General features: G+C 40.2%; 6 protein-coding genes across 9 annotated transcripts; 1 reads left to right on the top strand and 5 right to left on the bottom strand.

Annotated features, from left to right (window-relative positions):
• Positions 1-307: 307 nt before the first annotated feature.
• On the bottom strand, positions 308-14136 carry zfand4 (zinc finger, AN1-type domain 4). 2 transcript variants are annotated; one of them, XM_061039792.1, is made up of 10 exons: positions 13811-14136; positions 11683-11997; positions 9912-9987; positions 8723-8790; positions 8404-8590; positions 7938-8088; positions 6496-7734; positions 5709-5763; positions 2184-2301; positions 308-1398 (listed from the first exon to the last, which is right to left on the bottom strand). In XM_061039792.1, exons 2-10 carry the CDS (start codon positions 11864-11866, stop codon positions 1263-1265), a joined length of 2214 nt encoding a protein of 737 aa, XP_060895775.1. In that variant the 5' UTR covers positions 11867-11997; positions 13811-14136; the 3' UTR covers positions 308-1262. The 2 variants fall into 2 exon arrangements, with proteins under 2 accessions (XP_060895775.1, XP_060895776.1); XM_061039793.1 differs by having other exon boundaries at positions 13817-14136.
• Positions 14137-15127: 991 nt separating this feature from the next.
• washc2c (WASH complex subunit 2C) lies at positions 15128-27608 on the bottom strand. 3 transcript variants are annotated; one of them, XM_061039788.1, is made up of 31 exons: positions 27456-27608; positions 25391-25534; positions 25039-25203; positions 24869-24937; positions 24524-24697; positions 24305-24398; positions 24158-24219; positions 24000-24056; positions 23807-23908; positions 23636-23720; positions 23425-23484; positions 23192-23313; positions 22679-22769; positions 22509-22562; positions 22238-22420; positions 21994-22148; positions 21777-21887; positions 21114-21206; positions 20919-21020; positions 20714-20821; positions 20450-20619; positions 20201-20318; positions 19479-19907; positions 18845-18973; positions 18596-18697; positions 18379-18453; positions 18042-18101; positions 17346-17564; positions 16157-16852; positions 15899-16070; positions 15128-15813 (listed from the first exon to the last, which is right to left on the bottom strand). In XM_061039788.1, the coding sequence occupies exons 2-31, from the start codon at positions 25532-25534 to the stop codon at positions 15668-15670; spliced, it is 4347 nt and encodes a 1448-aa protein (XP_060895771.1). In that variant the 5' UTR covers positions 27456-27608; the 3' UTR covers positions 15128-15667. The 3 variants fall into 3 exon arrangements, with proteins under 3 accessions (XP_060895771.1, XP_060895772.1, XP_060895773.1); XM_061039789.1 differs by lacking the exon at positions 18042-18101; XM_061039790.1 differs by lacking the exon at positions 23425-23484.
• A 473-nt stretch (positions 27609-28081) lies between these two features.
• Positions 28082-39026, bottom strand: slf2 (SMC5-SMC6 complex localization factor 2). The gene is made up of 20 exons (XM_061039787.1): positions 38686-39026; positions 37956-37990; positions 36594-36757; positions 36221-36266; positions 33910-35882; positions 33684-33766; positions 33477-33590; positions 33197-33364; positions 32614-32719; positions 32427-32514; positions 32199-32340; positions 31996-32083; positions 31679-31855; positions 30518-30612; positions 30346-30433; positions 30139-30246; positions 29872-29949; positions 29644-29730; positions 29354-29422; positions 28082-29239 (listed from the first exon to the last, which is right to left on the bottom strand). Exons 1-20 carry the CDS (start codon positions 38718-38720, stop codon positions 28865-28867), a joined length of 4119 nt encoding a protein of 1372 aa, XP_060895770.1. The 5' UTR covers positions 38721-39026; the 3' UTR covers positions 28082-28864.
• A 773-nt stretch (positions 39027-39799) lies between these two features.
• LOC132975313 (phosphoglycerate mutase 1-like) lies at positions 39800-43999 on the bottom strand. Its single transcript, XM_061039786.1, has 4 exons — positions 43733-43999; positions 42487-42761; positions 41277-41457; positions 39800-41183 (listed from the first exon to the last, which is right to left on the bottom strand). Exons 1-4 carry the CDS (start codon positions 43869-43871, stop codon positions 41014-41016), a joined length of 765 nt encoding a protein of 254 aa, XP_060895769.1. The 5' UTR covers positions 43872-43999; the 3' UTR covers positions 39800-41013.
• A 6419-nt stretch (positions 44000-50418) lies between these two features.
• On the bottom strand, positions 50419-52367 carry marveld1 (MARVEL domain containing 1). The gene has a single exon (XM_061039785.1). It carries the CDS (start codon positions 52365-52367, stop codon positions 51867-51869), a length of 501 nt encoding a protein of 166 aa, XP_060895768.1. The 3' UTR covers positions 50419-51866.
• Positions 52242-58191, top strand: avpi1 (arginine vasopressin induced 1). The gene is made up of 4 exons (XM_061039784.1): positions 52242-52382; positions 53334-53706; positions 56079-56434; positions 56544-58191. Exons 3-4 carry the CDS (start codon positions 56082-56084, stop codon positions 56773-56775), a joined length of 585 nt encoding a protein of 194 aa, XP_060895767.1. The 5' UTR covers positions 52242-52382; positions 53334-53706; positions 56079-56081; the 3' UTR covers positions 56776-58191.
• Positions 58192-60948: the final 2757 nt, after the last annotated feature.

Genomic DNA, 60948 nt, shown 5'->3' with positions numbered 1-60948 from the left:
TGTTGTTGCTAAGGAACTAGCGGCGGGTCTGAGTAGGAACTGAGGACCGGGTGCTGTGTCAAGAATGATCCAGTGAGAGCAAACAGAAACGGTTTCTCATTTACTTCACAGAAATACGAGAACTATTAGAGGAGCGCCGCAGGAGAGGTCAAACATTCAGTGGGCAAATAATGAGGAACAGCAAGAATTGAGAGCACTGTGGAGAAAAAGGAAATTACTGCAGTCACAATAATCAGTGGACAGGAAATCTAATCACATCATCATGTGTTGGGTATAAACTGTATAAACATATAAAACAAGTCTGAGATGTTCGGAAAGAAACTTTATTAGATCAAACCCTTGTAGATACTAGAACAGCATTTTAAGTTTTTTTGCAACAGCTGAGCAATAAAAAAGACTTACAAATTTTTTTTTTTTTTTATGGCAACCAACGTATTTAAAGACACATCATAAATACCATTACCCCCCCTCCCCAAAATTCCTAATACAGTTTACTTGATAGGATACACATTAAAACTGACATTCATACCTAAACACGTTGCATACTTGCTATTTCAAAACCAACCTTGAATTTAAATAAGTAGTATTTATTAATAAATATTAAGTATTTCATGAATATGTGGTGGGTGTATTGTTCTTCATTAGTGTTGTCAGTTGGTATGTGCCCATGTAAGAAAGACTATTTTAAAAAAATCATGATGACAACAGCATAAACACTTCATAAGACAAACATAGAAATATAAGTATCCTTCTCCCGATCCCCACACAATAAAGACAGTCAAATGTATAAATATGATAGTTCTAAAGTGCATCTGTCAAAGACTTGTCCAATGAAATGTCACGAGCAGTCCTTTTGAAGGGAAATAAAAAACAGGCTGAAAAAATTAAAAAAGATGTCTGAACATGCAGCAGATATATTTTGCAAAACCTACCTACATACATGCAGAGGGTCTTTTTGTTTTTAGGCGAAAGGAAAACAATAAGGTAACGGATTAAAACAAGATAAACATCTTCACATTGACAAAAGGTGATAAGAAACTCTGTGCCTTTTTCAGTCGTCTCTTGTTTGTTCACACTTGGCTTTTTCAGAATATCTTATTGGAATTTTAAGCAAACTTGGCAGATTTTAAAAAAGAGCACACAGTGGTGAATAAGTTCCTTCTTTCAGCTAGAAAAGTCACATTGCAGAAATTCTACCATTCAGTCAATTCAAACCTGTGGTTCTCCAGGCTGTCCCTTCACAGAGGTGAGAGGTGTAGGGTTCAGATCTTAGGCAGCTTGGGAGCACTGATAAGAGGGTTGCTTTCTTGCAGAAATCGACGCCCGGCACTCTTGTAGTCGAATGTGCAGTCGTGCGTCTCTGCGTATCGGTGGGTGGCACAGAAGTTGTGACCACACCTGAAAGATTTAAAAATATATATATGTTAGTATGTATGCCAAAACAAGGCCTTGAAATGTGACTTTACTTAGAGCTTGTTCCTCAAGAGACCTTGCCTGTAAGCAGATGAAAACTTTCAGTTTCAGTATGACAAAAACAAACTCTGCTTCATCTTCGAGCTACCCAGCTGAGTGAGAATGTCACAATACCTTCTTCTCCTTTTAACTCGTCTGTAGGGACGTTTACTCAGACTGAAAGCCTCCCTTTTTGTGCTTCAATCTTTCTATGTTTATCAAACCATTAGCCAAAAGAGCAGATGCCCAAATTATTTAATTTAGTAAGAGCGATATTGACTAAATTATATGAGTCATTTAATCACAGATCTTTGCCATTTGACTAAACTGGTATCACTGAAGTCTTTTGAACACAGTCGGGAGCCTCTGCTTTAATGGTTCCACTACTTCAAGGGGCTGGTGTGTTGAGAGATTATAGTTACACACTGTTGCATCAGATTGAGTGTGTGCACGCTGGACAAGGCCTCAAGAGACAGAGGCGTGATCCAGATTGATGTTGGTGGGAGAAACTTTGATAATGTTAATCATTTGTGGCAGACAAGCAGCGAACGGTGACGTGTTTTCACTGGAGAGGTGCTGAGAAACAAAATGATGAGCTGTGAAAAGACCAATTTCTACTAAAAGGTGTGCTTTCAGGAAAGGAATGACAAAAAGGAAGAGATATCATTAGGAGTCAGGCAGCAGGTGAGAGAGAGCGTGAGCACAGCTGGAAACGCTGGAGGCACTTGTACCTGCACTCGTAGCTGGTGGCCAGGCCAGTCTTCCTGCCGCAGAGGAAGCAGTGCTTTGAGCTCTTCTTCTTGCTGCCTTTGGGAGCTTTGACTGGAGGTAGGTGGTATGTTGGAGTGCCTGAGAGCAGAGGAAACAACATTTTTATTGATTTTACACAAGCTAGTGTGGGGTTATTTACAATGCAGTGAAAAAAGGTTTCTTTGGTATTACAGTTTTAAGTCAATTGGAATGCAAAAACATAAGCCGAGTTACAAATGTTGCATAACAGTAATATAAAGAAGATTGTCTGTTAAGTCCTCCAAGAAGTTGTAAACTAGAAACAAAACAAAAAACAAAAAAACAAGCTGCTGCCTTGGCAATCTAACCCAGTGACATGTGACAAATGGTGAGAGGTCATCAGGAATCTTTCATAACGGCTTGTTAGAGCCATTTCTTAAGATCTAAAGAAACTAAGACAAAGAAAGGAAATGACTGTGATGCACTCAGATATAAAACATGCAAGTCAGAGCCTGATTATTTAACCATTCCTAAGAACCTACTGGACAAAAGTGTGTCTTTATTATAGTTACATCATTTCTTTAACAAAAGGTAAAAAAAAAAAAAAAAAAAAAACAAGTTGGAGGATTTTATACAGTAAGGCTTTTCTTGTGCTTCTTTATCCACAGTCTAATCATGAATGTCCACGCTTTCCAGTGGATGATAAGATTTCACGGTGTTCACACACTAGAAATGTCGTCTTGTCTTGTTTAAATTGGAACATTGTGCGTATCTTTAACAGAGTCACAAATGGATTCATTTCCAGCCGTCTGAATTCAGTAAGGTATTTTAGGTCTGACCACACCCAAGCAGCCTGATTAACAACTGCCAAAAGTGAAGACTCCTGCAGTGATACATAAACACAAAAAGCTATACACATTAAAGATCTGGACATGACTAGAGTATCGGTATTCACCTGTTTACTTTGTTTTGTCATTATTACATAACCATTTGTAACACACACAGGGAGAGGGTTTTCATTATATGTATTCTAAGATATAAAAATAAAATATACCCTCAATGATAAAACTATCTTAAAAAAAAGTGCCAGGACTTAAAATCTATTACTAGATGTAAACAGTAGTAGAGAGAAGAAGTTGTCAGTTGTATGTTTCCTCTTCAGTAGAGTTCAGGTTTTACCATCTGAACCATTAGTACAAAACATAAGTCAGGGAGCAGAGGTTTATGTCAACTGGTGATAATCGTGTGTGTGTGGAAGCATGCAGCACGGGTAGGTTTGTGAGCTGTGGGGAAACAGGCACACACAGATAAAACTGACAGCTATGTGATAAAGGTACATGAAGCTTCTGTCAAGTTGCAAGGAGTGGGACTGGATTTTTTTTTTATCAGTCCAGTTCCCTTTAATCTGGTACCCTACAGACCATATCATGCAGGGTTCAGATATACTCAGACCAAGGCAGATTTCACATTCTCCTTGTCTATACTTCTAACTGATTTTTGGTGGCATCTTATTAAGCATTATCCAAATTAGAGTTTATTTAAGGATCGGTATAAGATCTGATTTGTGTACACAGCAGCATTGTAGAGACATGGAGCAAGGTGATTTTTGGTAACAAAGTATGTCAGTCTGTTCAGCTTGCTGTCGGTGTTAACTTCATCTGTATTTAAACTGCTGAATCTGTTTTGTTTATGTTGATCAGTAACTAATGACAGTGGAAGGTGGAGCACATCGAGATGTTTGTGAACGCTGATGTACGTGGAGAACAATGGGTTTCTGTTGAGAGCAGTTCTACATCTCAGACGACTTCAAATGTGATTTATTTCACAGGGTTCTGCATGCCAAAAAATATTTTTTGAGAGAACTTTGAGGAACACGATGAAACATTTCTACATGGAAAAAACTCAATTCATGCTAAACTTATTAGTAATTTATCAATCATTTCAAATTGAAAACCTATCCAACTAAACACCATCTCTATTTCCCCTATAATAGGTAACAAATTATTTAGTTCCTTCCCAGAAACCTCTGGGGTTTCTTAGGAAAACTGTTGGCTGTTAAAATAAAGAGTTACCTAAACAGGTATTGGTTTCCTCTGATGTAGACTTTTGTAGATTAATTAGGAACGCTTGTATTTACATACACGCTGCGCAAACATCATATTGAGAACCCGGGCTTAGCAGCACAGACAAAATACCGAGATGCATCACAAACTGTACAAACAAATTCTGTGCTTTCAGTTTCTTTGTGACCAGAAAGAGCAAAGTTCAGTTCTGTTTTTATTAAACTGCAGAAATCAGAAAAACAGCTTATAAACAAAGCACTCTGGAAGCCATTTAGGGCCAAATATGACTACAACTACTTAGGAGTGGCCAACACAATCCTTACAGTTTAACATGATGGTAGTGAGTCATGCTTTCAGGATGCTTTTAAACTAAAGTTATGCATGTCCTGGTTAAGAAAACCATGAATGCTGTCAAATATAGACAGACATCAAGTGTTCACGCAACCTCACAGTGGAGGGATGACTCACTACTCAAAATAACAACACGGTCAGGACAATAACAGAGTGGACTCTGGAATGACTGTCTTTGAGTGGCCCCTTCAGAGTCCACACATGAACCCCACAGAAAATAGAGAAAATGTTTTCCGAGTCTTCCCTCATAAAAGTCACAGCACTTTAGGGCGTCTAAATGGAAGAAAAGGAGAAACTGCCAAAGTGTAGGTGTGTTAATCCAGCAAACACAAACAGCAAAGAGAACAAGAGTTGTAATTACTGCCGTGGGAGAAAGAACTCTGAATTAAGTACTATGTAGATGAGAACATTTCATAGTTCATTCTTAATAAACAGACTCTGTGAGTTCAAACAGGATTACAAAAAAAAAGCTCCAGGAGTTAATTAATCTTTTTAAAAACTCATATAGGCATGAACGCCAGAGTCAGCAGACGTGTCTCAGACAGATTATTTGGAAGCCCTTTCAAATATATTTAGCCCAAACCAAAATATTATATATGCATTATCTATTTCTTGAACAACTCTGATAAGATGCAGTTTAAAAATGGAGATTTCTAGAAAAGTCATGTTTATTGGATTGTGTTATGATGCTTGCAGTAAACACTTGAACCTTAACCAATAAAATTCTCAGCCTGTGGATAAAATCTGACAGGGATACTCATGAAGTAATTTACGAAAATTGAGAACAGCTTGTTCTATGGTCTATACAGTCCAAGCATATCAGTGGTTAACATAAATAAATGAATGTTCTTGTGTGTAAGCCTGGCGCCTTCTGTTGTGTGTGCTGCTTCTGCAGTTGTAGCATTAATGAATATTTAAATTCCTTGCGGTGCTTTGTTGTAGCTCTCTTACAACATGGACCGAAGGCTTTCACATAACAGCGTCTTCTCTGAATGCCACTGCTTATTTGACGAACTGCATTATAGTTCAGAATTGTTTGTCACACTGCATTATTATCTGTATATGCCAGTACTTCCTGAAAACATAACCCCTGTTTTTGTGCATCTTTCTTACCTATTCTCCCAAATGAAGTCATGACTCCCCCAGCTGATGCAAGAGTGTTGGTGGCCTGAGAAAATAACAGCAATATGAAATATTTTAACAGCATATCAATGAAAAATATTGCAGAGCTTTATCTTAAGAAGAGGTAAAAGTTTTAGAGGCACATGAAGTTTAACATCAGCATTTAAACAAAAAAAAGATAAACTGGAAAGCAATGTGCAGGTCATTTCTCTTCTCACTGATACATTGTGTGCGTGTGCTTTCTTCTATGTTTGGGATAGACTATCAGCTTATCTGTGCAAACCTGATAATGTTATGATATCATGACTAACAATTCTCTCATATGAGCGATGAGTTGAATTGCAAAATTGATCCAAGCATGACAATTAGTTGTGCATGAAATCTCAAATAGTATATAACACAATGGATGAGTTTTTCAAAACTACTCATTTTAATTCCTTTTCAATGTTTTTGGTAGACCAGGACACCGGTAAATCAGTTTACCTGATAAGAGATCTTATCTTGTCATGTGGAAATAAATAGCAAATGTCATATCAAGATATTGCTGTGACAATTACAGAAAGAAGAATTTCAAATAGACCACTTCTCTAATTTTAAACACCAATAGGACTGGATTAGCATTGATACATTTCTTGCAGTAACTTGGCTAGTCAAATTTAAGTGAACATTGTTTGCTGAATTTGTTGTTTGATGACTTACCTGAGGAATACCTCAAGACAGATAGAGCTCTGAAAAGGATTCCAAAAATCCAGCCTCAGCAGAGGCTATTCGTACTCACCATGTAAGAGGCTGCTGCTCGGTGCAACGGTGACATTTGTCTGAGGAGATCATCCTGAAGGAGCAAGTTAGTTTGGATGGATGGCAGCCCGGAGCCGAGTCTGCCCTGTCCTGAGGCTGTGGCAGGAGGAACTATCAGTGAAAGTCCCAGACTCTCTCCGAGGCCATCCATGCTGTCTGTAGCCCTCGTGGAGAGAGAAGCCAAAAGCTCAGAGTTGTTCAGGGACCCCAGTGGCTCCTTACAGGCTTGGTTGGCCATCTGAGTGATGCCTCTTGCTTCCCTTTTGGAGATAAGCTCTGGCCTCCTGCCAGGTGACTCCACTTTAACACCACGAAAGCGTGGGGGATAAATTGATGAGGAGATGAAGGGGTGAGGGGACGTAGCCCCTGGTCTCACTTGTGCTTGAAGGTTGGGCTGTAAACAGGAGAAAGTGGAATCAAAAGGCTGAGGCAGCGGTCTGGTAGAAGTGGATGGTGAGGTGGAGGTGGGCAGCGGAGAGGGAGGGCAGATGTGAAATGATGTGCCGAGCTGAGTCCTATCAGGTCTGCTGGTGAGAGTTTCACTAGTTCCCAGTGTCCAAGTACTCAGGGGGGAGGGGGAGGGGGAGAGTGGTAGCTGGTGCTGGGCCCCAACCGCAAGGGACTGGCAGCCTCCCTCTGGCTGTGTGGACACATCCAGACTCAGTGGGTCTGATACTTCCCCAAACTGAGCTCCGGGTTGTGATGGGACCAAAAGCCCAGCTGCTTCCTCCAACAAACCCAGCCCCACCGCCCCCTCCGCTGGTTCAGCAGGGTCGAAGGTGGCCTCAGGTGTCCCCCGGATACACAGTGGAGGGAGCTGAGGGTACACGCAGTCCCTCATTAACCTGGTGCTGCCGATGTCGCACTGGGATATTTTAGGAGGGGGCCGGATTTTTGCAAATGGGGGGGATGTTTCCCATGGCTCCTCCTCCTGAAGCATATAACAAGAAGGCGAGGAGAAGGAAGGAGGGGGTCTTCTGGGGATGGACAAGTGCGCAGAGGTTGAAGCAGTAGCAGCAGCAGCAGAGGGGGGAAAGGGGTCTATGCATTTATGATCTGGGATTGGAGGTAGTTGTGCATTTGACTGCCAGGGCGTGTTGATCTGAGCGAGCGAACGAAAGAGGCGATGATGGTGTCGCGTGCTGGGTGGTCCTAGAGAGCCACCGCAGGGATGAGGGCTGACAGGTGGCCTTGGTTTAAGCTTTGTCGGCTTCTTCGGCTGGAGGACACAGACAAAGACAGACAGTCAGATTACGAGACAGTATCCTTCTAGATATTCAGTTTTATATATTTTGTTGTATCTTATTACTTGATTTGAGCTACTTCTGTGTTTTTTTGATGGGCACGACTCCATTTAAAAAAGTTGCATAACAAACAATATTGTGTGTACAACAAGTGTCTGTGATCCAAGTGTCTTCCGACCTTCTTGCTGAGGTTCATGTCCTCCATCTTAGCCTTGAGTTGCTTCATTTTGTTCATTGTGATGGAGCTCTCAAGGTTGTGCTGAGCTGCTGCTGAAGAAGTCGCTGCTTCCTCTTCCTCCTCTGCACACACATTGTACAGCGAACCACCACTAGAAAAGATGAGAGACAGAAACACACTTCCCTTTACTGATCATACAAAGCTGTCTGCTTAATGGCAGCCTCTTCACAGGCTTTGCTCACTCTCAAACATTCGTTGCTGCAATGGTCATGAAATAAGCCTCACAACAATACATAACCAATGAATAAACAATGTTAAGTACTCAACTGGCTAAATCATGATATAATTACACCACACCAATGTAATTAAACTAATGGTACATTTCCATTTAGACAACTAGGTACAGAACTTGGATGGGCAATTATTGTATAAATGTATAATATTTACAAAATGAAAATATTCAAACCTCAGAGATTCAGACAGAGGAGTCAGGGTGCCATCTCCTCTGTCAACAACTCGGAAGAAGTTCAGCTGGTCGCCCTCACGATAGACCACAAACGTGACCTGCTTGTTAGACAGGGTTTTTTCTGAGCCCTCCTCTTTTGTGCTCTCCATCAGGTCAGCCACATCTTTGATGGGATCCTCCAGTGTTACTGACATAAGAATGGAGGAGGATAGCAGCATATTTTAATTACCCAATATAAAAAGTAATGAAGTTTAATGCAGTGACAATTTACTGCTGTCCAGTTATCATGAGCATGTACAGTTCTTTTTTCTTTCCTCACCTCTCCTGGTGTTAATTGGGCCGGCCCTCATGGCCAAGATCAGTTTTAAAGTACAGCCCTCTGCAATGCTGCAAACACAAACACAGTGATGATCAATAGAGCAGAATAAGTCAACATTATTACAACTCATGTGGATGCAAGTCTAAAGGAAGAGAAGAAAATAAGTGGTCAACATATTTACACTAAGAGTAAAAAGCTTTTCTTCTGTGGCTCTGATCTAAAGTAAACAGCACGCCGATGGTCAGGAGGATACTTTCCAGATGAACCAAAGTGCACTGATGGGAGATCCATATGCTGGGAAATCCATTTGATCATTTGCTTAATGTGAACAGATGTTTCATTGCCTGCTCTACTCCTCTGCTTCTACAACTTCAAAAGAGTGCTGCAGTGTGATAGGCGGGCAAGATCTCACCAGAGGCTGTTCATGTGGAAAATTAAGTGACAAGCATTCATAACAATACCCCCATCTGCAGCCAGCAGAGCACTGTTGGCTCTGCATTTCATAAACTGACATGAGAATAGGGGCGAGCTCTCTTAATATGACCAGTATGGCTCAGATCAGAAACACTGCTCGTGGCAGGCTGAAAAATGTGAAGCACACTCTGCTGCTTGTTTTGTTGAAGCCCACTGCTTTTTTTTTTTTTCCTCTTTCTTTTTTACTTTGTTGCTAGGAGACCATCAGATCACCTGTCCTTAGTCTAACCATGCTTTTATGTGAACTTAAATCACATGTTTTAAATTTCAACCAACCTTTGTTGCAAAAAATTATACATATTACACTTTTCATCCCATTTTAAGACATTTAATCCCTGATTTGAGTGTTTTGAACAGCAGGTGTTCTGTGTGCTCCTCTACAAAAGTTAGACAGCAAAGAGATGCTGTTCTGAAATAGGTTTATACAAACATAAACAGCACAAAAAGCGCTAATTGGCTTTAAAAATCCTGGATTAAGAAGCCTCTTCGACAACAGCACTCACTGTCTGATCGGAGCCTATGATTTCTAGTTTTGCATCTGAGGCTCAGGTAACACAAGTTAAAACAAATAAAGACAAGATCATCACAAAAAAATAATCTAAAGACAATTTATGCCAATTGTACACAGCTTGTTTTTTGTGTTATATTTTTTACATATTGCTAGTAATTGCTCTAACAAGGATTATTTGATTGGGAGTTGTGAAAGAAAATATACCCATAGTCATGTAGGCAATGTTCATCATCCAGCTCAAGATTGTTCCAGATAAGGTGTTGCTGGGCAACAGGGATACCTTTAAAGACAGGGGGTAGAGGGTGGGAGAAGAGAAAAAACAACCCAAGTTGAGAAGGCTGTACACATTTCATTAATCTGACAGACAGGCAAGAAAGGAATGCTAACAACAAATGCATCCAAACAGCACCAAAGATGATTCTTTTCTGCCCCCTAAAGACAAAACTATGTAAATGCTGAAAAGGTGAAAATCACAGAACACAAGCATTGACCGCTTATATCGTGGAAAGTAAAAAATACATGTTGCTACATTTTGAACACACTATTATATTGTAAAGCTAACCCTTACAGCTAAAAGCGCCAAATACATGAGGTTGGCCTAGCATATGTCTATATTAATGCATATTACTGCAATGAGGTCAAAATAACAAGACTCCAGTTGAGGGATGACAGCTAGTAAATTGAAAGGCTCTCTAGACTTTCTGCTCGGTATAGAGGGAGTGTGTGCGTAGTCAGGCATCTCTCTGAGCCCACATGATGCTGGAGATGAGCCAGTGTTAGTGAGTGAGCAGTGGACTCGTTTCATAGCAAAGCGGTATTGCTCCATCACTATGACACACCTCCTCACACATGAAGCACAGAGAGATCTTTTTGACCAAAACTGAAGTAAGTGGAAAATGAAGTATTCTATGAAAATCATCTTTATCTACAAAATAGCCACCTTAAGGAGGACCAAATACAAGGAAATAAAAGGAAAGAAATCGAGTCACTTCGAATAAGTGACTATTACAATACTCGTTGGGTTATTTAAATTAATTCCAACACAATCTAAATTCTAAAATCCTTTACTAAGCTCTTGATAATTTTTTTTATTTTAAATACCCACACTGCTTCACTTGAGAGATGAGGCAACAAGTATGTTCAAAAGATGTGTTGATAAATAAGACTTGTAATGTGAGACTGTTGCATTTTACAAAGTGGCTTGACCTTTTCATATAATTTTGCACGTGCAGTTACACATGACTTCTAAGGAGGTTGGGTGTTATGATTCACTGACATTTATTGAACACCCACTGCTGAAGACAAAATCACAGCCTGTAGTGCTTCAACTTTGAATTTCTCTTCAGGAAAACCTAGAATGGATTGGACACTGGCGTTGCACCAACAGACAACAAATTTAACTTCAAATAAAAACTGATTTTAATTTTAACATTTTCACATGTACGATGGCAACTTTTAGTACCAAACGGATGCCAATGCATTTGTGCAATTTGGGCAGTGGTCTCTCTCTGATTGGGTTAGAAGAATGGGTACTTTTTCAATAACATGGAACATAAAAATAACTGAAATTTTGACGAAACTGAAGTCTAAATGCTGTAAATGTGTGAGAATGCTTTTTTGATTTAGGCTTTTTTTTTCTTCAAGCACATTAAGCCTGGTAATTGTCTCTTGTCAAAATAAGCAGCACAGAAAAAATAAATTTGATAAGAAGAATAAGTTGTGTAAAAATGACTCCACAGGAAAGTTTAATATGAAGCAGTACAACTCTGGAGAGTGAATATACTAAACAAGAGTTAAATCAAATTACATGATGTAAATAAAAATGCAGCTGGACTGTCCTCTTACCGTACCAGCCTATCAAATAACTTAATTGGCTTTATCACAATCAGTGTAATAGACTGCCTAAGTTATAGTTGGACACTCTTCCTGTATGGCAAGCTTAACCATGCAAACTACATGTAAGTGAGCTTTGTACCTTCAAGCCTCTGGATCTTCGCCTTGACTGAAATGACGGCCTCAAAGGGCAGCACACGTAGCTCAAAACAGGTCCCTGTCAGTGTCTCTATGAAGAGCTCCATAGTGTCATAGAACGGGAGCTTATATTGAAAGGCTCCAACACTGTCGTCGTTGAAAAAGGGGGGCTCCTTCCTGTCGGTCATGTTGGCAGCTCAGAGGAGAGACTTCGTGGGGAGATAGTTAAACTGGAGGGCCAGCCCAGGATGAGGGAGAGAGGGACATGCACTGCTCACTGGCTTCACGACCGTCGCACATTATGCAGGATCCACATAAGCTGTCAACAGACACACAATGTTTTAGAAGGTTTGATTAGCTTAAGAACATCCCTGACCCTGCAATTCAGAGTTATGCTTCACTTTGGTCCATACTTTTTTGTGATTGTGATATTCGCTATGCACAACATTTTTATATGAGTAAGAAATCTTGGCATTCACAAAGTATACAATACCAGCCTTGATTAGGCAAGGGATTATTTGATACACATGCATGCACTAACTGAGCAACCATTCAATCACTCCCAGGTTTCTACTTGATTACTTTGAAATATCTTTATGGGTAAGAAACGCTCTATTTAGATGAGATATACACTTTATATTTAATTCCATTATGACAGTAGGATATAGTCACATGATAACAGAATTACATTAGAGTTGTACACCCCTTAACAGAAATGTGTAATGCCACAAACAAAGTAACACAAATAATAAACAGGTAAAACTGAGACCACCATGTATTTTTTTTTAGCTTCAGACACATTTGTTTTGAAATGCATGTATAAGTGACAGCAGACATGCACAACCTTCATTAAACATTCAGAGCAGTATTCAAGTCCTTGGCCAAAACTCTGAAAGATCAGGTGTGTCACGTAAGCCCGTCGCTATTATGAGGTGTCCTATGCCTGACCACAGCCTTTGACTGAAAGCCTCTTATGTCACCTGACACACCGGCAATTTAATATTATATGGCGGACTGGCATAAATGTAAGATTCAAAATGGACAGTGTCTAGTGATTTTCTTTTTTTAGGGACAAGAATAGGTCAATCAAATTAAACAAGGTATAATTTACCAAAAAAAAAAAATGTTTGTGTGATAATGAAACACTGTTCAATGTTTTAAGAGTCTTAACTTTTTCTGTGTGTTAGTGTGAAAGACTTTTCAAGGCTCTACAGCAGGGGTGGGCAACTGGCGACATGCAGGCCCCATCAACCCTCAACGTGGCCCTAGGGTCAATTTTGACATATCAATTAATTGGAAACATGAAGAAAACATCACAAAATCTGCCATGAAATCATGAAAACCAGAAATATGTCCATAATAATATTTGATCACTGGTATATGTTGAGATAAATTTGAGACATAATTGACTGTAATCGTTTTTTGTATTCTACAATTTGACCCTCTGGCAGTGAGAATTAAATGAATGTGGCCCCTTGCTGTGACCAAAGTTGCCCATCCCTGCTCTACAGTTCTGTGCTCAGATTTTGTGTGTTCTGGGTACATGCATACTCATGTTTTTGAGGTCATTTAAGTTCAACTTGCTGTTCTTAGGTCACAGAAATATGAGATGAACTAGGCTTATATTTTATTTCTCAGAGTATATTATGCCCCCTTTTTCACAAGATGCTGTTCAGGGCTTTCAAACAGACAGCCATGTTTCTTCTATTGTACCTGGCAGGTGATATAAAGTTACCTCTCATACCACTTGCTGGTTGATGTCTCTACAATGATAGGCCTGAGATAAACCCATTTAAAGACCTCACAGTTGCCATAACCAACCATTGTCTAAAGAAACACAGCTATATCGTCAAGTTACAGGACTAGCAATAGAAACTTTTAACCTATAAATATATGTGTATATATATAAATATGGTTGGCCGCATCCATTCAGCAGAAGGATGGGTTAGTTCAGCATAAAGACACGAAGAGGCTAGGTTAACTAGCTGCCTGACAACAGTGATGAATGGAGATGCAAACGGGCTAATGTCAGCAAGGAAAGGTCACATAAGCGTAAAATAAACATCACAATTATGGCAAGGTAATTCAAAACATTAGATGACGTCAGTGTATTATTGATAAAGATTACTTACTAGTACCTTCTGCAATAATATGGTCGTGTAGCTGATCTAGCCGACGCTGCTAGCATTAGCTTCGGTTGCCATGTTAGCCTACAACTCAAACAATGACTTCCTTTTTCGGGTGAACGGCTAGCAGGCTGCTAGGCTACATTTATATTACTTTTTTTAGTCTGCTCCCGTCCTGTGTAGCCGACGAGTTTACCGTTAAGTTTAAATATAAGACGCATTTCATCACGTTAAATCCCTAAAAACTAAACAAAACACATAACACGGTCCATTGTAGATGGTGGCCGTGGTGCCCTTGTTGGCGACATCCTCGTACCTGTCAAACGACACCTTCGTGAATTCGTTTGACTGATGGACAATCGAACCAATCAGCGGTAAGGGAGAGTTATATGGGCGGGGCAACACCGATCTCAAGAGTCTTCGATAGACTTTTAGTTCAAGGAGCTACTTTAAAGTATGGAAGCCCATTTCCGCCAGTAAAAAAAATAAAAATGAAAATAATCAAGTCTCATAATTTCAACTTTATATCTCATTATTTTGACTTATCTCATTATTATGACTTTATATCTCATAATTTTGACTTTTTATCTCATTATTTTGACTTATCTCATTATTATGACTTTTTATCTCATAATTTCGACTTTATATCTCATAATTATGATTATTTTCATTTTTATTTTTTTAACTGGCAGAAATGGGCTTCCACACTAAAGGTACTAAAAACTTACTCCATTTTATTTTCTGCAATTCGACCTTACATATTAACTGATGACAAATTACCTATGCCATTATTCTTAATCAATGAAAATTTAACTGGCTGCATTACTCTCTTCAAACAAGCTGCAACTGAGCAAAACTTTTGTTCTTGGATCGGTAGACATCCCTGGCTTTAAAATCTATCAAATATGTGGTTAGAGCATTGCTGATGCTGATTGTGTGTGTGTGTGTGTGTGTGTGTGTGTGCTATTTAAGCCTTTATTGGATAGCACAGCTGAACAGAGACAGGACATGTTTGGATGAGAGAGTGGGGGATGACATGCAACAAAGGGCAGAGGTCGGATTCGTACCCACGATCGCTACTCTGAGGAATAAAGCCTCTGTACACGGGGCACGCATCATAACCACAAGGCTATCCAGCACCCCAGATTATAGAATTTTTACCTGCAATTTTTGTTCAATAATTTATGAAAAGTTGAGCAGCTTCTATATGAGTTTCATATCTTTGGATTGGAATTCCTGTTGAAATCACTGATCATTATTTTAGTCTTGACAGGAACAAAACATGAAAACAAGTGCATATGAAATAATGACACACATTTCAGATAGCATAAAATATGTTTCTTTTAGTTATTAAAAATGAATTTCCTTTATATCACAGCCAAAGTTAAGAAATTGATGAACTTTCTATTAATAAAAACATGGTCAAAATGCCTAAGACATTAAGTAAACACATTGATTTCTCATAACCATGATATGGCACAAACTCAAAGACATGGAATCTCAACATGGAAAAGCCAAACAATAAACATTTTCAAAATAAACAACAATTTACTGTTAATTTCTGCAGGCTTTGAGGCTAAGCATATGGTATGCTTATAAAGTGCTATCATGTATAATAAAGATTAACAGTACACATTGACTGTTACATAATATGATGTGATACAGAGATGATTTTGGAAGTGTTGTTGGAAGATGACTGAAATTATTTTCATTTGAGACTTTATCTGAAAAAAATATGCCACAGTATTTATATGAATTCATATGAATAAATACTCTATCAACAGTGTATATCCGATCTCCAATCGTTCAGCCATCCACATGACAAAAGATTTAATTCACAATTTTACAAATCTGGCTACGCAATCAGTTCCCACCAAGAGCGTTTAGTGGATCATCAAAGATGTTGCTTGAATCAGCTGCTGCAATGCTCTCCTGAGACGGCGGCGTCTTCTTTGACTTGTTTGGAGCCTTTGTGATTGTTTTTACTGCGCTTGGTGAGAAGATGTCATCTTTAAAGAGGAGAAAGATGGACAAAATATGTGACAAACACCTACATTAAAAGACTATACCTGCATGTGTTTTATTGTTGCTTACCCATGTCGTCATCAAATATCGACTTGGTCTCTCCCTTTGTCTTGGACTTCTGTTTTGGCTTTAACGAGTCCGTCAGGTCAGCAAAAATGTCAATGTTGTCGTCAAACAAGCTGGCATCAATGGTCTTCTCTTTGTGCTTCTTGTCAGCTTTAGGCACGATGGCTACTTCATCCTGAGGGAGAAAAAAAAGAACAATGAAGAAAACTTAAGGAACAGAAAACCTTAAATGTTCTCCCATCAATGTAGAATAAAAAGTACCTTGAAAATGTCCTGCTTTAAAAAAGTGCTGCTGTCGTTGATGTCTTTACTATTTGTGGATGAGGGCGTGGAGCGGTTGCTCACTCCAAAGATGTCCTCATCGTCGTCTTCTTCCAAAAAGGACGAGGCCATTGCGGTCTTAGTCGTTGACTTTGGCTTAACCTTTTGGAAAAGGTCGTTGGTGCTGTCATCAAAAATGGACGGGAGTGTGCTTTTGTCCGTGTCTTTCTTCAGTCCCACATCGCTACTGGCCAGAGGTGTTGAAGTCTTGGTAGTTTGTTTAGTGGAGGATGTGTTTGGGACCCCAAACAGACTGTCCGAGCCAAAAAGGTCATCCTCGTCGGATAAAGGCAGCACCTTGGTACTGTTGCCATCTTTACTAGAGTCTTTCTTTCCATCATTTGTGGATACTGGCAGTGTCAGTGCAAAAGGTCTTGAGGAGGTTTCAGGGAGAGAATGCTGGGAATTTGAGGAGGTCGGCGAAGCTTTAGGTGCAGCTGAGTTAGGTAGTGTGGGACTGGCATGTGTCTGACCTGCCTTGTCTGGTGAAGGTAAGACTAAACCAGACGGACTTGGGTTAGAGACGGAAACGTTTTGAGTCTGGGTCTGTTCTTCATCCACCACAGATTTGTGGGCTTCTTGCTGCCTAGCTGCTCTGGACTGGGGTCTCCGCTGTGCAGGACCTTTGGCACGCCTCTACAGGACAGATGATTTGAAATCACAATCAGGTAATCAATCAAAATGAATTTTTTGTGTAGCACTGTTTAGTTGTTGAAACAAAACATGCTTTTCAATGAAAAAAAGGTCCTAGGTGCAACCAAAGGGAAGGAAACAGGCTTCTACATTGTCTGATACTTTTGGAGTTTAATAAAAATGTCACTAAAAGACCTGAGAGTTGATGGGCTGAAGGCACACCTAATAATAAAATAGGACAAAGACTATTATAATACATAATTGGTATTGGTATAATTACCATACAATCAAATTTAAATTGAGTCAAAGCAAACAACTTTCCAGAGCAGAGACTTGAGAATGAGTGTAATGTGTGTTGTATATCTGGTCGTAATCAACAACAGGTGAAGCACAGCCTTGCAGTCGTTGTAGTTGAGCTTTATATATATTTGTTTTTAGGGATATCATGGGAGAAATCAAAGCTATGGTTAATTATACTCAAGGACCCAAAACCTACCTTGTGTGCACTCTGCAGGGTTGTAGCCTGGACTGGGCAGTCAAAGCTCACTGCTACCTCACTGCTAGCCTTGGATACAGGAGTCGTGACAGGGCTGGGACTCAGGCTGGAGCTGGACACCCCAGAGGAAGAACTGGGGCCTATGCCAGGGAAGGCACTCCCTGGCAAAGTGGGGATGGCACCAGGCAGCAACGCAGCAGGGTTGATCATCAGATTGGCCTGAATAAAGGATCAGATACAATTGTTAAATGAGGGACACCAGGGATCCTGAGCACTGTCAAAGATTTTTAAACTGTAAAAATACAGCCTTTGTAAATTTGAAAGCCTCAGCACAGAAGATTTAAAGCCACTCTGTCTGAGAGTTGTTCCAAGCAGCAGATCATTCAGAGGAAAGTAAAGCCAGGACTGTTGATGGAAACGAGTCAAGAGCAAGATGTAGTTACATCTTATGAAACTGAGAGATGAAGTGAGCAAGTTCTTCAGTGTGGGGAAAATCAAAGAATGGCGAAAATCAAAGAAACAATGATAATCTTCATTTCAGTAGTCATGCGGCTGTATCAAAGCCAAGATTTCAGTTAGAAATATGACGAAGCCCAGAGAGAAGAAACTATTTAAGGGGAAACAGAGAAGTCCTTCCTAAGAAGGAATCAGAGTGAAAAATGAAGAATTCTAATTAAAAGAAACAAAAATGATTACTTGAAGTTTCCCAATCCTTGATGAGGAATCTTTAGGTTTTACAACACTTGGTGCAGCTTTCTGTGTGGTCAGATTACAGCAGGTTCAGAACTTCAAACAATGAAGCCATTTCTTTTGTTATAGCAGAAACATTTTTTAACAGGCTTTCATGTATGTGGTTCATTTATCAATCACAAAGAACCAAAAACTATACTAATCTGACAACAGAATCACAAATAAACCCTAAATAGAAAACCATATGGCCACACATTTATGTTGGTTCATTTCTCAAAAAAAAAAGCAAAAACAAAAATTGGATGCAAGTACTGGAGCTACACCATGTGAACAATGAACTCACCTTAATCTCTGCTACAGATTCTTGACTTGCGAGTGGTGCTTTGTCAGTAGGTTTACTCGGCTTCTCAGCTACTTTCTGAATAACAAAGAAAAAAGGAAAAAAGAGGGATAAAAATTCTCCCACTGACCTGCATTTCTGGGCTGAGTTATGTGGGAATCCAGCTTAAGTCTTAATAACTCTTAAGACGTCTTATAACTATAAATAATTAAAAGTTTACTGGAGGGGGAGTTTTGGGCTTGATGGAGCCAAAGAGGTCTTCCTCATCTTCATCTGAAAACAGACTCTGGGCTGCTGGCTTCACTGAGCTGGGCTTGGAGCTCTAAAAAGAAAAACACAGTCATGTGTCCTTACTCTCGAGTGGAACATGTATGCATTTTAACACAGTGAGCAGCTGAGTGAATCATTCGACTAGCACAGAGAAAAGAAGCAGATGTTGGAGCTGATAAGATAAGTCTGATCAACTAACCGCAGCTTTTCCTGAGGTGGCAAAGAGGTCGACATCTGGGTCGTTGTCCTTCTGCTGCGTGTGACTGAACAGCAGCTCCTCGTCCTGGAACACACCGGTGCTCTTTGTTTGTGGTCGCTCCTCTGTAGACTGGGAAGAAAAATATGCAACCAAATCAATTCATCTCACTATTCTGGAGGTTAATGGTAAAGCATTCGCTGCTTTCACAGATGCATTCTGGTGGTGGGGGGTGGGGTTCTCAGGAGGCAAGACTTAACGTTGAAAAAAAAAGATTTTGCAGGAATCCCAAACGGTGGATGAAGTGACAGAGCCCGACGCCTTTATATCAATGGTACATGTAGTGGGAAACATTCACAGTATCAATGAACGAGTGGAAAAGAACTTGCAATACTTGCAAGCAGAAGAGTATGAAGCTGCTTCATTGCATGTGAGCAGATCTGTCATGACCCAACGCCTGCTGGCTCGCTCACGATGAATTTGACTAAATATTACCTGCTGCGTTCACACATCTGCTCACCCAGATGTTTAGTAAAAGTCTGAGTGAAGCCGTTTGGTTCCCACATACAGCTAACCCTGAACATTTCAGGATATTTTTTATAATTTTATGCATGTGTGAAAAAACTGTTATACAAACCTTTACTGCGTTTTTTGCTGTGGGTTTACTGGGCGTGAAAATCGAATCATTCCAATCTGAATCATCTACTTCCTCATCATCAAACAGACTGACGGTGTTACTTTTGACTTTTTCTTCTTTCTTCTCCTCCTTCTTCACACTCATTGGTGGGCTATCCTTAGTGAATAAGCCATCATCCTGGTCATTTTCATCCAATGGGCTCTGTGTCTGCGTGTTTCCAAAAATATCGATTCCACCAAAAAGACTGACTGCTCCCGCAGGTTTCTTTTTACTTTCGTTGCTGTGCGGCGAGGGCGACGATGACGGGATCAGCTCGGGGGTCTTTGCTGCCGGTTTCTCTTCCTCTGAAGGCTTGTCGTCCGTTCTAGACACTGCAACCTCCTCTGATTTCTCCATCAAGGAGGACGACTGATCGGCCAAAGCAGGTGGCTGAAAGATACAGGCATTACGATAATTAAATCTAAGCCTGGGCACTTTTGCAAATTAAATGGTGTAAAACATTAACCAAACCAAATTTGATACGCTTCTATTCTCTGACAAACTTAGAGAGCACACTTCTGTTCTCATTTTTGTATAACTTGGGCATCATAACAGTTTTGAGACAATTCTCCGACCAGCTGAGGTTTAAAAAAGAAACTCTTTCAAAGCCCGCTGGAGGAAAGCTTCAAAACAACATTGTTTTTCAAAATAATAAAACATCATTAATAAGTTAGCACACTCACTTTAGAGGCTGGGGCTGCACTGTTTGTGTTGACGGCAGGTTTGATGCCAAAGAGAGACCCTTTATCTTCATCGCCCTCATCTTCAAACAAGAGAGCAACTCTCTGAGGCTTCTTCTGACTGTTTGAGGAGCAGAAGAACAAGAGGATGGATCAGAATTCAGGGCAGCACAAAGTCGGGGGGAAAAAGGGCCCCTTTTACTGTGAAATATGATGAAAGGTATTTTTCTTATGTATTGAAAAAGTAAATACCTCGACTCTTTTGTTGGAGCAAACAGGTCATCATCATCGTCATCAAACAGGCTGCTTTTGTGAGACGTTTTGGCACTAGGGAGGCTGGAGGGGGCACTGGCACTGGGCTTCATCCCTCCCGACTTGACCTCTGACTTCTCTGGGCTACTTTTGGAACTTAGCCATTGGTCCTGCCATTCAAACATTCAGCAACATTATCTATCACATTTTTCTTTTTTCTTAGTACTTGATATATAAAGTAAGCAGCAGTTCCTCCTTGCATACCTCATCATCACTGAAGAGGGAGCTGGATAAAGCCTTGTTGGGCTGCGGTGTGGAGGCTTTAGATTGATTGGGTTTTGGTTTAGACTTAGCTGCAGATGCAAACAAATCCTGCAAGGAGAAGGACCAGATTATCACACTGTACTCACAGCAGACCGGAACTCAGTTTTGCCAGTGTGGCAAATGTAAGTAAGTCAAATGATTTCACCTCTTCCTCCTCTTCATCGAATAATGACAGAGGGGCTTTGCTGGTTTTGTTCTGGCTTGTAGGTTCAGGCATAGACTGGCTCTTAGTGATGGTTGGAAATCCCTACGGAAGACAAATACATTCGCAGTGTAATTAAAAAATACTGATACTTTATTAATCACATTATTTTTTTGCAGTAAAGATTGAGAGCCCCACCAGTGTGTCTTCATCATCAGAGAAAAGGCCTCTAGTCTGAGGTTTCTGAGCAGGCTTGACAGCAGCCTTAACAGCATCTGGAGCCGCACCGTTCTGAAATGCACAACGCCAAAATGGAAACTTAATATAAACAGGTTTATGAAGTAGAACATCTTTCATAGAGTAGGGGGCTTAAGTTTTTTTTTTTTTTTTTAAGAAAATACTGGCATAGAGCGAAGGGAATTGAACTGTGTCATCTGAAGTAAAGGCCAGCAGTTCACTCAAAACTAAATTGAATTTGGCATTTTCCTTGACTGCACTCAAAGACGGCACTCTGAGCAAACATCAATATACTTTCAGCAGCTAGGTCTGGTCATTCAATGGCTCCCATGCCTGAAAATCTTTTTTTTTTCTTGAGTCATTGTCGGACCTCAAAAGAAAAAGTAGACTTGTCTCACTCTGAAGAATAAAGACTGAAAACACAGTGTGGCCTGCAACTAGTTGATAGTGCAATACAAGGAAGTACTAAATCTTCAATCAATATAGCCTATACAGCCTGTGCACACTGGTTATTGAAGCTTAACAGACTCATTTTTTGGTGGAAAAACCTCCAAATTGGCTTGCGAAAACACACAAATGTGATTTCTATCTGGAGTATATTGTTAGACAATGCTCTATTCAGACCTCCTCAGATTTCTCAGATTCCTCGCTGGTTGACTGCTGGCGTTTTTTCAGGCCCTCTATGAGCAAGTTTTTAGTTCCAGGACCGAACACGGAGATGGCCCCAGCTGGCAGCTACAGAAAGGACAACAAATAAAAGATAAATTCATCATTAACAACAATCACACTTTGTGGTTATATGCTAGAAACAAACTCTATTAACATGTGTGTTGAACTTCACCTTTTTCTCAGGATGTTTAATTGGCTCTTCCACTGCCTCCTTCTTGTTTTGAGCAGGAGCTGGCACACTGTTCTTCTCACTGAAAATATCCCCATCCTCGTCGTCTTCATCGAAAAGGTCAATAGCTTTCTTGGGTTTTGGTTTCTCCTGTCCAGCTGAAAAAGAAGATGGAAATAATCAGCTCACAGGCCCGCGAGGAACTTATATTGTGGCAAAACTTAAGTGTGAATTCTCAGACACTTACCAGGGTCAGGTTTCTTCAAGCTTTTACCACTGAAGAAGTCATCGTCCTCTTCCTCCTCATCATCAAACAGACCTCCACCTCCTCCCACAACACCAGCTGCTGTAGGAAGCTGTCTGGGTGCAGTTCCGTTTTCCTTGCTCTCCACTGAATCAGAGTTGTTTGCTGAACTGAACAGGCTGTTATCTGAAGAGAGAAAGTCAGTTGGTTTAGTTCAGAATAGTGAATAAGACAAGCAAATGATATGAACTGTCATACGAGCAAATCCTACTACCTGGGAAAATTGAAACGGCACCAGCTGGAATCTTCTTTGCGGGTTTGTCAGATTCTTGGATGGAAAAGAACAGTTATGTGGCAATGTGCTTGTCAAGATTGTTTCTAAAACTTTGAAACCATCTTAATATAGATGAATTTCTGCATATTGAACCAGAAAGGCTGTCTTACCTGCCGCTTGGATTGTGGTTTTCACGCTTTCATTCTGAGCTTTCTTCTCTTCAGATACAGGAGGTTTTGGTGCATCAGAGAATAGATCACCCTGAACGACAGAACACAACACAGCACCAATGAAACCAAAGTTGATCTAATGTGGACTTGAACTATTACATAAAACTTCCATTTATAGCCTGGTCTTTTATTTACATCAGTCTATAAAATGACCCTGCCTTTATTTGGGACAGGCGTCAATATGAAACAGGCCTTTAATCATTTAAAAAATTCTTTGTGCACAGCAACGATGGGAAAGACTTGAATTACAAATCGCAAATTTTTTCTTGCTTTGTAAAACAGCCCATCTTTGCAAACCTGATGCTCTGGGGGGGGAGAGAGGGAGAGACCCCCTATAAATACAATCACTAATGAGTGCTGTGCTGGCCCATGGAGCTGTGTCAACATAAGAATGTCTACAGCTGTTTATAGCATTATAAAAGGCATTGAAATTGTACTATTAGTGTGTTGTACCTCGTCATCGTCGTCAAACAGACCCTTCCCTCCACTGAAGAGGCCGCTTTTCCCTCCAAAGGGCGACAGGTCGTCTTCATCCATCTTTGGTGGCTTGAATATGTCATCACTGTCCTCTTCAGCTGTTTCGATGAATATAAACATAGTTAGGTCACAGACTTATGCAATGACTCAAGCAAAACGAAACAAAAACTGTTTGAATGTTTGGATTTGGTGATAGATGACGGCCCTACCCTGAGGCTTTACAGGCTTTGTTTCCTTTCTGCCTTTAGTCTTCTTCTTAGATGTTATTGCTTTCAAGAAACACAAAACCCATGAGCATGCACATGCAAACATGACACTCATTACATAAATAATATATGAAGTGTGATGGCAGAAAAGATGTGATGTGAATTCAAAAGTGAGATGATATGCTACTCATTGGTTTATCTGAATGTGACTTACATGCACGATCTCCTTCTGGTTTCTTAATTGGTTCGCCTTTGATTCGGGCGGCTAGCTCGTCAGCAAAAGACGATGGGCCTGTGTTCTGAACGTGACGGGAAAATAACATCACTGTGATGTAGCGACATACCTGAAGGATTTCATCTCTTAACTACTCGAGAAATGCTTTACCTTTGAGTCCTCGTCATCATCCCTATCTGATTCTCCAAATATGTCAGAATCCTCGTCGTCCTCCTCTTCATCATCATCATCATAACTCAACATGGACGGCTTCTAAGTGAGGTAAGTGTGGGTGGATATTAGAACATTATATAGCTGTGCGTTTTACATCTATTATGTGATGGTGAGCGTGCAGCAAGCTTACCTTCTTGAAATTATTGTGATCCTCATCCTCCTCCTGAATAAAGTCATCATCTGATTGCTGTGAAATACATACATCAAAACAATAAGGTGTGAGTCCTGGCAACATGCATATTTAAAAACCTTGAAAAACAGTGAAAAGAAAGGAAAAAAGTTTCTTACAACGGCTTCTTTTCCTTCTTCACTCTCAATGACACTGTCTCTGTCACTGTCCACTGACATCTCTGAAAAGAAAATCATTCACATATGAAGAAGAAAGCTAACACTATAAAGTATCAGTGCCTGTAGAAGGCATCATGACCATCTTACCATCACTTGAGAGGTCACCAAGTCCTACATCCTCTTGTTCCATGAAGGCCTGGGAACCGATCAGATATGGAAGTGGCCTGTCTACATAAAGATCCTAAAGACAAAGGTGAAAGAAAATAAACAGTGTAGGCTAAAGTACAGTCATGCAAATCTGCATCATTAAATGCATCTTTAGAGTCATTGCAGTAATCCTAAATTAGTTTCAAGATAAAAGCCCACCTTTGGCTCCAGGATGGCCTCCACTCTGTCTGTGAGGTCCTCATCCTCTGAGTCAGAGTTTCCTGCTTTGATGTCCAGATGCTCAAAGGCTGACTCCAAGACGCTCAAACCGTAGTTGACAGCTTCCTGCATCTTAGGGATCAACTCTGCCTCTTTCTGCTCTCGAGTTTTCTCCTTCGGGAGAAATATAAAGGCCTTTAAAGAGACACTACAAGACTTGTGGATAAAGTATACAGGGCCATGATATAATAACCCTGAACAGCATTATACAGTTTTACATTGGCTGGTAAAAGTTGTCATCTATGCCAGCAAAGCTTAGAAGTTGGATGGATGAATTATTCATACCTGCTCAGGCTGCTTCTCAAAAGCTTCTGTCTTGGAAACAGCATCTTCCACCTCTTCATCATACACTCTCTGAAACAGAACACAAAGTCAGATGACCATTTTTTACCTACAACAAGCCGTGCAACAGTTTTGGTTCGATAACAAGAAAAACGTTCAAATATAAACATTACATTTTCTATAAACTGTGTATTGGAAAGCATGAGGAAGTCGTTAAAGACAGAGTGCAAGCAGCTGTCTGTGGCCTTGGTGTCACGGATCAGACTGTCCAACTGCTTTTCAATCTCATGAGTCTTTGAGAGCATTCTATGGGAGAAGTCTTGGAGGAAGAGGAAGAGCTGTAAAGAAAGAAAAACAAAATACAGCAACAATTGTTTAGTTAGTTACGTCCATACAGTGCAGCAGAACAAACTGCACTTCATTTCAACTGGTTACACTTAAATCAATAATCAGACTTCAAGAGAAAAGATAGTGACAATAATCAGATTTCTTTTTACAGAGCATGGGAAGAATTTTCTGGCTTACCCCAGAGTCGGCTGCCAGGGACCAGTTGGCACTGCTCTGCCGCATCTCTTCAAGAGTCCACGGCCTCTCCCAAATTTGAGCATCTTTCTGCAAGTGTTTACCCCTGCTCGGGCCATTTGCTATTCCCTCCGGAAACTCGCTCATCTGCAATCAGATAATGAGTTGTTACTACTAACAATATCAACAATTCAAAAAAAGCTTTGAAACAGATATCATTAACACATTATGAGGGGGAAATTCAAACTTGTTTTTCTTCTTTCACAACAATATCCAGCATATCTGTTTAATTTATATGTTGAAACTAGTCTCACTTGCTTCACATAACAGGAGAGAGTGTGTACATTTTAAAGCTTGGTGGATGAAATATTTTTAAGCAAATATATATCTTGGCATATTATACACGCTACACAGCTCCTGGTGCAGGCTCTTGTGATATCACGCATCGATTATTGCAACTCTCGACTGGCAGGTCTTCCTACATGCACTATCATACCTCTGCAAATGATGCAGCAGCACGACTGGTCTTCAACCTTCCTAAAAGAGCACATGTCACTCCGCTGTTCATCTACTTACACTGGCTCCCAGTTACTGCTCGCATCAAATTTAAAACTCTGCTGCTCGCTTACAAAACAGCGACAAAAAACGTCTTCTCCTTACTTTAACTCTCTCATCCAGGTCTACACTCCCCCCCCGCCCACTACGGTCTGCCAATGAAAGGCGTCTGATCCAACCTTCACAACAGGGTCCTAAGTCTCTGACTAGACTCTTCTCCTCTGTCGCCCCCCGGTGGTGGAATGAACTTCCAAACTCCATTCAATCTGCAGAGTCCCTCTGCACCTTTAAGAAAAAGCTAAAGACCCAGCTCTTTCATGAATACCTACTAACTTAATGATGATGGTCTCCATATTATTGATGATGATGATGGTTGTGACGATGGTTTCTGTTTGATAACGACGACTTATAAGATGGTTTCTATACTGATTAGAGCTCTCAAGAACTGCCGTCAATGTTGTGCTTTGCCTCTGGTCACTTCCTGTCAGCACCTCTGTGTCCAATCAGACTCAAAGCTGATCGTTTGCTCTTGCTGACATTGTTCCCTTTTTTCTAGATCCTTGCTTGTGTTGTACTTACTCTGTGATGTACGTCGCTTTGGATAAAAGCGTCTGCTAAGTGAATTGTAGAATTGTAGAATATTGGGCTGTGTTGTACACATTACCAAAGACTAAAAAACAAAACTATAACTCCGAAATTATCTAGAAATAAGTAAAGGAGCTGGTACAAAGACAATCAATCCCCAAAAGGTATACATAGGAGCTACTTGTAATGTATTCCACACTTCTGATTCCACAAAAAAACTTGGAAAACTCAGTTGCAAACAGTAAAACACTGCAACTGTTAAAAAATAAACCTGGAAGCTTTCTGAGAAGCTTTGAGTCATGCCTTGTCCCTGAATCTAGCTCTAACACAACTTGAACAATAGCTGTCACAGAGTCTGTTACAGGACTTTGGCATTTCTCCACAGAATCAGGGCTCATGCCTCCCACTAACTAAACAATCAATGTGAAAGACTGCTCCCTGTTCAAAGGTTTAAATCTCTCTTTGAGGCTCAAGTGGTTTTGTGATGTGTCAATGAGCCATATTCTGTGTCCTCAGAGCAAAAACTAACAGATTATAATACAATACCAAGTGTTGATCCTCTGATTTGCTCCTAAAGGGGGTCTGCGTGTGCATACTGACGTAGGACTCCACTGAAGATAAATTCCAACACTTGTAACGATATCTTCTTAACTCATAAGTCAATAACACACTTACACCACAGCAAACGTGTTCGTTGCTAATAACGTTACTAATTGCACAAGACAACTTGTTGCGGTCATACAAAGTTGCCTAAATCCTATTTCCTCCTGCGAGTTTTCACATTCATGAGACTTCTGCAGGAGAAAGCGGGGACTGTTTGGCTAGCAGCTAACTAGCGTACTCGGCTAGCCGACTCCAACATTAGCTCCCGCTGTTCCGACCAACACAGTTTGTATTAAATACACATTCAAGCGCTCTGAATACTCACCTTGTGTGCCCCTCTGGTCAATTGCTGTCCACGACGGTCAACGGTGGTCAGTACGGCGTAAAAAAATAAGATCGATTATGCTAAATTTGGCCTTTTCCTCATTGGTCTTCTGACAGGTCAGCCATGTTCTGTCTGCAGACAGTCACCTGACTATCGTTGCCTAGCAACCGTGTGAAAGTGGGGTGGAGTGCAACGCGGAATATTTACAGTCTATGAGCTGGACCAAATACACCGAAGCGAAGGTTTTTTTAATTCGGCAATTACATTAAGTGTCACACCTCAAAAAGTAAAGCAGTAACAGTTAATGTGACCATAAGAACAACATTTCGTTGGTTTATTGTTCAGATGGAGAGTATTAAAAGTGGCAGTAAGTAAAATGAATATGTAACACTGTAACCCTCACGTTCTCCTCCCAGACTGGCTGTGATTGGCTAGTTGTGTGAAATCCAACCCTGATTGGTTGTTCTGATCCAGCCTGAACGTCTTAGTTAAATGCACTTTAAATTCAACTAAGAATAATTCTTCAAAGATAATCTAAGTTGTGGATGTTATAAATATTGCAAATAATGGTGTAAGCAGCATATATTTTGCTGACACGCTTCATAAATGCAATGCAAAACTTGAGGTTGACATGTAAACTGTTTATTTTCGCTATCTAGCAACAAACACAATACAAAAAAACGTGTATTCTTCCTTAAAAAAAACATTTTCCAAAAAGGAAACACAAATTCAACACAACACACATTTGAAATGAAACACTTAATCGACAAAAAAGTAGATATTTGTATGGAAATTATTTACAAAGTAGAAGTAGAATTTAAAAATTGCATAACATTGTGGTTAGAAGTACCAAAGGCAGCTATTCTTCCTGACACTGCTTCATGTAAAAACAGAAAAACAAGTGCACCAGAGGAGAAGGTAAACATCATTTGATTATATACTGTATATACTTGGGCATATTTCCTCTCCGAGATTATATGCAGCGTATATACAGTTTAAAGTTAACTTATTGGTTAGGATAAAAAAAAAAAAATGAAGTAATTTTCTGGATTGACTACATCTTAACAAATAAACTTAGGTGGTAGAACACAACAATAAAACACATACAAACACAAGTTTAACAAATTGCACACTCCAGAAGTACATTAAATAGGACTTTTTTTTTTAAAGACAATGAATCAAGATTTTATTTCTTGAGCAGCACTAAGCAAAAACAAGACGAGGCCTTGGCCATTTACAAATTTGGGGATCTCTTCCTAAATGTTTTTATTTCTTAATACACAATTAATATTTGTGTTGACAATCAACGTCGGAGGTAAGTGATTAGCTTACAGTGCAAATTGAGCTTAAACATTAAGGCAATAGCTAACAAAGCCCTGAGAACAAATACAAATCTCTATGACATTAAATCACCTGCCTCCGGGCCGGTTATTCTGAGGACTCTCTTTTGTTTCAACGTCATTTCCAGCTTCAAACTCAGTACGCTGTTTGTTTTTGGCATCTTCATGTTCTTCCATTACTTCAGACTCTGTGTTTACTTGAACCTCCATCTCCGACGTTTCCTTGTTATGCAAAAGACGCTCTGTGTCTCCCCCTGTCTTGTTTGGCTCATCGTCTCCCTTTTCCTTCTCATCTTCATCGGCCTTTACCTCGACCTCGTTCTCTTCCCTGGTTTCCTTCTCTTCATCCTCCTCTCCTTCATCATTGCTGTTCCCCTCCTGATCTTCTTGGGAGCTTGTCAAAATATCCACGGACGAAGGCTGCCAGAAATCATACAACTTACCCTGCAGGAGGAAAATACATAAGTGAAAATCAAAGTTATAACATTTTTGACAAATGCTTTTATGTTTTGGTGAAAAAAATAGTGCAAATATTATAATAGTGTATTGGTACTGTACATGTAGAGGCCTTGTCTTCTGAAGAAGTATCTGCCACTTGGTGTAGATCCTGGCAACCAGGTCCTTCACCTGGAGGGGGAGAAGGTAGATAAAACATAACCAACTGCCTCTAGTTTCCTAAATTTTCTTCAGGGTAATCAAAAAACTGAGGTGTACAATGAAAAGCTTTTAGAATGTAAAACTGCACTATCTTAAATCTTAAAGATGTAGGAATGTTTTACACTACATCTTCATCAGAATACAAACGGATACACAGAAATCGCTGAACTTCTGTTTGAAATCACACTCACCTTGCTTCGGTACAGACATTTCTCACTCTCCCTGATGTCACACTTCACATGCATTTCCAGCTCAGAGCACAGATTCAGCAGGTGCTCCTGGTTGCAAAGAAAGATTCAAGGTAACAATAACACACCTCTCCTCCTTAAAAGGATAAAACAATCTACAGACAATAAAACCAAAACAAGCTGACTAATCACTTTAGACCAGGCAAAAAAGGGGAAGAAATTCAACCTTACCTTTTGATGAGCTGGGAAGATCTGAAAGTTGGAAACTTCGTTTGCCAAGGTCAGAAGGCTATAGCAGAGGTAGTAGGACTGAAATATCCAATAAAAAAACGAGAAACTTGTATCAGAATAACAAGAAAATCATGTGTCATCATCTCACAAAAACATGCTGTCCAATGAATACTGTTATGAAAAGGTTAAATTAATAACTCATAAAAGGAAAGCAACACATGAAAACAAGCCAAAGTTTGCAGTTTTAGGCATCAAGCATGTATTCACCTGTTGGTCCAGGGTTGCCATGTCCTCCTTTTCCCTCTGACTCCTCTGCAGGTTTCGAAGCAGGGTCGAGGGCTGCATGCGGGGCAGGAAGCGCCTCAGTTCAGAGAGCTGGCACAGTGTGAGGAGAGGACTTAAGATTAGTGAGGCCATTTATAATAATAACATTTATTACCTACTATCTACTTTAGGTTACATACTGATTTTTACCTGAATCTCCTCCCCTGTAGGTGTGTAAGTACAATTTCCATCCAACAGTTTGGAGATCATTGACAGGCTCAGATGGCGACGCAGTTGCCTTTAGAAACAAATGTGATGTGTTTATAAAAATGATAGGAGACAAGTAGAGGGAAGATCTGAGAGAGATAAAAAAAGGACTTACTTTCCACGAGTGTTGTCAGGAAGCATTCGAACAAGCAGGCACATGTTGTGGTGGTCATCCGTCAGATCAGTGAGAGCCAAACAGATTCTTGGCATCTAGAAACAGATCATAAATGATTCAATCCAGTTAAAAGGACAGAGTTCATACATAGTTCGGCCAATGGAGTTCCATTACTGTCATCTAATTTTCAGATTTCTGTGTATGGATGATCATGATGTTGTGATACACTTCTTCTGCATAAATAAATGATTCCAAGCAAATTGCTAAAAGATTTTTCTTCCCAGTGGGCCACAGTATGTCGCATTTTAAGTCACTTTAGATAATACTTTACGATTTAACATTAAGGGTTTTCAGTATTTCGACACTGTTCAACACAATTCATTACAAAGTGTTTTAAACCACAATCTCAGGTATCTCAATTATTGAAAGAATCAAAATCTGACAAAGCTTTTGAAATACTTCCAATCTGCAGTCATATCTTTTACCAAAAAGCAGCTGCAAGTAAAAGAGAGATCACCGTCGACCAAAACTTTGACAAGGTATGTGTGCAATTTAGACAGTGTGCAGGACTTTGCCTGATTCTTTTGGTAATTAACTGTGTCGCTGTGCAACATGAACGTTCACACAGAATGCACTCCAACTGTTGTCACTGCCAACCGTCTGTTTCACTCAGCTAGTTATGTCGGACTCAGAGGACAGACACTAGAACCTTTGTAAACGCCCATGAGTGCAGGATGAGTCATTAGACATTTGGAACTTTTTACATAGAGAAAATAGTTTTTTGATATAGAAATACTCAGATACAATTTATCACACGGATCCTGGATTACAGCTTGGAAAATGTATTTTTCATTAATTGGGGATTTTAAAGAATGTAGCTTTAACTTTACAAACAAGGAATACCCAGTATATGGTGCCTCGGACTGTATTTTTGTTGCTGTGGTATCAAAACAGGTATCAATATTGTTTGATTTTTACCAGCATTGTTTAGAAGTTTAAAAATCTGGTATTGTGACAACCCTATTTGTCATGTAACAGCATACATTAAGAAAAAGGCTGTTCTTTTTTGAAAATTGCTCTCAACCTCATAACTGAACTCATGTACATAGGACTTGTTGTTTTAGCTAATAAATTACATAAATATTGCACACATCAACTTACCATGGCGTTCCAGTCCCTGAAGTTGTTGACCATTTTGTGCTGCAGAGAATACATCTCACACGTGTACTGGAGGATGAGCTGTGTGTCCAGCCCCACCTTTTCCAACACTGTAAGTAACAGCAGCAGCTCACCGTCGCTGTAGGCCCGTGGACAGAGGCCCATGCAGTACGACAGGTACTACACATGATACCACAGGAGAAACAATAAGAAATGAATGAATGAATTTGGACTTTCATGCCATATTTGACAAACTGTCTTCCTCGAAGAAATGCTGGCCAACTGTTCCTATCAGACATCTGTTTTCTTTTGTGTCTCACCTTCAGGACGTTGACGCAGTTGTGTTCAGGGAAAGTGCTCTGTTCCTCGTTACTGGACGGACTCTCTGTTTTGATGTAGACATCCTCCCTATAGAAAGACACAAATAATCAACGACATAGAATAAAATATAATGAACAACTCTAAGCTAACACACTAAACTTTGTAAATAAGCAATGATAAAACCAATGGAGAGATTACTTACAGCAAATCTCCCTCAGTGAATGGAGGCTGCAGATTTTCAAAAGGAAAGAGGGTAACAAAGGAAGCTCCCATGTTCATCAGGACCAGTGCCACATCAGCCAAACTGGGCACCCACACTTCAAACTTCTGGCTTCCGTTTTTAACTGAGGAAGCATAAAAGCATGTTAAAAAACAACTCAGCAGTTGTTTGGATAAACATTTAACTTGTAGGAGAAAAAAATGAATGTACCTATTTGATAAGCAGCAGTGCTGGCTATGTCACAAAGGGTCTGCAGTATATTTTCAGACAACATCCTCTCATTATGGACTGACATCATCTGAAAGCAGAGAACGACATAGAACATAGAATTGGAGCCAAGCGAGGATATTTTGACAAAAATCCTTAAAGGCATTTTACAGGTGAGTGTGAAGCCTACCTTGAAGAGAAAACGTGTAACCTGAGTTGGACAGGGCAAATGACAAGCGTAAGCTTCCTGGAACAATCCACTATTTACATGTAATCTCAGTTGAGCAGGGCTGGACCTGGGGGAGGGCAGGGAAACAGCAGAGGGAAAGAAAGATATGAGGAATTGGATATTAAAGAAAAAAAAACCTAAAACAATACACCCTGGCTTACTCAATTCAATTGTATTTTATTTGTTAACATATTTGAATAGAGGTAAGCTCAAAGGTCTTTACAGTAAATAAAAAAACATAAAGCTCAATATATGCTTCAGTGTTAAATGCATACCCCAATATAAAATAAAAGGGAGAAAAATGATCCTTCATTGAAGTTCCAAGATTATTCAAGGGGCAAATAAACCACAGCAAGTTTCCTGCTTGAAACGTTTCATGGACGACATTAATATCTATACATGGCCGATGATTAAAGAAACGGCAGGAAGACAAAAACTAACAAGAATTGAGGCTTTTGGAAAAATAAATATCAATGCCAATTCAATCCACCCTTTTCATGGCAACCGCTATCCAAATCCAAAAAAAAAAAAAAAAGAAACTCACCAAAGAAGTGTTTTCTGAGCGGCCCCCTCTGGATGTAGCATGCATTTTCTGAGCTGCAGCATGTTCTGGTTGAAGATCTGGCCAAATTTCTCCAGCTTGAACACCATTTCTCCTGGAGGCACCTCCCTGATTGCACTGGACATCAACGAGAAGCGCTGCAGAAACTCCCTGGAAAACACAAAACAATTCAACACAAAAATTACGATTTCAGATAATCACTGTGAAGGACATTGTTGTAGCGACACGGTACAATGTGTCAGAGTGCTTGTGCATGTCTTACTGGTGTTCAGTGGTGATCCCCTCCTCCCGGCTCTCCTCAGCCTCCTCATATTCAGCTATTTTCAACAGGTCCTCTTTGCATGCAGTCAGAAGCTGCGTCTCAATCTCTTTTGATCTAAAGAGTATGGAGAAAGTTTACACCTTGTATGTGCAACTACTCTAGCTCTGACAAGATTAGGACATATTATTCATTGTCTTAACATCATACCTTTTGTTGGTGCTAATTTCTTTCAGCATCTGGTCAAGACTGTTCTTGTAGTTGCCTGACTTTGTGTAGGATGGCACTGCCTGCTGTGGAAAAACAAAACAGATATTTAAAGTGCAAACAGAGACACAAAGTTTTAAGTCGAGTTTAACAGGTCCTTCACCTCGATGAATCCAATGTCATACATACAGAGATCTGTGAGCAATGTAAACAACCATGTGGAGCTTACTGTTTTTAGCTTGCAGCTGCGAGGTCCAGGCGTACCAGGTTCTGAGAACGCTCCCTTCTCGGGGGTATCTGGAGGCTTGGTTGCACGCTCCATCATCTCCTGCAGAGAAAGAAGCTGCTCCTCTTCACTGCTTTGGGAGCTCTGAGTTAGATCCATGTCTAACGCCAAGCTCAGGTCCAGGTCTAGCTCCACATCTACAGGATGCACATCATTCACCTGCTGGCTCCCCTCTCCACTTGCCAGCAGTGGGGACTGAACACAAGGATGTGTAGAAGTATGTCCAGAGGCAGCGGGGTCCGTCTCTAAAGTGCATGCTCTCACATTGTTAGAGTGGTAGGTTGTGTGTTTCTCATTAGCTTTAACACTTTCCTCCTCAGGCTGCCTGCTTGAAAGCGTAATGTGATCGTTTTTGAGTTCAGTGTCTTTACTGTGAGGGGGTCTAAGGTTTTCAAGATTAACTCGCATCAAAGTTACAGTTGGCAAAAAGGATAGTGGGTGACCTGGAACCTGTGAGGAGGGGTTTGTGTCGCCTGCATGAGGAGAACCAGTTATTTTGACCTTCTGAATTTTGCGACACAAGGATCCAGAACCTGGCTCTGAGAACGCTCCCTTCTCGGGGGTATCTGGAGGCTTGGTTGCACGCTCCATCATCTCCTGCGGAGAAAGCAGCTTCTCCTCTTCACTGCTTTGGGAGCTCTGAGGTAGATCCATGTCTAACGCCAAGCTCAGGTCCAGGTCTAGCTCCACATCTACAGGACGCACATCATTCACCTGCTGGCTCCCCTCTCCACTTGCCTGCCTTTCCAGCAGTGGGGACTGAACACAAGGATGTGTAGAAGTATGTCCAGAGGCAGCGGGGTCCGTCTCTAAAGTGCATGCTCTCACATTGTTGGAGTGGTAGGTTGTGTGTTTCTCATTAGCTTTAACACTTTCCTCCTCAGGCTGCCTGCTTGAAAGCGTAATGTGATCGTTTTTGAGTTCAATGTCTTTACTGTGAGGGGGTCTAAGGTTTTCAAGATTAACTCGCATCAAAGTTACAGTTGGCAAAAAGGATAGTGGGTGACCTGGAACCTGTGAGGAGGGGTTTGTGTCGCCTGCATGAGGAGAGCCAGTTATTTTGACCTTCTGAATTTCGTGACGCGAGGATCCAGAACAACAAATCATTGGGGCCGGGGATCTGATCGCTCCCCCATCTATATTTTGCTTTGAAATTTTATGGGAAGGGCTAACAACATATGTCATAGGATCAGGGGTGAAAAGGTCATCTATATCATTTGGGATTGCAACAGGTCTTCTTGAGTGGGCAGTTTTGCGCCGTTTCACTGCGGAACTACTCAGAGAATCTGAATTTGGTTTTGAGGCTGGCTTGGGAGTGACGCTACCCAACTTTCTATTCTCCTCCAGCTTATGACCTCTGTCCGGGTTCTTGACCGGCAGGATCGAGGAACTACAGTGAGAATGACCAGAGTGGTGGCTCCCTGAGCGAAAAGAACCATTGTCTTTCTGCGGAACTCCAGGGGAAAACGAAGAGCTAGATTTATCCGATTTATTGATTTCCTCTCTTCTTTGGGTTAAACTTTCTTCAATTTCCCTTGAAGGTACATATACATCTTTTAGCCTCAGAGTATGGTTCTGAGTATGCTCTACATAGGCTTGCTTTGCTCCCATTGGGTTTTTTTTCTTTGTACAAGGAACAAGTGACAGCGATGGGTAAGAACACTGGGTAGGTCTGAGTGAAGTCGATTGGCCCCATACAGATTCCTTTCGAGGATGGTTGTCTGTAGTTTTAAGTGACTGTTCAGGAAATAAAGATTGTCTTGATGATGGCACAAGTGAAGTCCTCAGTGAGTTGCCAGCAGTTGGCCTTGGTGTCTGTGCTTTGCAAGAGTTTTCACAGCCCAGATTCACAGCACTGTCAACACAGTCCTCAGACTCCCTCCTCCTCTTCAGGGAAGAGCTGTTCAAGTCCACTGCTGGAGACAGAAAAGTACAAAGAAAATCAATTTTCTTTTACAAATATTCTGAATTAACTGTCGTCATCGAACGTCTTTGGCCAACTGCAATCTGCTATCTGATCCATACTCAGAATAAGGACGCTGGGCGCTGCACCTGTTCTCCAGGCGGCCACCTGCTCCTGCAAACACTCTCCTCATTGACAACAATTGAAAAACAGAAGCAGGCACCTTCAAAAAAGTAAACATGGTTATGTTTTTAAATTTACATTTTTTTTCTGAAAACTTACTAACTAACAGAATGCGCCGTTATAAATGTAAATAATAATAACAGTAATATTGCTTTCTCATCATTTTACCTGGAATGAACTTTTCAGTTGAAGATGTTCGTTTATGTCTTTGGTCCTAAAACAAAAAAAGAGCCACTTAGTTGAGAGTTTTTTTAAACAACAACAACAACAACAACAACAACAACAACAACAACAACAACAACAACAGTAATGTACTGTATCCCATCCTCCTAAGCATTCTTGAATTTCAGTTGTCTTTCCTAGATCAACATTTTATGGCATTAGATGATGAGATTCAACAGCTTAATATCACAGAGTAATAACGGATCATTTCTGTTTTAATTATATTATCAGAGTTTTCAGTAAACATAAGCATATGGACGGTCATCCAACTAGAACTTAATGTTTCATGTTTCATTTAATAAGATATTACAAAAGTTACCGGGCAAGGGGATACTGGGTACAACTCAGGTTTTTGACGTGGAAACATTCCCCTGGGTGCCGGGCGAGGAAGTCGATTAGGGACCTGTGAGGGTTTCATTGGACTCTCCTGGGCAAAAGATGTGAAATGGGATTGGAAGCGCTGCTGGAGTGTGAAGTCCTTTCCTAAAACACAAAGAACATTTGTGAAAAAACGTCTTTAGTCACCTTATATATTTGGTACAATTCAATGCTCCAGTTGTACCTGTGTGTTACTGAATTCACTATTTGCCACGTCTAGATTTAAATGGTGGCACAAGCACATACATTTGCCTGAACCCTTTTATGCATTAATTTCTCCTTGCAAAAAAAAAAAAGTGTAAAAAATGTAAAGTTTTGGCTGTGTATGTACACTGACAGTGTTATAAAACTGTAATCAAATTCTTGGTATGTTAACACATACCTGCACAATAAAGCAGATTTGGACGCCGAATCTCTCTTTAAGTAGGTATGAGTAGAGTTACTAACACATATTTAATTAATCTCACCTCAAAATGTACTGTTTTATGTTGTTTTTGAATCTTAATAGAAGCCTCTGATGTAGGCGTTGACAATTTCTTTCAATAAACTGACTAAGAGAACAAGATTTTTCCAACTAACAACATTTGAAACTTAAATACATGAAGGGTTAAAATGATCTAACTGTATGAACTCTGAGTGTATGGCTGCAGGCACATGAACAAACTGTTCTATGTCTACTAAGTTTCAAGAGGTTCAAACAAGTGTTGTTTGTGGGAGTGCAAGTATCAAGACATGGTATGATTATAAAAAGGACCATAATATATTACAAATCAGAACAATGCCCGTTGAAGTATATTGATAAAGTTACACATTTTCTGATCCTTTACAGATGAGTGTTTCATGCTTTTCTCTTACTTTGTAAACTGATGTGATGATATGCAATTGGGTGCATAATAAGCTGTAACACTTGACTTGTTGCCAATCCCAATATAACTGAAGTTAAATATATGCCTCGACAACATTAGCAACAAAGGCAGGAGGAGAATATTTGCAATATTAAACTCTTACACTGTACATGTGGCATATTTCAAAAATCAAAACGAACGCTTGCCTCCAAAGCTACAACTAAATTCAATGATCACATCTCAACAGCTTTTGCAAAAACTGAACATTATGAGTCATAGCCTTTGTGCAGGTAGCAGCAGGGTTTAGACTGAATACATGTGCATTTTTGGACAGGTTTTCCAAATATGAAATATAATAACTACCTTTTTTTTTCAATACCTTCTAAAAAAAGCGTTTTTCAAGCACTTACTGCATAGTAAATCAAGGTGCACCATTATTGTAAAACGAACTGACCCACCTTTAGCTCTCGGGGAGTAATAATCTGCAAGTGTTCTGCAAGAAAGCGCAGAGGAGAAACAGATCAGTGTCGACAATAAAAGTTATTCAGTGATGTTTCAAAGGCGAAACTATAGCAACTAAATGTTTATGTTTTAAAACCGGAGGGTGAAGGACATGAGTTTTGCAGAACAGACACCTAGCACGAGTCTAGGTGTTCACTAGGACAAGGAATACACCTGTTAGTCTGGTTGTCTACCAATCACAGCACGCAACGTGCAGTAACAACATGACAACATGGGTCCAGTCTGTGAAGGGTGTGGGTGGCTTCACGTTAACCTGCAGCTATGTCTATTTGTCCTGTTTTACACATAAAGTTTAACATAAAGTTAAGCACAACCCAAAAACTGTCAGGCAGGCAGGGTAGAGTAAACAAAGTCATAGATTTTAGCGGCCCCTCTGCTAACACGAGTAAATAAAATGCTATCTTACAGAAGTTCACCTTTGCTAGACAGGAAATAGACATAAGGGGGGCGAGTTTCCATCCTATCAACCACATGACTGTGTTATTAAGTAACCCATAGCTACGAGTTTTTAAGATACATGAGCCTCCCTTGCTGTGAAATAAAACTGAACGTTAGCAGGTCGTTGTTGTTTTTTTTTCCAGGAAGTTCACTGTTTAGCTATCTGTTAGCTCGCTAGCGCACTTAACAATGGACAGCAAACAAAACCGTCCTTTTGGGCTTTCTTACCGAGTGTTTCCTTGATTCTCTGTTGTTCTTCTCATTGTGAGGATTGTGCAAGTATTTTTTTTAATAACAACGGACGTCGACTAATACGGGTTCACAGCTACCAAATCATTTTTATCAAACCGGTCTTCTCCCGCCTGCTGCTGCAGAAGCGTCCAACATGACACGGATTGCATCATGGAACTTGGAGTCCGTGTTGCCCTTTCCTGTGTTGCTTGGCAACCACGGAGTCAACTGATAAGCGGGACGGTGAGTTTGCTGTTGACAAATGTTTAGTTTACTAGAAGTAAACAGCTGCACAAAAATCGACAAGCGGAGGACACTTCCTCTGAAACTAGGAGACTAGTGGCTGTTTACTATGGAAAGCCATGTAGGTCAAACTTACGTTATGCGTTTTTTTGTGTGCGCAACTAGTCAAAGGTGTGAATGTAAACTAATATAAACCCTTTAGAATAGAATGTCATTTGTGTCTTTATACAATTGTACAACGAAATTATTTGGCTTCACCTTAAAGTGCACACACATACAAGCATCCACAGCTAAAAACAAGAAAAGAAGAAGAGAAAAAAAAAAGGAACTCTCATTCAGGTAAGATGGGCAATGTATGGTAGGAGTTATTTACAGGTAGTAGCATAACAGAATATAAATAGATATTGCAGAAATATAAAATAAATATTGCACAGTATGAAATGTAAAATATTGCAGAAATATAAAATAAATATTGCACAGTATGAATGTAAAATATTGCAGAAATATAAAATGAAATAAATATTGCACAGTATGAAATGTAAAATATTGCAGAAATATAAAATAAGTATTGCACAGTATGTGTGGTGAGGGTGGGACGGTCAACGCATGTCCAGGTTCAGTGTGGTTATGGCTCTGGGGAAGAAGCTGTCCTTGAGTCTGTTTGTCCGTGCTCTGACAGACCTGTAGCGTCTGCCAGAGGGCAACATGTCGAACAGATGAAAGCCGGGGTGTGAGCTGTCCTTGACAATGTTTTTTGCTCTGTTCAGGCAGCGGGAGTTAGTTTCTCATGCACAACCTCATATTTACTTTGCTGATATATTGATTCTGGTGGGCTGTCCTAGTTCAATTAAAAATATATGCAAACTCGTTTGATTTATACATAGATGTGCATTTATTACATCAGGGCTTTCAGGGTACATTTAACCAACACAGAGGAGAGACCAAGTTTTGTTTTCCAAAACCACCACTGCTTGTTCATTGCAATGTGAGGTGAGCTGTTAAGAATTGAACTGAAAGGCACATACATACTATTACACAAAGAGGCAAAGACAGGAAGTCAAACTAACTTTTAAAGATAATGATCAGACATTATATCTCCTGTTAATTATCTGTCACAGTGGTATTGTGAAATTGTAGGATTACACTCCAAATCCAAATGTATTTATCCCTTTTACGGTGCAATACTGATATTAATGCAATGTTTGGCAGTGTTGCTTAAGTTGAAATACAAAGACACGAACACAGATCGTCAAACACAACACAGACATCAATATAACATTCAAACATCACTGGTAAGAGAAAGGGACTGTCAAGCTGTTTTTAAGCCTACTGTACTGCTCTCAAGAGATTACAAAATGAATACTGGAATGCATCAAATAATTGACTTAAAGAGGAACAAGTTGTTCACCCTTTACAGTGGTCCCCTTGAAGTCAAAACGTTTCTTATAAAACCTTGAGCTGGCAGAAGTCAGTATGATAAAACAAATATAGGTACAACTTCTTCAGTGTATTTGATAAATGAGTATCAGTATAGTCATACAGGCTACAGCTGGATGAGTCAAGTCTTTAGCCTTTCTTCCCCTTTGTACAATTGACAGTGAAAACACTGACGGCCAATATACGTATTACTCCTGACTCTGTTATTTGCTTTCTTACCATCTTTCATGACATGCAACATGCCAGTCAAGGACAACATGGCTAAGGACTTTTGACTTCAAAAGAAAATGAATGGAAACTACTGGTATGTTTAATAAAAAATAACCATTACTTGGATATTCAAGTACACAAATAAAAGAAAAACATTTCTAATTATTAGGCTGTAATGTTATTCAACCATTTCTTCAGCATGGGTTGTTTTAAAATCTCTTGAGAGCTCACCTGGTCTTAATATATTCCAACTGTTTGCAATCTATTATCCCTTTACTTTGCAAAGAGACTTAGGTTGCCATTGACAACAATCTACATTGTACTCATCAAGTTCAAGAATCTCAAATAAGTTATGGTCTTGTGGAAAACACTGATCTGAGGACAGTTGTTAGAGCAACCTTAACTGTCTTATACAGAGAAATGTTTTCCACAGCGTTACTTCTTGGCCTTTCCCTGAGCAGCCACGGCCTCCATGGCTTTGCGTACAGTCTCCTCATCTCCAAGGAACTGCATCGCCTTCAAGGGCTTCAGGTTCTTGTCGAGCTCGTAGAGGATGGGGATGCCTGTTGGTAGGTTCAACTCCATGATGGCTTCATCTGACATTCCTGCAGGTGGAGGAACACACAAACAGCTTTGTCAGTGATGAGAAGCATTGTTTGCAAGATAACTCTGTATGTACACACTTTAATATCACACACCCTCAAGGTGCTTAACAATCCCCCTCAGACTGTTTCCATGGGCGGCGATGAGCACCCTCTTTCCCTTTTTGATCTGCGGGGCGATCTCCTCGTTCCAGAAGGGCAGCGCCCTTGCGATGGTGTCCTTAAGGCTCTCACAGGAAGGAAGCTGGTCCTCCGTCAGGTCAGCGTAACGACGATCCTGCAGAAAAGATCATCTCAGTGTATTAAACATAGAATTTAAACAGTGGCACTGAAGGTCAAAAGACAGCAACATTTCAGAAACACCGAAAACAATTCACTAAACAAAATGAAATCCCCCAAAAAACAATCAAAACTTTGGGGGAAAACTTGACCATTTCAAACACATTTTTGTGCTTGAAACATGTTCTTCATGTCCAAGTTCCAGTAACCGCTCCCTTATATGTCTCCATTTTACATCTTTAATGGCATTTTTGTCAAATTAAACTCTGTTGTTCATGATGTGCACTAAAGGATTTCACAATGAATCTCTCTTCTTTGTGTTACTGTCCCTCCCATTTAGGTTGGAATTGGCACTGATGTTGGGGAGGTGCAATGCAAAAAAATAAAAATGACATAATGAGTCTAAAATGCCTTAAAGCAAAGTACAAATGTCAGGTGTATTCAAGTGGCCGCCTACATCAAGAGTTTAATATTTAAGAAACATTTTTTTCCCCATGATTTATGTTATTTACAGGCATGGAATAAACACATCTTAAATGTGGATATCTCTGTCTGTGCACACTTTGGATGAGCTTGTTTCCACATTTACTGAACTTTGAACTTAAAAGCTAGCAGACCTCATTCTAGCCCGTCATATATTAACTCACCTTGGACATACTATGAGGCAATAACATTGGGGCACATGATACCAAATACAAGAGAGGACTATTTTCCCCAGTGTGCATTTTGGATTTAAATAACACTAGCACAGTTGTATTGTGTGAAACAAACATTTGGACATTGAAGATAACTGTGCTGTGAACAAAAAGTTTTACACATCTGACCTTCAGTGCAATATGTTCACTCCTAACACTCCGGTCATTCCTGCTGATATCACTCAGTTCAAGTCATGCCTCCTCTTTGTTATGCCTCTGTACGTGCAGTTACTTTATCACATGTTTCAATATATACCAGACTTTTTTTTTTTTTTACCAAGACCAACAAAGCCCTGTGGCGAAGTCTCCCTGCTGTTGATATCATATCTTACCTTGCTGATGATAGTGTAGTAGTCATGATCTGGGCCCATTTGGGGAGGAGGGATGTCAAAAGAACGCCTCCAGATCTTCACCTGAGCCTCTCCGTGCTTGGCTGCCGTCTCTGCCTTGTTTAGCCCAGTCAGGCCTCCGTAGTGGCGCTCATTCAGACGCCAGGTCCGATGAACCGGCACCCACATCTGGTCGATGCTGTCCAGGACCAGCCACAGTGTCCTGGTGGCCCGCTTCAGCACAGAGGTGTAGCATATATCAAACTCAAAGTCGGCATCTGTGAAAGTAAAAAACACATAACTGACTGACTGACTTTTGGGGACTAACAAGCCAGCACCTGTTGCATTAGAATTAAATATAAATATTATAATCACATGATACGTATATAAATAGAATATAATATAGTAAATGAAGCTGAATTTACATGGTGTTAATTCATGCTACAAATAAAAACTGTTTTTAATTAAGCTACCAAGTAGTTTCTGTGTTAAAGATTGAAAATTAAAAAGTTAAAACTGATGATATAGTTTATGAAATGTTAAAACAAAAAAAAATAATAATAACATTTCTCATAGACCAAGGTTATTTCCTCAGTAGGCGATACTTGTTTTGCCTTACTAACAGGCCAACGTCTTAAGACTTTCAAGTTACTGTACCACGCGATAAAGAAAAACAACAAATTATCAGATTCAAGCATCTGAAACTAAAGAACTTTATGAAATGGTAAAATAACAGATATTATTTTATAAGCAAATTAGGTGCTAATTCACTTTCTTGCACCAACCTACTGATTAATGCACACAGGTTGCAGGTCTAACTATAGTCTGGTTCTTTTGTCTCTTGGTGTATATGGCTTATATTTGATTTCTTCCACCAATTTTCTTGCTGTAAAAAAGTTTGACAGATAAATTGGTCTATGAAACAAACGTGATCCAAAATGCACCACTCTATTGTTCTTGTCTTTTTCAGCGTCAGATCTGAGGTCATACAAATAGGATTAAATAACAAATAAAGTTCATATATGTTTTTATACACAAACTGGCTTCCTCTGTGGCCCTTCAAACACTGTAGCAGTGCAGCCACGTAAAGGCATCAATTCTGCACGTTTGCATTTATCGTCCATATGTTGCTGACACGACCCGGGGGGCGGTCCGTTGTCTGATACGGAGTGGGTTATGCAACCGTAACAATATTCAGAGAAATAACAGCATTGGATGGTGGAAACAGCAATAACACAACATGTCTCACCTTTCAGGGCTTGTCCACCTCTCTTAGCCTCTTTAACTCCGGTTTCGCTCAGATCTGCATCAAACCAGCCGCAGAACCGATTCTCCTGGTTCCAGCTGCTCTCTCCGTGGCGAATCAGCACCAGCTTGTAAGCAGCCATGTTTATTCAAAAACGGTATAGTAAGTAACCTAAATGAAGTTTTGCAGAGGATGTTTAGTTGATGGGTTCCCTCTCAACAGAAGAAGACAGGTCCACACTGTTGCTGTCAAACCGGTACCGACTTTTATCCAGTGGATTGGTTACTCTACTGCTTCCGGGTTTTCCCAACCAATGAGATTCCAGCGAACTCCGTGTCTTTAGTTCTCGACCAATGGTAGAGGTGGGCGTCATCGGTACGACCTTTATACTGTACATTATACTTTATTGACTTTTTGTTTTGTGTCTGTTAGCCTTTCTATCTATCTATCTATCTATCTATCTATCTATCTATCTATCTATCTACACACTTACACTTAACACTGTTTACATTATTCTATATTCTATATTTTGTATATTCAAATAATATTTTTTTTAATTTTACATTATATTCTATTTTACTGTATATATGTGTATTAGTAATTTGAGTGTTATTGCATGGCCTTGCGGAACAGTCTTTAAATTTCACTGCACATCTGTATGAGCATGTGACAAATAAAAATCTTGAATCTTGAATCTATCTATCTGTCTGTCTGTCTGTCTGTCTGTCTGTCTGTCTGTCTGTCTATTTCCTCTATTTTTTTTAACATATGTACAGGTTATTTTATTTTACAGAAAACTTGGGCCAAGCGTAATGGAAGAATAGATACTCTTCAAACTGGTGCTACACTATTTCTGTGTACCTACTTGGAGAGACAACAGTCAAAATTGTCGTCACATTATAGGCTACATATAGGATGCAGATACCCAAACAAAAACAGAATGAATTTAAGCATGATTGTTCATTTTAATCATAAAAATAGACCAAACTGGAGGTTTTGCTTTATTAAACTAGACTAAGACTCATTCTTGTGATTCACAAGGATAACTGAATAAGGAAAATGAGGAAAACACACAAACAAATCAACTGTGCCAGAGCCTCTGAGCACAATGAGTTCAGGAAAATGTATCTTGGTGTGGCCTTGGTGTGAACTCCAATTTCTGATTGTTGAAGGTTGACAGTTTATCTTTGGAGCATTTATTTGCCTCTCACGAAGTCAGATTCATTATCTCAGTTCTGTTAACATATCTTGCTCAATATTGACCAGTAGTGCTATATTACTTTGTCTAGCATTACAAGTTGTTTCTGCCTGATATGCTATGACAAAATCCTGCTGAATAGAAACATAGACTGTGTTATTCCTAGCTTATAATTTGGGCCACTGCCTTCATCCAACATAAGACTTGCAACATAATGTGGGGTAAAAAAAAAAATGCTATTGTTCCAGTGGTCTATGTTTAGATGCTAAAGCTGCGGTTCTTTTACTGGTTTAGCCCCAAAGCCCACCACCGACTCCTTAATGAGAAACCGTGACCCAAGCGTCTGATAAATTAGTTTTTCTTTAGTTTAATGAAACATTGTGCAGTTTGAACCTCAGACGTTACAACACATGTTTAAAAAGCGTTTCATAGACTTCTTGACACATTTTTTTCTAGGCACACACTTGTGACCCATCAGTTGTGAACCTTTAGTCTAAAGGATAAATCACGATCCACATCTCTCGATGTCTAGCAAATTACTACATCAAACCATTAGAAGGACACTTTACAGTTTCACTCCTTGAACAAAAACAACCAACAGATGTTGTGCCATTGATGCAAAATACTGTTACCATCTTTTTAACGATCTCATTCAAGAAGTTAGACACCATATAGTTTATAACAGCCTCTACCAGTGGACGTGTTAAGGGGGCAAATAGGAGAAACAATCCAAGCAAAATGAATCTGAAGCTCTACCACACCTCCTAGTGGGCAAGATTGAAACATTGCTACAATCTTGATTAGTCAGAAAAGATGTAGGAAATCACTCAAGGTGAAATGTTATAGAATAGAATAGAGTAATAGAATTAAAATATTTAGGGATTGGTGATCAGATCAACTAAAGAAAGGACACGCTCAGTTTCTACCAACATGCTTAATTCTCTAACTCGGTATGAAAATACAAATTCATGTATATGAGTTATATACACAATAACTCATTGCATTGTCTTAGACACTTTGATTTTTATGTTCAGAATGATTATGGTTTAAATAATAGACAAAGTTGCTTCTAAATATTCAGTGTAAATAACAGCTGTCTGATATGCTGCTTCTGTTTGCTCATATGCATGTTGTACATCTGAATGTGTCATTTTGCTTACACTGCTCCAAGATGTAAAGATTTGAAAAGTGATTTCATTTTTAAAAGAGTCCCAGCTTTGATTTTAGTCGTAGGGAAAATTAACCATAACCTCCTTCCCTGTCTTTGAGATTCTGTTTTAAAGTTAAAATTACAGGTGATGAATGACGGAGGTGTTGCTAACGTAATTTTCTAGAACATGCCGAAGAGCCAATAAAATGTCAGACAGGAAATTAGTGAAATTATCCGCCCAGTCTTTCCCTCCCTGTCTCTCTAACTTTCTCTGTTCTTTGGCTTCAGTTTTGCACAGTAAAGGAGGCAGTGGCATGTCAATGCTCTATAAATAGCCTCATTTCCCACCATAGCTGCTGTTGCCCTCACGCAACAAATGAACACTGAGCCCCATTCAGACGCATTGTGTGGGCAAAAGCTGCCGCAACAGATGTGGAATCAGAAACCCCAGCTACCATGTTAGAAACTTTAAACTGGCGAGTGTCAGAGACAGACTAGAAAGGCTTGGAACAGTGTGCTGATTCATGCCTCTCACACACAGGAAATATCAGTCTCAGATTCCTGCCTGGCTCTTTACGTAAGACATCTCTGCACATCTTTTGCTCTTCTTCTGCTCATTCACTTGTTCTGTCTGTCTCCATCTGTTTTCTCAACCCCTCTCTCCCTCTCCTCTGCAGTGGAATGTACACTTCAGCAGGATTTGATAAAAGTGTGGTTAACACGGTGGTGCTGCTGCTACGTGCATGTCTGTGTTTTCATGTTTCATGTGCCTGTACATGTAGACCCAGAAACCGAGACAGGAGAGGAGGGGGGGGTGGGGGAGGCAGAGGCAGACACATATGGGCAGGATGGAGCACTTCCTCTGGGAATTACCCACACAGGCTTTGGGTGCGGAGGAAAGATCTTTTCCAGTCCAGCTGCTGAGTAGGTTATAACCAACCTAGTTTACACACCTGGTTCAATAAAGCTCTGTAACACCAGGATCTGGTCAGCAAAGAAAATCTAATACAAGACTGCTGCAATGGTCACAAGCACTGTGCTCTGTAAATAAACAAAGTGAGTTATAGATGGGCAAGTGTAGGTATTTCTAAAATGTTTAAATTTCCCCCTGAAAAAGGCTGAGCAGAAATAAAAAATCAAAACACTTAAAAAAAAAAAAAATAATTTAGCTTTTTGAAAGTCCATCTTAAAAACCACACTGACATTATTAAGTTTTGTTTGTTTAGTTTTTGCGGGTTTTTTTCCTGACTGTCTTTTCTGAGCTACGGTGAACAGAAAGTAAAAATAAGAGGAAGTCTTGAACGAACCTCTGATGTAACATTAGAAATTACTTGATTGTATTTATTTTACTGAGTCAGCTGGGTCAGACTGCTGAAGATTCATAATACGATGTTCTGAGTGTCAGAAAGCATGTTTGCACATTCTATGGATTTTAGAGAAGCACCTTCATTAACCTTCATTTCAAGAGAGATGGAAAAAAAATGGTTGCAATGGAAGTCAACCTCTTAAAATAACCCTGAATTTCCCTCTGTGTCAGTAAAGAATCAATCTGACTAATGCATTCAAAATACTGACACATCTGGAAGCAGCAAGTGTTGTAGGATTAAAAGACTTGTGCATTTAATTTTGTAGGGATTCAAGATGCATTTTCAGATTCTCATGTCTCAGATTCTTTCAGACACTCTGAGACATTCTTGCCTTGTTAATACATGAATCTTGCCAATGATTTAAATTAAAGCCATGAGTCATAGTTATGTAATCATTATCTATTTAGACTTCAGAAGTCAGTTTTTTTGACAGAGTGTCTGTTCTTTACTTGAGACGCATGGCATCAGTATGCATGACGCTGCATTCAGGGACAGCCAAAGGGAACCATTTGGAAGGGTAACCATGACTATTGGACCCGTTGGTGTCTTGCAGACGGGTGGGAGAGCGCATACAGGAAATGTCTCTTTGGTTGAGTTGCCAAAAGAAATATCACACAGTTGGCACGCCAGAGAAGCTGCTGGCTCTTTACGTCTTTATATAAAGTTCTGAGCTTTCTCTACACTTTTTGTAGCTGGAACAAATTACAACATCCTCAGTTGTGGTGCCCAAACACTTCTTATGATGTCAGGAGGTAACATACTCAAGTGATTACCTGTGATTGAAAGAGTTTCTGGTTTGGACATGGATGTTATGTTTCAGGATTAAAGAAATGTACGATGTATGTTTAACAGAACTCTCAGGGTAAATGTGGGGAATCCTTTTCTGGCCTTAAATGTCCTCATACGTTGAGGTTTTGAGTCATCTGAAGCTTAAATGAGTCAGTAGATCGCAATATCAGACTGAACCGTGGAGTCGGAGCGTTGTTTATGCAGCCCACAGGCCTCTTTTGTGTTGGTTGTATACAACAGTTTGTTTCCACAGGAGTCGACACGTGGACAGGACAACGCTTCTGTAGAAATCTCAGAGGGGGAGAGGGTCAGGGGGGCTCCCTTTTCCCCTCCTTTAGAAGTGCTAGATTTATATCACAGTGCTGCAGCTGGTTGACATTAACCCTTCCACTCCTGTGCCTCCCCATCACAGATGTCCCCTTGCACTCTAAACACTTACAGCCTGCAGTTTTGTTGTTGTGATTACCAGAGGATATATTGAGCTGTTGTTCTATCAGGGATTCAAAGAAAGAAAGTCTAATTAACAACACCTAGCTGTTCACTTTATTTTAGCTTTACATTTGCTCCTACTTTGGCTGCTTAGGGCAACGTGGGATGGATTCCTGAAACAATTAGAAAAATAATATGAAATGAAAAGTATGTGAAAGAATTTAGGCTACTTAAAGCTGCTTGTGCTGAGATTTTTCATGGTAATGAAACAGACTGAAATGAATGCAGATGCCTCTGCATGACCTAAAAAAGCAAACACGTCGATCAAAGAGAAGATTTCTATACAGTTGTTTGATGTGTCTGTCAGCCCTGCCGGAGGGTAGGTGTCAGACAGGGTGGAAAAAAAAGCATACTGCCAAAACAGCCTTTTGAAGATTTTTTGGAAGTTGCACATTTGACATTTTAAATAAATTTGTATTTGTCAGAAAACATTACTTATACATGTAAGGGACAAAAGTAGCAGGGGTGCCAGTGGCCTGGTGGTTGATGCACGTGCCCCCTGAGCGAAGCTTTGGGGCTCTGGGCGGGCGGCCTTTGGATCAAGCTTAGAAAGAAGCTAGAGGATGGTGAATTAATTTTTTTGTAAGCCTGTTTAGAGCGGGGCAATTATTAATGCATGACACAATTAATGAAATCAGTCAAATGAATAGGAAGAATAAACACTTTTAAAGGCTGGTATTAAATACAAATAAGGTTAAGATATTTACCTGCTTGTATTGAGCTGCTCCTGTCTTCCTATGGAATTTACAGTCTCTAGGTCTCTTTGCGCAACATAAAACAAGGACGCTATGACGCTTCTCTCTTTCTGTATGAACTGATCTCATTTGTGTGTTGTTTCTGCCTTTACCTTCTCTTCCCTGCAATTTTGTGTTTTTCTTCCTTCGGCATCTCGGCATGTGTCAATACAACTTTTGTCTTTTGGTGCTCCTTTCCAAGACGAACTCATCACATTCATTCTGGAAGCATGCATGAGAGAAAGGGAGAAGCATGTGGATGAGTAATGCTTGTTCCATGCCAGCAACAAGTGTGCAAAGCATAAACATAAATTTATCAGAGAATTACACAGCTCTTCACACATAGTAATGGTTCTTTTCTTGTTTTTCACACTGTATTTAAGCAACAAGAATTTTTCTTGAGAGCTGAGCACTGGCTGGAACAGACGACACTGAATCATCTTCCACTGCTTGGCTTCGTTTTCATTGGCTGAACATCAGCCCACCTCCAGAGCCCCCCAACGGACTGTTCCGGTAAGAGCAAGCCTCTTTCCAGATCACACACACACTTTTGTTTTTTCTAACAGTACGATGACACACAATGCAATAAACACTTTCTATCACAAAGCACATGCATACACATTGTCTGTGCGTGTGTGACTCGCTCGTTGTCTTTAATAGACACAGATAGGTCTGAGGATCTCCGTCTTTCATGTGGTCAAGAAGCGTAGCATATAAATGATCCCTGCTGATTGGCCGAGGCTTTTATCTCCCAACAGGAAGTTCCTGAGGGCTCAAGTCATTAGTCCCTCTAAATCTGGGTTTCATTTACAGAAAGCCACCAAAAGCACAATGAGCACACGCAGCCAAGCTCTTCGTCTCAGTTTGTTTTAACTCATAGTAACAAACCATCCGATAAACATTTTCCTCCAGTAGACTTTAGTACCAACACATGATCAAAACTAAAGAAACATGCCACAACCTTTCACTTTCTGGTCTTTATTCTTGCATGTTTTTGCTCTTTGGTTTGACATAATGAACACTCAAAGGTTTATGTTTGTTCAGCATACACATTGTAGCACCAATCAAAACAATCCAAACAACCTTCTAAATGTAAACAGCACTTTGACAGAAGGCACTGGATAAAACTTTTTTTTTGCAACCTTTTTTTTAGCCAGACAGAATAACACCGTGAAGTGTTGTAGACCATCACGCTTTGGTAGCTTTTCAGTATAGTTAGAAAAACATGTAAATACATAAAAATATATACTTTAAAAAAAGGTGATGAAAAAAAGAACCCCTTGTAAAAGAAAAAAAAAACCCTGATCCTGTGAAACTTTTAATACAGATAGTTACCAACACAAATGTATAAAAGGATTTTAAGGGAGCAGTGTGGTGTAAACTTTACATTTGCTTTAGCACATTATAAAAAGTCCACGTAGATATTCTAAAGCTTTTTGTTAGGGGAGGTTATGCTAAACTATTAGAAAAACCATTAAGGGACTGAGACATGACTTCATCGAGACATTTAGACAAACACTTATGCCTATATAAATATCCTTAATACTTTCTCCTCCTAACACAATTCCAATCAGATTCATATCCTTAATAGTTTTAGGCCACTGAACGAGGATCTGCTTTGCTATCTCAATGTCAACACAAAAAAAGATCTTCCAATACTTTTTCTGATATTGACTTTACATTAAGTCCATACCTAGTACCCTTCTGATACCAGCCAAATTTAAAAATGGTGGAATTACAATGACTCCTGACATTTTGCTAGCTTCGACGAATAATTCGCTCTTTGCAAGAATTGCACAATTTTTTGTACCATTGCATGAAAATTCACATGGATTTTCGGTGATGCTAATATATTATGGTGGGTGCATTTAGCTGCATACTGTCTGATACCAGATTCTACATTTGAGGCTGTATTGGATGCAGATAGTGAGGCCAGTATTGGATTAAAAACAAACATCTAAAGAAGTTAGATACTGTCAAAATGATGTAGTCTATATTATACTTTTGGTGCATTAGGACGATCATAATGCTTATTACAAAGGATGTTACATTCATTTTCTGGGAAGCATGACTTAAAACAACACCCGGCAAACACAAGGCACTCCTACCTTTAAAGTTGGTTCAATTCTTTGCAGTACTCCTACAATTTCTAATCAAAGTACCATTCTGGGAAAATAAAAGGTTCTGCTTTGGCATTTTCATGTCAGCATCTCTTTGGATAGGCTGACTGTAAGGCCACAGAGTGATGGCGAATGGGTTTGTATCATTCATCAAAGTGAAATGCTGGAGATAATAGAGAAAAGCATGTTGAGTTAAATTACAGTGAAGTTAACTATTCATCATATTGCTGTGGATAACCCCCCCCCCCCCACCCAACCTCATCACACCCTCCCTGTAGCCATCAGTCCCATCAGATGACCGTCTGTTCTCCCCGACACTTCCTGCACGCGTCATAAATAACAGACAGCAGGTAAGCCAGGCAGCAGAGGCAGGCGAACACGGCGGCCGTCAGGTAGACCTTGTACAGACACGGGTGCTCGTACTGCTCCAGGTTGCAGTACGAGTAGCGATCCGTCTTGTAGATCATGACCCCGATGGCCGGCACGTAGAGCGCGGCGGCGGCCACGTCGTGCGCCAAGTTGGTGCACAACCAGCGCTCCCCACCCAGCATTGGCACCAAGTCCTGCTTATCCAGGAGGGTGAGGAAGAAGAGAGCGAGGGTGAGGAGCCAGAAGAGGACCGCGACGAACAGGACGAAGTGAATGGATCCTTCGTATTTGTTGGCGGCGATGGTGACCCAAAGTCCGGCTCCGAAAACAATCTGCAGGATCCGGATGATTCCCAGGAAAGTCTTGAGGAACTTCACGATGTTCTTCCTCACCTGCGGCGTCTGTGGAGGTTGGGGTGACATCTCTCTCCGCCTCCGGTAACTATCGGTCACCTTTTTCCCCCAAACAGGGCGGATGCTTTGTGCCAGCTGCAAACAGCTGGGTAGAAGTGAGTTAAAGTGTGGAAATAACGGAAGAGGAAGTCCGGGTAAAGTGGTGTGAGGATGAAGCCAAAAGTGGAAAAGGATAGGTTTAAAAAAAAGGAACTCTCTGTTCTTTCTACAGCCCCGGGGTTTTGAAATGCAAAAGCTTCTTGTATGTTTCGTCTTTTCCGTTTCCTCTGGTCAATGTAGCGTTTGTGTTTGGGGGGGGGGGGGGGGGGGGGGGGGGTGATGGAGAGGGGGCGGCCCGTAATTCAAAGCCTCCTCCTCCTCCTCCTCCCATGTCCTGCGGGATTCATCCATGGCCATTCATCCAGTCTTCTGATGAGTTTCCCCATGCAGGACCTTCCCCCGGGCTGTGTGACCTTTCTCCTGACAGATTTCAACCAGAATTGGGATGAGGTCAGATTTTTTTTTTTTAAAGGTCTAAAACTTAGAATGAGAACTGGATTTTTTTATTTTACAAGTAACCAAAACATTTTTTTAAAGCCTTGAAGAGACCTTGAACGTCATAATGTAGGACACAAAAGGTACAGAGAGTGCAGACAGAGTTTGCATGTTGTTTATGTTTTTATTGTATGATGTCTTTAACTTTTTGGAGAAGTCTCTTTTTATATACTGCTTTGTTTTTTTTTGTGCTTTTACCATAGGAACACCATCTGTTTTGACTACCAAAGTTTACCCAATAACTTCCTCTTTTTCTATAAATATGATTCTCCTGTTTTGAATAGGCTAGAAATGTTCAACTTTAACTAGGCCTACTCATACTTTTTCTTGTAAGTTGAAGTTCTGTTATTATTGATGTCGAGGAGCTCATACTGCGTCATCCTGTGTGCGTGTTTCAGTGCAGGATGCTCACATGTTACCTCCCTCTCTTATAATTGACAGACGCCTCTCGTGCCAGCCGGCCTCATTGACGTCAATGGATTTCAGCGCGCACACCCTACGTGGCCAAGGGGGCGTGTCCACCTCCCGTGTCCCTCTCTTTAACAAGCGATTGGTCGATATAAAGCTCTATCCCAGCCCTGGAAGGAGCAGAAAGACGACCTCTCTGTTCTCATTGGTCCATTCACGACACTGATTTTTTTGATTGACAGGCGTCTCAAGGACAGAAATGAGCTGCAGGTAAGGCTGGATAAACAAGACTTTTTCCCCCTGCGTACATTCAGCCATTGTGAGAAGCTCTCATTTGGAAAAGGAGCGACGCGGAGACAGATGCAGTAGGAGCAACAGAGTCCTGAACATCTCCGTAAATCTTCTGGTAAGCACATTGTCCTTTCGTTCCTCACATGACTCTCACGGGATTCCTGGTTCACTGCCTTCTTCAGCCACAACCAAAATGAACAACAGCATGGAGCAGAGGCAGCACTGAAAGAAGCCCTGTCGTTTTTGTGTCCCTAATTAAAGGACCAAGAATAATCCAAAGATGATTTATACCTCTTTATGCTGGGAGAGGTTTTTTTATATAATGGAAGCTCTGGTTCTGCAGCAGTGTTATGTTATGCAAACAGCAAAATGTCACCAGACTGACAACAAACCAGTGAGAGGGCGATAATGGAGAAGCCTAGTCAATGGTAACCTACTTCTAATGCAACAAAATAGGTGCTGTGGTTGTGTAAGTGTCTATGCAGGGTCGAGTCACACATTGATTATTTCAAATAGCAAAAACTTCAGTCCTCTCCTCAAATAACCTACTGGCAGTTTATGAGATTTGCACAGAGTCATGTAAATAATGGATCATAAAGTGTATTCAGGGTTTCCCCCCTCGGTGTATTGTTCACTAAATTGAACTCTCACTGACCCCTAAGATGATGGGATTTAAATAAAAAGTAGGTGTTTAAGATGATTATGTGGTTGCTTGGTTGGAAACATAGATCTAATATAGATACAAGCAACAACAAAAAAACTGTTAGAAGATTGTTAGAACTATTCAGTTTTTTAAAGTTATCTCTAGGTTGCAGACATTGTGATATAGTCTATTTTGATTTCTCTTCTCGTTTTTTTCCCCCCAAGATTATAACCTGTCATATTTATTCAAAGACTCTACTGTTAGAGTAGTTGTTACATGTTTTCATTTTATTTAAGATTTTGTCGTATAACCCTTTACATAGTCATTTTCTTTATCCCCCTGCTAGCCTTTAGCTCTGACTTAATGGATGGCAGCCCCTATGAAAAGACGCTTCTACTTTTCTGTGGGAAAACCCAGTGTGTTGTGCGTGTGTGATGTAGGACTACAGTTTCCCTTTGTTCTCGTCTTTTGCCAAAACATGCTAAAAGAGCAGTGAGAAGAATGTGTAAATATCATCCTGATTGAAGAAACCTTGGTGCTTCGTCTGTGAGACCATCTGCCATTGAAAGCTCTAAACAAATCCAGTAAACAGACCTTCAGATTATTTTTTTCTGACTGAAAGCAGGTCGCTTGAGTTGAGAGGCTGCTGACACACATGCAGGTGATCTTAGTCGCTCCTGAGTTCATCCCAACCTGTTACTGTCCCACTTAAAAACATATGGGAGTAGTGGCCATCTGCACTTTAATGGGCTTTAAGGCACTCACTTCCTAAAGAAGGATTAAAGAATCAGAGCAGAGGAGCTGAAGCTGGCTGTTGGTGTCATGTTTAAAGTGTTATGACGTCGCTTTAGTTTACTCAAGATGTTGTGTTCTGATTGTTGTCGGTTATGCAGCAGTTATTTCTGACCAAGCGATCTGATTGGATAAGAGGTATTCTGTGACTGTTCCTTCGGTACATAAGCACTGTGACCTTTAACTAGGGCTGCACAATAAATCCTAATGTTATCACAATGCAAGTGTTCACAATAAACACATCACAAAAGTCTGAAAAAAACAGGAAAATATTTCTCATTCAGCATGTGTACATGTAACCTGTTTGAAGGAGACATGGATATAAATAATCATGATGCTGTCAGATGAAGTTAGTTCATGATCTGATAACAGATAATCATGTTGATTAACTTTGTCTATCTGAAACCTGGCTGTTTGAGGATGAGTATGTCAGAATGAATCCACTCCTCCCAGTCATTATTATAGTTGTATACACTGAGACACTGGCCGAGGTGTTTGAGTGTCTCATCAACCTTAGACCAGAACTAAATTATGCTTATTTAAAAAAAAAAAAAAAAAAAAGCCTTGTCCTAAGAACTTCTCAATCAGTATGGAAAACCTTTCATCCAGGTTTATTTATTATAGTCTATCGCCCTCCTGGATCATACTCAGATTTCTCCATCAAAATTTGCAGAGTTGACAGTACTGACAGCTTTATGAATATTCTAACCAACAACAACGCCATCCTCAATATCATCATCATCATCGTCGTCATCATCATAATCATCGTCATCATCATCAGTCCTGTCAATATAAAGTGCGTAGGTGTTCATGAAAGGGCGTTTCTTGGGACTCTGCAGATCAAAAATATGACAGAATCACATCCCTTCTGACATTCAGTGTAGCATCACTCCTTCTCTTGTTATATTGCTCAATAAAGCATCAAAGGGATTTAATTGGTCAAGAGGCATTATGTGTTGATTTAAAGTTAAATAGCTATAACTATCCGTATCATAATAATATGTTTCTTTTATAAGCATAACGAGACGAATCTCTTCCTGATTTCTCCACAGTGTATGCCACCTCTTCCAGTGTTTCTCCGGATGGATACCGGACCCGCCTCGACTCCTCCTGCCTCCCTGGTGGCGGGCCCCTCCTCGCTGTGGCGGCTTGCTGACAGGAGGAGCAGGAAGGCCGGCTCGGGGAACATTTTCAGCAACGTGAATCTGTGGCAGCTCCAGAGACTGTTCAGGGCGGCGGGCGACCAGGACGCCGAGCAGAGGGCCCAGGTGGTGTGGGGCCACGGGGACGAGGCAGAACTGGCCCAGGCCCTGATAGGACTGAGGGCCCGGAGTCACAGGAGAGGACTGAGGAGTAACGGGAGAGAAGTACTGGGGTCCCACTGGCTACGAGCCTTCCATCACCTCAAGTACGAAAATCTGTCAACATGATTTGATTACATTTACATTCACAACAATAAACAATGACCTTTTTTATCAGATGGTATCCATGTTTTGAACAAAAATATTCATGTTCAGGATCGGGGAGAGCTCGCCAAGCAGCCAGGGGAAGGATACCGCAGAGGAGAACGATTCTGAGGCGGGCAGCAGTCCAGAGCCTCACCGACGTACCTCTTTAGGGACTACAGGGCGCGATACTGAGACTCAGGGCCCTGCAGGGACGTCTGAGAGACCAGGTAGAGCCGGATCAGGACTGAGGAGAGGTGGAGAGAACAACCCAGAGAGATACCTCCACAGAATACTCCACTGACATCTCTTTGTAGAAGGAAACTAGCAAAGTCTGAGTGTGCACAATCTGTGAGACTCTCCTGAAAGATGCCCTGATGTGTTCAGAAACTTAACCTAGGCTGAATTCTCAGTTCAAGCAACACCTTTACAGTTATAAGCGAAGCTGTATTTTGGGGTGAAAGAACACAACAGACTAGGCCTGAGAGCTCTAATCAGATGCTGGGAGACACCTCTCCATCTACTTGACAGCAAACCTCTGAGTGGCTCCTGGTAAATCACAGCTTTACAATACCTTGAATCAGCATCAACCTGTGTTACCAACTCAAATTTAAATAGACGTATTGGTTGTTTTGATTTAAAAAAACAAGATCAGTCAAATGGGGCTTTCACACGTGCAGAAAAGTCCTGAAAAACTTCTGAAAAATATTTCCATGAGGAGCTGTAGCCTATGTGTGAACGCAAACAGCCACATTCTTAACTCTGACTTAACGCAGAGTTTTTCCTGCCAGCCCCCCTTGTATTTACTGCAGCAAGTCCGAGCTATTGTTGTTTTTTAAAAGTCACATCTTACCTCAGGACCCCCCCCCCCCCCCCAAAATAAATATTTTTTATTAGAAATGATTTTACCCCCACCACCTATCTTGCTTGCTCATACAAAGGCTCACCCTGCAGACATTTTACTAAAGGGGCTTTTAAGTAAGAAACTTTGGGTGAAGTTGTGGTGAATTATTCAGTACTTTTTCAGGAGTTTTGTGCATTTGTGAAAACAGCTATAGATGTTTTTTGTTGGTTCATTCCATGAAACACCAATACATTCTGTTTAAATATCAGTTGGAATCACATGATAACACATGGAAGCCTTACAGGGGGATAAATAATTATGCAAGGCACTCAACATTGTGGTTGCCTCTCAATAACTGCCTTATGTGTTGACCTTAAACACATCCTACCACTCACAATCACACTCGTCTTGTATACTGTTAATACTGGACAGTGATGCAGGATTCAGCTGTTATAGCCACGGGAAGCCATTAATGATGTGGGTGAGGTGACGCCGTGTATGTTTATTAGCCTTAAGTAGTTCAAATAAAGTGTTGTAGGGCTTAATCCAGGATGTATGTAGTAAAAATGCAATAGTAAAATGTACTGTCGGAGGCTTTGACTCAAATGTAATGATTCACATGTTTCAGCGGGTCACTGGTTTGTTGTTATTGAAAGCGAAGAGTCACATGGTCGAATCTGCTTCGAGAAAACTGCAGGAAAGTAAACACTTAAATGTTCTCATTCGACTATGTGAGGCAACAGTGTGAAAGTCCACTGCCTATGAGTAATTGTTACCCATGTTATCAGAATGCTGGAAACTTTATGAGCTTTTTTTTTTCACCACACTGTTTGATGTGTAATTTTTAGATCTCTTGTAATAAAGAGTCTCTTTGTATCTTGTTTGCATTTTATTTAATGACCATTTTGAATCAGTAACACTTATCTAAAGAAAATATAATGAGAAGAAAATAAATGTGCAGGTAAAAGAAACACACGTTTTATAACGACTTAAAGCAATATACACCTTAGATAAACATTATTTTTATTGTTGCCCTGTGATATGTATTTACAGTTTATGCACATTCTCCCCCAGAATCTACAGCTTTCAGCCACAATCTATCACTTGGCAGCTGTACTGAACCAGTTGGATGTTAACTGCCTCGCTAAGGGACAACTAATGAGTATTTGTTGGATGAACATATATATATATATATATATATATATATAAAGCTATTACATATTTTGTTTCCCTGTGCACGCTGTTCTGGTGAGTTTAATCACAGAGCCTTTAGTGAAAAAGCTGTTATAGCCTCAAACAGAGATGAATCCTGCTGCTTCTTTCACAAATGCTGCCCTCTAGTGGTCAAGTCTAGGACTAACACCATCATGTGAGTCGATTTGCAGCCACTAGATGGCACACAAGGTTTAATTTTGGAAGAGAGGGCCACAAAAAATGAGCCAGGACGTTCATACTTGTCATGCATGGCACAGACTTGGCCACAGAAAACTTTTAAAATTCAGGGTATGTTTGTGTATAGGCTTAAAGGGCAGACTTGTTATAAAAGACAAATAGTTACTAATGTTGGTCTTTGCTTGTCATGTTTAACTTGTCATTTCAGCCAGATATACCAAATATACTGAGTGATAGCTTATGAGTTTTCATCTCTAACGCAAATGTCCAACTTCTCAGGCAGGTTTCATGCAATCACAGAAAAACGGATTGGATTGAAAATCTGTCTGTCATTGCAACTGCTCTTTTTTCAACACAGCTCTCTCAAGTAGTGAATGGTCTCGACATGCAACATGAACATTATTATATCAATCTTTCTAACAGGTTTTCTCACAGCCCAGTCAGAAACATGGGATCACCACTGAGTACATGAAAAACACAGGAAGGGCTTCATCTTAAAATAACACAAAACATTGAATATTGTGACTGGGATTACTCTGAATCCACCAGATGTCGTCCTCCCCATCACTTTCCTCCAGCAATTCCTGTGGGATGCCAACAGAATTACAGTTCACCTGGAGGATGAAGTCCTCTCTGGGTGTCCCCAAGCTGCCTGGTGCGACATTTCACTCAGGCATTCGAGGGCATTTTTTTTCATAAAGTGCTGAAAACGCCCGTCGCCTCCTTCAATGCAGAGAAAGCAGCAGTTTAAGGTAATCCTCAGTGTGCTGATTTCTCAGCTTGTTGTGTACAATAAGCTTATTGCACAGAAAAAAAATCATTTAACAGCCTATATGGGTTATCGCAACGTTTCATACTCTCCATAAAGCTCACGACTGCAGATGAGATGTGGAGTGATGATCCAGCAATAATATTGCCCATCGATCGTGCGTGCCTGAGCTCGTTTTTTATGGTCAGTAGTGGAGAGTATATCTTCTGCAGCATGTCTATATTTTGATATTTTATTATTGGGCTTAAGTTGGAAATATTTCTCTCTCCTCTACAATTACTTGGCAGGTAAAATATTTCATCATAAACCAACCATTTACAAAGTTTGAAAAGGCTTTTCTTTTTAGATGACACCATAACAAAGGGGCTGTGTCTACATGGAGTGAATTTCTGTGATCAGATTTTCTAGTTTTCTTGTGTCTGTGAATTGTTAGGAGTTCCTCCTTAGAGGGATTATGACTCCTTTCTGGGTTTCCTTTTGAAGAGCTGTTTGAGACTGAAAGCAGTTAAACTATCTAATATTTAAAAAGTAAATACGTATATAGCAGTTTTTTCTTCTTTTCTTTTCTTACCCATGAATCAAGACGCCACCCCTCGACTGAACTACAGAGCTGTGTATAAAGTAAAAATAAAATAAATTGGCTCGATCTTGACCAGCTAAAACAAGAAAACAGTGCTCAGTGTTGTATCACAGGAATTTATACAGAGTTCAGTCAGACGGCTAATGTTTGAAGTGTTTACTGCAGCTGCAGGACATAGTTTGAGTTTTTAATCTATACCTCATCACACCTTACAGATTTATTTGACATGCTTTGATAATATCTTAAACGACTCTAGTTGGAGCCTGCAGGTGGATGCTGGGGCGGCGGTGGTGGGGCAGAAAGTATATGAGCGCAGTATTGATGCAGAGTAGCAGTGGCACTGACAGAGCAGACGGAGACTCTGGACATTTTTCAGCTTAAATAGACCAACCAAATTGGAGGATGTGTTTGTCAGGTGATTGTGGAGAAGGACTCATGTGAAGTGTGTAACCGTGCATCTCCAGTCGCATGTCTGATATAGCTTGCAAACATCGTAATATTCACAGTCTATGGTCGCTCCATTTAATGGTATAATCCCAATGACATCAGTCCGATCACCTGTCAGTCACAGGGGCCATTCTTCTGCAGGAGAGCGAAGGTTTTTTCAGTGCTTTTTGCTGATAACACCTAAGTATTTTAGGGGACACTCTTTGTCCGGTGTCTCCTTTGTCATATCTGTCATTTTCATTTTAGTATGTTTACGCAGCCTAGAAAAAAACCCCATATGGGCCAAAGTTATCTATTTGAAAATACCTGTGCTTTTATTCAAATTCAGGATCTGAATGTGTCCTGCTGATATTTTATGGTGATCAGGTTCCTTTGCCTCAGTTACCATGGAAAAATAGGGAAATCAAACCTATTATTGGATAAGGGGACAATTGAAAAATGACTC

The sequence above is a fragment of the Labrus mixtus genome, chromosome 6 (assembly GCF_963584025.1).
Source record: "Labrus mixtus chromosome 6, fLabMix1.1, whole genome shotgun sequence".
NCBI lineage: Eukaryota > Metazoa > Chordata > Actinopteri > Labriformes > Labridae > Labrus > Labrus mixtus.
Note: the sequence above shows the minus strand (reverse complement) of the source record. Positions and strands in the feature narration are given on the sequence as shown.

Bases quoted from the DNA above. Each gene is read 5' to 3' on its own strand.
- zfand4 (XM_061039792.1), bottom strand. From the start codon at position 11,866: ATGACCGACAGGAAGGAGCCCCCCTTTTTCAACGACGACAGTGTTGGA. The intron at 7,735-7,937 runs GTCGGAAGACAC...TGTGTCCTCCAG, and splicing joins ACATGAACCTCAGCAAGAAG to CCGAAGAAGCCGACAAAGCT. The intron at 5,764-6,495 runs GTGAGTACGAAT...TTATTTTCTCAG, and splicing joins GAGCAGCAGCCTCTTACATG to GCCACCAACACTCTTGCATC.
- washc2c (XM_061039788.1), bottom strand. From the start codon at position 25,534: ATGAGCGAGTTTCCGGAGGGAATAGCAAATGGCCCGAGCAGGGGTAAA. The intron at 21,888-21,993 runs GTGAAGTTCAAC...TCCTTTCTGTAG, and splicing joins TTAAACATCCTGAGAAAAAG to CTGCCAGCTGGGGCCATCTC. The intron at 20,822-20,918 runs GTGAAATCATTT...TTCTCCTTGCAG, and splicing joins TCGATGAAGAGGAGGAAGAG to GATTTGTTTGCATCTGCAGC.
- slf2 (XM_061039787.1), bottom strand. From the start codon at position 38,720: ATGAGAAGAACAACAGAGAATCAAGGAAACACTCG. The intron at 32,515-32,613 runs GTAGGCTTCACA...CTCTGCTTTCAG, and splicing joins TTACACGTTTTCTCTTCAAG to ATGATGTCAGTCCATAATGA. The intron at 29,240-29,353 runs GTACAGTACCAA...TTCCTCCTGCAG, and splicing joins AGAAGACAAGGCCTCTACAT to GGTAAGTTGTATGATTTCTG.
- LOC132975313 (XM_061039786.1), bottom strand. From the start codon at position 43,871: ATGGCTGCTTACAAGCTGGTGCTGATTCGCCACGGAGAGAGCAGCTGG. The intron at 42,762-43,732 runs GTGAGACATGTT...TTACTTTCACAG, and splicing joins AGGTGGACAAGCCCTGAAAG to ATGCCGACTTTGAGTTTGAT. The intron at 41,458-42,486 runs GTAAGATATGAT...TCTTTTCTGCAG, and splicing joins ACTACACTATCATCAGCAAG to GATCGTCGTTACGCTGACCT.
- marveld1 (XM_061039785.1), bottom strand. From the start codon at position 52,367: ATGTCACCCCAACCTCCACAGACGCCGCAGGTGAGGAAGAACATCGTG.
- avpi1 (XM_061039784.1), top strand. From the start codon at position 56,082: ATGCCACCTCTTCCAGTGTTTCTCCGGATGGATACCGGACCCGCCTCG. The intron at 56,435-56,543 runs GTACGAAAATCT...ATTCATGTTCAG, and splicing joins CGAGCCTTCCATCACCTCAA to GATCGGGGAGAGCTCGCCAA.